The sequence below is a fragment of the Diadema antillarum genome, unplaced genomic scaffold, assembly GCF_040938485.1.
Source record: "Diadema antillarum isolate AM-2024a unplaced genomic scaffold, OU_Dant_1.0 seq00000107_RagTag, whole genome shotgun sequence".
NCBI classification, from domain to species: domain Eukaryota; kingdom Metazoa; phylum Echinodermata; class Echinoidea; order Diadematoida; family Diadematidae; genus Diadema; species Diadema antillarum.
The window spans coordinates 29,192-92,553 of NW_027271193.1; the positions used below are offsets into that span (position 1 = coordinate 29,192).

A 63,362-nucleotide genomic window follows, 5' to 3' on the forward strand; every position below is an offset into this window, starting at 1 on the left:
CTGATAGCAGTTTTGTAGCTATTTTATTGTGGAGAGGAACTGAGCAACTGCACTTTTAGTTAGTGAGTCATCATCCTAAATTTCAACTAGTCCACATCTGTTCTGAGGACCTTCCACAGGTCATTATGATCTGTAGGATGGATGGACAATGTTTTCCTCTCACCAAACTAGGAGGCAGTATGATGAAGAATTCAGCTCATGTCTTGCTGTCAGGGTTTGTACACCATGAAGAATTTTGTTGGATCCCTATGGATATAGAACCAACAACACAGCACTTTTACATGTGTCTGTGTTTCTTATGGGCGTATGTATGTATGTGTGTGTGTGTTGGGGGGGGGGGGGCATGGGGATGCATTTGTGTGTGTGTGTTTGTGTGTGTACATTTGTGTACATGGTGCTCATGTATATTGCCACACATGTACATGCTGCAGCAGTGTGTGAGATAAGAACATGTAATATGATAATGTGGTGGTATGGATGAAACAGATTTAGGGGGACACATGGTTAGGGGATTATTTAAAAACACACAAAGTATACTCAAAGAAATTGAGAGCAGAATAGTTGTGTACTGCAACAAAACTAGTTGGTTGAAGAGCAAACAAACAAAAAACAAATAAAACAAGGATGAATACAATTAAGTCGGATGCCAGAGAATAAAGGGATAAATTTGTGAAATAATTGTGTAGAAGAGTGCAATTATTGTCAGAGTATCTAGAATAGGTTCCACCATGCAGCTTTGAATTGTTGGCAACTGATAATCATTGTGTAAATAGCATGTCTGAAATAACACTCTGCAAGCTGTAAATATTGATAATGGGAGGTTTATTCAACTTCCTATATATTGCTTTAATTGATTCCAATTCTGTGAATTTAATTCTTTAGTATTTAGTCCTTATGGCATTGATAAAGTTGATGCTAGCGTAATGTATGCTGTACTTTCAACGTACTGTAATATTTTAATAATGTGTGGCCATATACATATACCACGGTATTGCTTTATCAACTTTGTTAGGAGAATACCACAAACATTATAATATTGATAACACTAATGCATTGAATGTCATTTATTGGGCCATCAAATATGTTGTTGGGAGATAAAGGCTAACTTATTTGAGTTCCAGTGTGCATATTATATAAGACAGTGCCAGAGTAAGGGCCATATGCAAAATGTATCTGTCCAAACAATTTGCCACAAAAGAGAGTGGTTGTTCAGAAGCGTGTAGCATGTATAGTGCAAAAGTATGACAATCATAGACATCTCATGTGCACTAACTTGTAAATTGCTGAGGTTGCTAGAAATCTGATGTCAATGTGATGTGACACTGAAACTACTTATAGGTGAGATAGTCTTGATTCCAGGCATGCCAAAGACAGACTGATTGCACCCTCACCTTTTCCACGTATTGAGACTTGGTGAGCAAATGCAGAGTTGTCAGAGAGACGTAGAATGGACAGACCAAAATTGTAGGATTCAATGATGTGTGCTCTTAGTGAGCTGTCTTTTAAGTACTTCTGTGTTTATACAGAAAAAAAAAAAAAAATTCTCTCTCTGTGTATGAATAGAATGACCTTATGCTACTCCTGTCGAGTGTTTGAGCAAGTCAGTATTGGCCAGAACTTGCCAAGATATTGTGGGACGTTGTGTGGAAGGCAGAAGAAAGATGTTTTCTGTCCTTTTGGGGGCATTTTATGTATACATTCCTAGAGATTTAGAATGCTTTCATTCAAATACAGAACATGTGAGGAAGCATTTGCTGATCCAAGCCAGTTATATCTCTGTCTCAACTTTATTGTGTGTGTTAGTTTGTAGCTTTCATTTTGGAGCAGGCCAGGGTCCTGTTGCATAAAACCTTTGTTGAACTCGAACATAATTCCAAATCAAACATAGTAATCAAACCTAACTTGGGATCCAATATAAAACTAGATAGAATTAAAGTTAGGATTGATTTTTGGTCGATGACTATGCATGGATGAGCCTACATGTAAATGTTATGATCACCTCCCCTACCCTTGATTCTGATTGGCTGAAAGCAGGTTATGTTTTATTTTATGTTCAATATTAAACGTAGAAATTTCTATGTATTTTGATGCTGAGGAGTTGATGACAAACAATTCATGTTTGATTTCAGGCACTTGAGTTTGATTCAAAGCCCTTGTGTTTGATTTTTATCTGTTAATATGCATAAATTTATGTTTGATTCATGGTACTTATGTTTGAAATCAAACCTAACTCTTTCTGCAACACAGAATTGTCAAACATAGCTTTATGCTTAAAATTCAGACTTATTATATTTTTGACGTAAGTTTGATCTGAAAGTTTTATGCAAACAGGGCCCTGTTCTGCCCATTCTTTCCCATGAAAACAAACAGTGTATCCCACGGACACCACAGAGTAACAATACCCATTCTGTATGGAAAGCCACATGAAATCAGGGTAATTCCTATTTTTGGTGTGCTTGCAACTTGGTGTCATATCGGCCTCTCCAGCAGTGTCTGTTGGAAATGCCTGAATTGCTTTAAGCGATGAGATATGAATTTCAAATAAACTGCAAGTTTTATTAGGCAAAGGCCTCAAAAGCGAACACTCAAGAAGCTCATGTGTATTTGTTTTACACAGTGAAAGAGCCGATAGGATAACTGCAGTGCAACAAAGCATTGATATACGACCAAATGTAAACGCAACAGCGAACAATTGAATATTGTACATGTATATAGCGGGTATATATTTTTGTGTTTGTTTTTAAGTCCAAGGTAAGACATTATCATACTACAAAGTTCAGTGTCTTTTGCAGATTGCAGTTTCTCACAGTTATTCAATGTCATGACACAATGAGTTAAGCTTCAAATTAATTTTAGATTGAGTCATCTGTGATCCGGAAGAATAGCTACGTATTACATTTCAACATATGATATTTTCTATTCATCAGACATTTACAGTTAAGACTGTAGGGAGGCTTTTTTTGTGCCTAGATCAAACTCTCATTTGCTGTTTGCAGTTTGGTGATAACAATTCTTGAATTGAATTATTAAAGTTTTTGCATCAATTGTTGTTAAACTTGAAGTGCAACTGTAACATAAAGTGATGAGTTGCCAGATGTAGGTAAGATAACTGGCCTGTGGAGATGTACTAAGATTAAAAAAAAATAATAACACCCTAGCACTTGCCTAGACCCACAACAAAAATCTTTCAAGTCTTCTTTTCTGTTTTTTTTTTTTCTGTTTTTCTGTTGTTGTTGTTGTTTTTTTTTTTTTGGGGGGGGGGGGGGGCTGAGTCGAAGAAACTTACGTTACATCAAAGCTCAATAATATAATGATAGTTTGTTAAAAAATGAGTGGAACTGGTTGATTGTTGTAGAGAGGAAAATAGTAATTTGTATTTGCCAGCTCAGTGCAATTTAAAAATTCATTGAAACATTTTGAGCACACAAATGAGATTAGGGAAGCTGATGTAATGTTTTTAAGAATCTATTGGTGAAAAATTGAGCAAATCAAATGGAATTCCAATAGGATTAGAACCCGAGACCTCCGGATTGCTAGCCTGGTGCTCTACCAACTGAGCGATAAAAAGCCCTAGTTTGTGTGTGTGTCACACACACACACACACACATACATGCACATAGCTTCTGACCACACGAGCATTGAGAATTCAGGGTTTCTGGGATGAACACTGTACTAGGGCTCTTTATAGCTCATTCGATAGAGCAAGGGGCTAGCAATTAGGAGGTCTCAGGTTTGAATCCCGATGGAGTCCCATTTTCTATGCTCGATTTTTCACTAATAAATGATATTCATTTCTGGTCAATTTCCCCTATTTTCACGTTTATTACTTTTTAAGAATGATTGAAGAGAAATATGATTTTTAATCCTTCAATATTTCAATATCTGTGATTTCTAGTCGGAGTGGATTTGTGCTAACCAGTTAATGGCTTGTAGTAGTAGCTTGTGTAATAATGCAATTTATGAGTTGCCTGCACATGATATATGATTATAGATAAGCAGTTAACGTTTCTCTGCCGAGCTTACCATAAGTGTGGGGCTGTGTGTGTTTATGTGAGAGTGTATGTGCATCTATAAAGTTAAAGCAGTATTAATAGAGTCTTTGCCAGCTCGTTTGTGTTTGCCGAATGTTGTCACATTTGTGGAGACCACATTTTGGTTGCATCACTGAAATTGAGTCCAAGTAAGTAAGTTGTAAGAGTGTGTGCAGTTTAATCCTTTGGACGGATGTGAGCACTAGTATGTTCACACACAGAAATGGGGCACAACTAAACTGATGCGCTTATACATGCATTTGCAGGTAGACTTTGTCTCCCAAAATGTTTAATATGTATGGCAGGCATATTTCTTTCTTTTTCAACTTCGTCTTTAATTTTCAAGGGTGACCGTCAAACTTTTCACACTGGGGTCATTTGAAAGTGCTGATATGTTTGTTAACTTCACAGAGGGAATTTTCTCTATCAGGCTCCCACTATAGTATTGCCAAACTATCAGAAATGTGTATTTAGTGTATGAAATGGAGTGCAGTATGAAAGGAAGAGAATTACATACAGCATCTGAAATGATAGTGAATTTTGAGAGCATGAAGACAAATGAAATAAATGCTTGCTTCTTTTAATGTTTTCCATGGAACTGTCAGAAAGAATAATGATAGTTTTATAAATGTTAACAGCCACAAACAGGAGATTCTTTAATATTATTTCAACACCCTCTTGATCATGGGACCACTTTTTGTAATTTACTGTTGCATGTAACATAAAACTGTTGCAATTTTATGTTACATGGAGCCTGCATGTTTGATGATTCACACAAGAGAGTCAAGTAGAATCAATCACGTCTGTCAAACCAAATCACATATGTTTAGATTTTATCAGGGTATATATGTGAAATTCAAATCAGATCACGAATCACCAACATTTCATTTATTGTGTGGTTCTGTCTCCTCAGCATTGGATTAATGACATTCTATACATAGATTTAGCATGTGTTGTTGTTTTGTATGTTCAGAGGTAATTTCAAAGTCTGTGATATAAGGAGAAGCTACTGTATTCTACCTATGTTTTGAATGGTTCATCATGCAAATTCCCAAACATTTGCGATCATACATTATGCAACATTATTTACTTCGTGGAATTTCACAAATTTTGGCTAAAACTCTTTTGCATTACGTGTCTCTGTCACCAAAATAGGTGTGTGGGACTGTGCACGGATGTTTAGACATTCTGTTTGTAATCAGTATTTATTTTTGATTTGAAAAGTAAGTCATGCGAAGTAGTTTGATTCAACAAATATCATTGTGTAGAAGCAATCCTATTCAAGTGATGCTTGTCATTATTATGGGATAAAATCTGGCCGATGTTTCGAACTAAAGTGAAAAGGCTACTAAGGAAGAATGGATGAATATTCTGAGACTACACATGAAAAGGTGATACATGTTTAGTGTCACTGGAAATTAATATACCGAACAAGAGAAATATACTCCGGGGCAGAAATTTCAAATCATCAACCATAGAGTCATGTGTGAAATAATTCTTAGTATCTCTTTTTTAGCAATGCTTGTTTTTATAGGAAGTTTATGTGTGTGACAGCTAACTTTTTTTTTAAATCATTTCCAAAATAAATTATAGAATCCCTCCACACATTAAATTTTTATGACATGTGTATGTAGTAGTTTCATGTTATCATTGTATCCAGTAGTTATGTATGCACTATTTTGTTTAAAAAGAAAAAAAAAAAAGCTTTTATATTGTCTCATTCCCCTTTTTATCCATATTTTTCCCTCAAATGATATAGATCCATGGTGCATGTACCATCATGATCAGGGTTGCGCAGTTTTTTCATGAACACAAAATATTTCATATCCTTAGTTCAGAAGCTACTACATTGTATAACATGAGATGATGTCCAGCTTGAATCTTGTGAAAGTTACGGTGAAACAATGGAAATTTGTGTGGAAGCCCCAAAGGGGCATTGCGTTTTGGCCGACTCATACAAAGTGTGCATATAAATATCACAAATGATTCACAGTTTATGGCAAATTTATGTAAAATTTTGATGCACATTTTTAAGTGATTCACAAATAATTCACCATTATTTCACAAATAATTTACAATTTATTGCATTTCTTTCGTGCAAATTTTGTGAAAAAGACTCTAGATTTGCAATGTCCTTTAGGTCCACCATATGCGTGGGTTCATCATATTTTATTTTCTATGTCAGCACGTCTTGGTAGCTATTATGTCATTGATATTGAAACAATTTTGTGCAAATGGAGAGCTGTCAAAATGTTGATGCATTCTCAGATATACCACATCTCCCCGAATCTGCAGGAGGCTAATGCTTGAAAGATTAACTGTTTCTTCACATCCTGACCAATGAACTTAAAATCTTGTGTGATTGTGGACATATTATTGCTTATTGAGGTGCATATGACGTTACACTATCTTCCTAACACCTCTCTGGAGCCTACCAGATTTTGCTGTGTGAGTGTGGGCAGTCCTGCATTTTTGGAAGAGAAGTTTTTTTCTTATACAATCTTGTCTGAAATTTGTCATTTTAATTTTGATGCGAAGAAATGCATGTTTTGTCTGCTGCCTGGAAATGAATGCTTTTAGGATGAGTAATTTGGTGATACATTGAGTTGCTGATATAAAATATCTTGAGATTAGTTAGCAAGTCAAGGAGTGAGAGTACTGAATTGGAATCAATGTTTTCATGCAGAGTTTCACTTCTTTAAAACCAGGACTTTATTTGATACATGTATTGCTGTTGGGTTTCTTGTGTCATCACCAGAAAAAAGAACACACATGATTCGCTTTCTCTTTTGTGATCATGAAGTAATGACCATATTAAAAAAAAAAAGTGAAAGGTTATCTCTTTGTGTCCTTCAAGTGGAAATTGGCACCGAAAACTCCGTAAGATTATACATATTGTCCACAGTCCCGTACACACAGAAAGAGTGCACTTAGATTTGAGCAAGAGTTTTAACCCTAACCATGCAGGCTGGGCTTTTTGGGGTGTTCTGTGGCCGGGGGAGGGTTGATTTAACCCCCCCCCCCCCCCCCCCCCCCGAGATCTCGGTTGTTGATCGTGCAATCGCCATGAAAATTGGCACATGCATTACCTGTGGCATAATCTACCAAACTATACAAAAAGAAATGGAAATTTTCATTATTTTAATTAATTATGCTAATATATGCATAAAATCATACATTTTGCTCTAAATCAGAAATTTAAGCTCTTAGAATCCTAATTTTTGGTGATAACATTCTTTGTAGCATTCCTAACAATGTACTTGAAAAAAAATCTGGTATCAAAATTAATTTTTTATGTATTTTATTGTTTTATGAATTTCTTATGTATTTCTTTATTTTTCGACCTTTTTTATTTTTTTGGAAAATTTATGACAGAACCTATTTCAAGCATAATTATGCTGAAATTAATTGATTTCATCCTATGAAAGTGAAAATAATGATATCTTTATGAATAAGGTGAGAAAACTCCATTTGCATAGACTTTATACACAAAATCAAATTTTTGAGCCATTTTCGGTCTGACAGGCATGTATAAAAGGTCATGCAGCGTCGTAATGGTATACGCGATTTTCACGAAAATGGTGTCAAAAGACGTGCGAGACTTGAAAGTAAAAAGTCAGTCAAAAAATTTCGTGCGGCGGAATAGTTGTGAAAAATGTCAAGGGGAGTTGATTTACCCCCCCCCCCCCCCCCACCCCCGGCCCTTTTAGGCTTAAGCAAGAAAATAGCATGAAGACCAAAACCGGATGCCGTCGAGTCACAGGTAACACTTTTGTGTATATTGTAGTTCTGCTCTGGTATCATGCAACATACAATGTATAATGACATATATGTTCTCTCTTGTGTGTGTGTGTGTGGGTTCTTTTTTTTTTTGGGGGGGGGGTGGGGGGAGAGGTTGATAATTTTTTGTGAGGGGTCAGCATATTTTGCTGTTGTTGTTTAAGATTTGTTGATGTTCGCAATCAAAAATATACATTTGAATTTGCTGATAAGTGTGATTGAAATTATAAATTGGAAATACATTCAGAACAAGCCCTTCTCTTATTCAGTTTTACTTGATACAGTTTTACGAGATCTGAAATAAAGTGGTGTACAATCACCCACTTTTCTGAATAAATTCTTGCAACTTTATCATTTCTAAAAGAAGACATTGCATTCACCGAGGTCCAGATTTGTTCATTTATTTTGTTCTTCTTGTGCCCAGGATAAAAATTTGTAATCTATGAAGTCACACTAGATGGCAATGATAAGTCAATGTAATTTTCCTCAAAATTCAGTGGAGAAAAGGTTGATTCCTTCTCCAGCCTACACCACATACATGTATTTATTTTCATCAGTTTTGCTTGCCTAACATATGTACATACTTGTGTGAAATTATTTTTGTCTAGGTTCGAGCATCTGTCGGTTTGCCAAGGGTATCACCTGTTTGTGAGTGTTCATGATTTAAAAGTTTAAAGAAAAACAAATATATGACTATTCTTGCTAATGTTTTAGGATTAGTAACTGTACTTATTCAGTCATTTGGTTCAAGAGTTCTTCTAAATACAACTTTGGCTTTATTGATTAGATATATATCATAAATGATATTTCTCCAGAATTAAAATTTCAGTTTCGTAAGCACTGCAACTCAGAATATTAAGTCCTACGTTGATAAAACGGGGGACCTACGTACTTGTATCGCAGATTAAAGTTATAATGAAGGAATATGTGATCAGTTGCACATAACCGTTTGAGACAAAATAAATGGCCTTAAGTATCACCGCACATTACAGAATACTGAATATTGAGGTGTATGTGTCTTTGGGAGCAAGTAATTGCCGTTTATTCTTGTACTAGTATTTTGTCTTCTACAGTGGACTCCCATTATAATGAAGTCCTGGGGACCGGCAGTTTTCTTTCGGTGTACCAAAATTTTGTTATGACCGAACAAATAAATAATGGAAATATATTTAGAGTAGATAATGTTGTGGCCTGAATTTTTACTTCATTGTAAGCGGAATTTCACTGAAACGTTCGTTATAATGGGAGTGCACTGTATTGTAGATGTGGGGAATATGTCCATATCTTTTGATTTTTATTTGTGTGTGTGTGTGTGTATTTTTTAACCAGGGATGATATTGAGGTTTGTTAAAAAAAGAATTGAAATCAAAATTTTCAGGTGATTTCGATACATGGAAATTTAAGCAAACTGTGTATAGACTTGAGAGAAAAAAAAATCTGAAATCAGATTTATATCTAGAGAATATCACAGAGACTCCAACTCTCCTGCTTTCGACGGGAGATCTCCCGCCGAAAGCCCATTTTTGCAATATCTCCCGTTCTCCCACTTGAGATTTAATTTCTCCCGCCCTGGCTCTGTGTCTCCCGTTGGAAAGGATTTCTTACTTAGCATATTGCCATCGTAATTCGAATGTTAAAATGAGCCCGAGATAGCACGAGAAAGTATCTAGAACCATGAAGCTTCCAGGGCCCTTAAGCGGGCCCTGGACCATGGCCGCAAGGAACTTGGCACTTCGCGCACATCAACTTGGAGTGTCCCGTTTGCCAGGGGTTTCAGGCGGGAGAATCTCCAGATCAGAAGGTGCTTGGGGTTGGAGTCTCTGATATCATACCAGTTAACCCATTGGCATAGATATCTGGAAAGTAACTGCCAATTACCAGAGATAACCTAGTAAATCGCCCTTGCTATCTATTGTGTCATCAAGGCCTTCATGTTGGACTGAGGCATGCTGCTACATTTGAGTGGGCTTCCTAACATTACAGCTTGGTTAAAAACTTGTTTATACATGTAGCAATATCAAACCAAAATTATAATTGACAACACATTTGCTGTACATGTACTAATTCATTCAGACAAACACACACATGCATGCACAAACACAAACACACACACACATACATGCACACACATGCACGCATGCACACACACACACAAACACACACATTAACATTTTTTTTTTTTTTTTTTTTTCTGGAGGCGCACAGTTATCAATTATAGTACCATTGTATCACATGTATTTTTCTTTTCTTTTCTTTCTTCTTCTTTTGTTACTGTTAACGTTAATTTTGTTAATGTTATTGTGTTTTCTAGTCTATTTGTATGAGTAGCAAAGTGCGCTTAGAAACGTCAGTATGAAGCGCCATATAAATGCAATTATTATTATTATTATTAACAACACAACAATAAATGTCATGAATTTGCATGTCCCAGATTTAATCATAAACAGACATTCACATAGTACACAAGAAATGTATATAGATATAATTTGACACCACTGATTTCTGTTCAAACAAATAATAACCATCTCACTTCAAAGACAGTGTTTCTATGCGTACATGTATCTCCCACATGTAGGTTTATCTGTAATACCTGTGAACATGATTCCGTAATGATTACTGTCTCAGGTACATGTAGCTGTCCAGTTGACCATATCCTTAACCCCAAATCTATCCAACAATACATATACTATTCACTGTACTGGTGATACATATGCAGACATCTAATCATCGACAGGAAGTTTAGTTCCTGAACAGAGGATGACTGAGCCATTATGAAACTAAATTATGACTACAAGGGGTTTACCTTACAGATACACTTGTGCAATTTATTAAAGGTCACGACACCAGTTCCCACTACATCCTGTTTATCAAAGGCAATGATAGCTACTACAGCAGTCTAATACAGAGCTACTTTTTAGACAACAGCGATGCAATCCACAGCTTTGAATTATTATTTTTGGTTTCTATCCAACGGGAAAAGATACATCCTGCTTGTACAATCATATCTATACAATATGAATCATCAGCAAGTTAAGAACAGCTGATGAAAGAACTAAAGCTCTCTGCTGATATGATCAGACTCTCATACTTTGCGCGACTGTTTCCTGCATGTTTCACCGATCCAAAACACCGAGATATGCCCGGCGCTCAACATAATTACATTACAGTGAAGAGCACTGATTCTCGCACATCTACTTCCATTAACATTGAGAGGAATGACCCACCTTGCATGTTCCTACCACATATAAATCTTTATCCACAAATATTGCATGATCAATGGAAAATTTCACATTCTAGTACCTTATTCATATTCTGCGTAACTGCACTCACACAAAGATAGATAGATGGACAGAGAGAGCTAGAGAGAGAATGAACAGAAACACGGGAGGAGCAAAAGCCAGAGAAAAGAACAACAGGGTAAAAATAACAATCAGAAACAGGTAAATAAAGATAGACAGACAGACAGACAGACAGGTGGAAAAGACGGGAAGATGGAGAGAGGAATTGTTCTGACTGTCAACAGTAGGTACACTGAATATATTTTTATCATTCTGCTACATTGATGACCAGGGGCTTTCCCTTGGGGTCATCAAACTTGTCCATGACTTTGACGTTGGCCATCATCGCGACGGCGAAGCCGACGATGATGACGACCATGAGAGTGGTGAGGATGCCCATCCAGATGCCGGGGGTGAAGTACCCTATGCAGTCGTTGGCTGACGAGAACTGGTTATTTTCTATACCAATCGGTTGCAGCTGGGGTTTGAGAAAGGGATCGAGACATAAACACATAAATATGAGAAAAAACACAAAATACTTTTTAAATAACTACAGAAAACACACACAGCTTTCAGTGTGACACATTATTTTGAAGAATATCACAAAGTTTTGATTTTTCTGACTGATTTTATATTGCCTTGCATGCTCTTGCTCATCATGAAAATTGGAGGAGTAGAAAGAAAAATAAAAACTAATTGAATAGAAAATACTGCCGACATCAATGTATGCTTGATAAGTTTCAACATAGCTTTTCATGTGCTAGATAGTCACAATGAATATTTAAGTTGAGAAAATTGATTGGGAGGTGTCTGTAGTCAATGAAGTATTTTTTAATGAGAGTGCATTTTGGACTTATTAATCATAACGTTTTTTAAGCATCTGATTAAATGGGACTTAGTGAAATTGCTGAAGAGAAGTCCTCTTGCACATGAAAGAGACAGCAGATGCTTGTGCTATGGCTAGTCTAAAAAATAGGGTATAAAACAGGGACCTCGGCATACCTGAAAATTATTTAGCATGACATTGAGGAAGTAATTCACGTCAGTCTGGTTATCCTGGGCAAACATTGTGTTCCCACAGTGGTAGGACCAGCCAATAGGGGTTATGAGGTCATCCGGCAAGGAGATGCTCTCGTTGTTGGTGCCTACCAGATCCTTCAGTTGGTACACGATGGTCGTTGAATCCACAAACCAGTAGTTGTTGATAGTCTTGTTGAAATTCATTCTGCATGGAGGAGTCATGGGAGAATGTGGTAACTTGGGAGTAAAAATATACTCAATACTCTATTTGACTTCCAGAAAAAACATAAATAGGCAGATGGGTTTAAAAGTTTCTTTGGAAATCGAATGTACCACAAGACAGCTTTTGGAATATTAGACATTCACAGGTTGGTCACAAACATAAACGCAAATTAGATCAGGCATTTACATCCTAAAAATTATTTTTCATGAAAAGTACACATTCAACTGACTTGTTACCGACATACGTTACAGGTAATATCATTCCCCCTGCTTTCTGAAAGAGGCAAGTCCCATGCTCTTTCATTATGCTAGAAAAGTGAAAATATGTTAAATTTTCTTTATATTGTTGTATCATTTCATCACAAATTATAGTACTCCTTCCTTATCAAGCGATGATGGTACCAAAACTTTAAAAATTCATAACTCTTTTAATAATCAACTACCCGATTTTCCTCGAACTTTCAATGTGTGCGACTAATATTACTGCTTTATCCACATTGATGTTTGGGCGTTGGTCTTCTTTAACTTTCTCGTTTCATGTCAGATTTTAAAGAAACTTCTATTCACCTTTCAGTTTGATTTATTTCATACTCTTTATCTGATGGAATCAAATTGAATATGACATTGAATATGACATTGAATATGACATTGAATATTGAATATGGAATGGCCTTTCAGCTTAACCCTTTGTGCCCTTTGAGTCCCCATTGGCACTGACAATCCCCAAGCATTCTACATGCTGTCCAAAGTCCCTGGCAAAGAATGGGTTAAGGACCATTGTCCAACGAACGACATGTAACAATGGTGACCAGTGGACAAAAAGCACTGAATCCAACTCACGAAATGGAGACACTGGTGATCCACTCAGACCCATTCTCGTTCCGCAGATCAGAAACACTGAAAGTCAGCCTGTGTAAAGGTAAAATAAAAACAGATATGATGCCTTTGAATTCGAACATCAAGTACTGAAATGTAAGAATTGTTCGCAGCATGAAATTTTTGCCATTGGCATTCAATGCATTTAGTGTAGACAAGAGCTTCTGCATGCACTTTAATTTCGCAAAGTTGGCTCTCGCAAAATTCGCAAAATTAAAATGCACACAAACATTTCTGGTTTTAAATTACCTGGTAGACTACCTCAACTAATGATCAACAATGCAATATTTCCACCAGAGTTGCTACAAATAATACGCACGATGATAAAGTAGCCTATTACAAAAGATAACTTCATATTCTCATATAGGGGATAACAGACATAATTACTTTTTTACTTTTACAATATCAATAAAAGATTTAAGGTTTGAGTCTTTGTGATGAAATTATTTCATGATGTGTTTACTTCGTTTACAATATTGCAAATTTCAATCTGCCGTCTGCACTGTCGTTACATCCTGAACGTCACTACAACTCCCATTACATAATAACCACAAGTGATAAATTCATAACTGTAATAGCATCAAGATGGCTAAACTGAATTTCATGCCTGGAAAAAAAAAATAACTACTAACAACAACCCACACATCCTGAAGAAGTGGTCTCTAAATGTTATCACTATTGGAAAGGTATTTAGGAATCATACGGGCAAAGTGCTGAAAGAGGATTTAACATACAAATTTTCATGAAATAAGAGCCGATAACCTTTGTGCGGCATGAAATCATCGCGAACTGCCACTGGATTTCAATGCATATAGTGTAGATGAGAACTTTGTGTGCATTTTAATTTTGCAAATCTTGAATCTCGTAAAATTTGCAAAATTAAAATGCACGGAAACATTCTTCGTTCGACTTACTGGTATGTGAAGTTGTTTTCACAGACCCCCTCAAAGTTCCATCTATCGTTGGGGAGCACAAGGCTTCTGTTGACCGCGCCATTAACCATCAGCTCCACGGTAATACTGTCGGCAAACAGGTAGGCCGTGCATCCATCCTGAGTGAAATTGATGAAGGTGAAGTTCTGGTTGTCGGCGGTCTCCGTGGCCTCTAACAGACGACGTCCACTGGCGTGAGAAGAATGCTTGGATGGAGAGGGACAGGGGAGAATGAAGAGGTGACCATAATAATCTTTCATTTGATGGAATTTAGCACATGCTTCTATGAAACGTATGACCTGCATAGCACTGACACTGCAGGCGAAAAACAGAAAAAAAATGAGATCTTGTATAAGGATAGCGTTTGCGGAAACCCCTTCGATGTTGACAAAAATGTGAACAGGCTCAAAATTATGAACTGCATCTCTCTCTCTCTCTCTCTTTTGTATGTCCTTCTATAGTAGATCACCTTGGGCTTGTATTATGATTGCTAACAGAATGAGGTCTAGGGCAATTACCCCCAGGGCAACTACCCAAGACCCTTCCCTTGACCTGAACCGTAATCCGAATCCTGAACTTAATCCTAACCATAACCCAAACTCTTCACCCTAAACCTAACCCATACCCTAATCTTTACTCTTACCTTATCACTAACCAGTATGTAGCTGGGGGTAATTGCCCTCGGAGGGTAATTGCTCTGATATGATCTAATGCTGTACATGTACACTATAAATCTCTCTAAATGTTTGACGTTTGATACAGGGGAGTCCATGATTTCTAACAAATGCATGTTTTCTGTCTTGCAAGCAAGACTGCAAAATTTCTTTCCTCTTTTTTTAGTTGCTTGATTCACTGTTTTGGTTCTTTTCTGCCACTTGATAAGCTGTTATTTGACATTCAACTGTTCTGTGAAATTCTGCTATTATGGCTTCCCATCCCCTGCCAGAAAATCACATCTTCACAAATATGACATCAAGATAAATGTTGTGTAAGTATGCTGGAATCAATTACTGCAGTAGCATCCTCCTCCTTCCTATACCTGTACATACGCGACCCGCTACAACAAAAGGATCCTAAAGTCGCTGACGGGTGAGCCGAGAAATTCGGGTTTGAAGTCACATCATTAAAATTGGTCAAAACAATCGGATTTCTGTTTTTGGCATAATTTTGTAGTCTAATGTTTTGTCTATCATCTGCCGAAATTTCGAAGCTAAATGATTAAAGGAAAGGCAAGAAATCAGCATTTTTCTGGGCCATGATTTTCCGACTTTCAACGTAACAGAAACGTGTCCGAAGATTTGGATTTAGCGACGCAGCTAAACTCCGCCCCTAGCAACGAGGGAGTTATTGGTCAATGCAAGACATCCTGATAACTGATTGGTCGTGCGTAGACAGCTGGCACTAAGCTTGAATGAACATCGTGGAGGTCGCTAGGAGCATGCCTTCTATTGTCAAGCGATGAAAACTGTCTCGCCTCCCCTTGATCATGATAGCGTCGGAAGGAAAACTTTGAAGGTGTTTTTCTCGAAACTCTGATTTCCTCTACCACTTGACATGCGCTAATAAAATCATCAATATCTCCGCAACCGAGTACTTATATGAGTTGTGCTATATATCAAATTAAAGTAGAAGAGTATTCTAATAATGTCAAGCCATTTTCAGAAAATTGTCCTCCCCCAACTTTCGGATCCTTTTGTTGTAGAGGGTCACATATACATACGCACTTACACACACAAACACACACAAATTGAATGATGTACTACCAAATCATATATAATCAGATCCAGCTATGATAACACTGGTAGCATTACTACCATTAAGTGGTGTTCAATTTAACCACTGAACATGTGATTATGCACATCTCTGATTACCTTTGACATGTCATCAGCAGAGAAGATGATAGTGTAGGGGACATCATCTGATTTGGCTCTCAAGCGGTGCATCGCTGACTTGACCAGTCCATCTGCCGCCTGCAGCTGCTCTTCCATGGAATCACTTTGATAGTTAAGTTAGCCAGAAAGACACATCAGGAGACAGACAAACAGACAGACAGACAGACCAACAGACAGAGAGGAAGAGAGAGAGAGTGAGAATGAAAGAGCCCAAAACCATACAAAACTGGATACACTTGCAGATACAATGTATCGAAAATAATATCAACCTTATCAATCACCCAACTCCATGCACTGAATCTTGAGTCTCCCCAAGCAACCATTGGTAAGCGTGTCCAATTACTTGGGTGACTAATATAAGAGAACAGAAATATTACATTTGAGGATGCTTTCTCATCTGTACTATACACTTCAGTGTAGTGATGATAATGGGTGCTCATATATGAATAATATCTCTCACTCTTTTTGTAGGGTTGTAATTGTGCTCAGCCAAACAGCATTCTTCAGTTCTTTGCTGCCACTTCTTGCAGACAGTAGCCAAAGCTACAACATAACATATACCTCTACAAGTATTTAACAGACTAACTTCAGATTATCATACTAGTCTGAGTTAGTACAATACAAATCTAGAGTTTCATCTACACTGGATTTATAGACCAATATGTAAATTCTTGAGGGTCATAGTGATTTCAGGGTGATTCCCTTTGACTCTGGTACAGTCGGAAGCTCATAATCAAACATGCACTACTAACCTTGGTGCAACTCTGACGATGACGAGGTTGGTTCTGCTGGGGCTAATGATAACAGAACTGAGCTCCTCTGGGTCAGTGAGCTCTGTGACCTCTCCATTCTGACCCTTGACCTTGGAGATGAGGTCATCCACCAGGCTGGATGTATCAGTCTGGGGCAGCACTAAGCTGGATGCTGCACTTTCCATAGATGACTGGACCCAGGAAGAGTGAACAGGTATTCACCAGGTATTAGGGTGTGCATCCCACAATTACAAATTGTACATGATTAGTCAAATACGAGCACACAAAAATCCTCAAGGAATATAGGTGTATGATTATCGCACATTTGTTATGTTCACCCTGGGCGTAACATATGGCTGTGATCTCTGATCAGAGGACTGAATGGCAAATAATACCAGTTTAAACAGCAATTTCCATAGAACAAACAAATGAAAGAATTTCTGTATTCTATGCAATAATAAGAGCAACATTAGATGATATAAATGAATACTTCCTAAATGCAAATGGAGCACAAAGCCACGTTGTTCTGGTGGAGATGCTGTGATGACAGCTACAATGTATCATATGAAAATTCCAGTTTGACAGTATGTGTTCAATAAAGTACTTTGATTAACTCCCTAAACATAACAGATGATGACCTTTGCAGTCAGGAATGTGCAGAATGTTCCAAACTCAGGGTTTGGAATGCTGTAATTTCAGACCTTTTAGATGGATCATTCCAACCAGACCCACCACTGCCAGTTATCATTTACATGTTGATCTTTAGTAACGTTCAGACAATGATCCTTAACTTCAAGGATGAGTTCGTAGGTAGGTATGGGTTGCCAAGTATGGAATAGTGTCTTTCGTTATGAAATCAGTCATTTTGTCACCAAATGACAATTTCATCAATTCTACAATTGTAATTTCATTGATGAAATTGACATTCTGTTGATGAAATTGTCATTTCGTTATTTACAAAATAGCAATTTCATCAACAGCATGACAAGAGTGCACAGGCAGACCTCCATTACTATTTCACAACGAATGAGACCATGCGACACTTGGCGCCCCATACTTATCTACACGCTTATCCTCGAAGTTAAGGATCACCATCTGAATGTAACTGTTATTGAACAGTCAAATACTGTACACACATGTCATAAATTCTTTCTTTTGATTACTGAAGTCCCTCCATACCATTAGTCAGTTCTGCAGTAAGATTTTGCTGAGACACTGACCCAACACAGCTACTTCTCAGTATATTTTATTCAGCATTAAACACATTTTGGGTAGAAAGAGGATGCACCATATCAAGGCTTAAAAATCAGAGACCTGACACATTAAATGAAAGATCTTTGGCCTGCGATGAGAAATCCACCAACCCTGGTACTTACCTTGATGTTTGGAATGACACCACCCTGATTTGATGAATCGTAGGCATTGCCATAGCGTGTCAGGTCTCCAAGTGAAAGCTACGAGAGTGATAAGAGTGAGAGAGAGAAAGCAATGAAAATATGCAAAATTTATGAGCTGGAGTAAACTCCTAACTGACTGACCTCTCAATATAACATCACAAGAAGTCTCGTTCCTATAACACTTTCGTTATCTACAGTATCAAAAGTGATAGATAGCATTGGACATTTTCTGTTGGCATTCTATGCAACAATGGATGTACAAAAAGATATATTCAGACCTAACTAAGAAGGGAAAAAAAGAAAGAAGGAAAGTTCACCGAACCCACCGCAAGCATCGTTGCTGTAATATGAAATTGCTGAATTATATGAAATAAACTATACAGTGTACCTGGTACCTATCTGTTTTTTTCATTTCCTTTCTGCTTTTCACACATTTGAACTTTTTTCCATAATAAATCTAGAAATGATATACATACAAAATTCCCTTTTTGAGGTAAGAACTTGAGCTCAGCGAGTTGACATTTGAAATGTAGAGAGCTTAAAATCATCTGACGTTGTAAGAATGTGTACAGGGTACGTACATCAGGGTCATCTACCACTGATTTTTTTTTTTTTTTCATTTCCTTTTTACAGCAGGTGTGTACTCTTCAAAGCTAGGGACATACCTTCATTTGGAAAATCTATCCTACAGAAGAAGTACATGTACTATTAAATTAATATTTATGATCGGCCTTAGAAGACAATGCTATGCAGCAAAATGATCAAACAATCGATTTCAGTTTTTAACATGTCAAGGCCAAGGAAATGTGTAGGGAAAATGTCAATCTACTTGGACATTGAAGTTGAACATTGTAAAATGTACATGTATGAACGTAGGCCTACATGTACATTGTATGTGTGTTTCAACACAAAATTATTTCTGGTAGTTGTATACATCCTCAGCTGCCTTCATATTTCGTATTTAAGTTATGAATATGAACCTGCTGAGGTTGGTCATACTGTAGTTGATGGTCACACTCATCGGTCAACCCTACATATACATGTCATATATACATCTCACTGTACCTTGTCCAGCAGAATCAGGACGATGACCTTGACATCTTCCTGAAGGCCCTTGTCTAGGAAGTCTTGGCGGAGAGAGTCTCGGGAGATCTCCTCTCCAGCTGAGATTTGTCTTGTTGAGAACAGGTCACTGTGAAAATTTGAAGGAACATGATGATAATTTCCAAGTAACAGCTCAGTGTATAGTGAGGTGCCCGCACCTCGTCAGGGGCCCGAATACCGTCACCCCGCTTAAAATTGTTTTAAGCGCACTGAACAAAAATTTATGCCCGGGACTGTGTTCAGTACGCTTGAAACTTGGCAGGGCTACCACAACCAAGCAAATTGTGGTGAAAACCAAACAGTTTTCGCAAAATCTGAAATTTTAATCGGAATACGTGTTATAAGTATCACCACTGTCCCCGCACGCATCTTTTACGTGTATGTCTATGGGAGCATCACGGTCACCCGCACACGTCTTTTGCGTGCTTTGTCTAGGGGAGCGCGGGTGACGAGTTGCGGGCCCCTTCCTTAGCACGCAACTTTTTCGCATCGTTCGCGTTTAACGACGATAGCTGCAAATTTTCGATATCGATCAGTGAACTTGTGATTCCATTGGAATGGAATTTTCAGCATTTTTCCTGTATGTGAGTTGGATTTCAAAGAATTTCAGTGGCGAAATGTGATTCAAATACGCGCAAACATTAACTATGACGAGATGCGGGTCACCCAAGTATACTGTTTGTTTCAATGAACATTTGGATATAGCCATCACACCCTGTTGTGGATATTATACAGAAGAAAAACAATTTTAAACAAAATGGTATTCAAGTTTCTTCATAATGAAAAGTGAATGCACAGAGTGAGCTACATATCATTGCAAAAAAAAAAGAAAAAAAAAAAGAAAGAAAGAGGGGTGAGATAAAGCTTTGATTTCACTATCAACCAGTCAATCAAGCACTAATATATGCATGCCCCAACTTGCAGGAATAGATTTTACTTCATTGGTAACTAGAGAAGTACTCTGAAAGCGCAGACCTCTGCCAAGCATGCAGCTCATTTCCACCACTGATCTTGTTCTTCCATAGAGATGTCAGTGATTTCCACCCTTACGTACTTATAGCATTATGTGCTGAAAGTTGCCCGATTTCCCAATATAGAAGCCTTTGTTACATCATAAACGCTCAGCTGCACGGCGCGCCTAGCCCTAGCAGAAACTAGAGCACGCACTTTAGTGCGCGCTTGCAAACCTCAACTACGCGCAGCCTGATCTCCAAAGTTCATTAACCCTACCTGCCAAAATATCAAAAATCCTTCATAAATTCCCCCCAAAATTCTCGGATCACTACCAAAATTTAATCATCTGTTACTTGTATCATTCTAAACCTTTCCTGCAAGTTTCATCCAAATCCGTTCACTACTTTTTGAGTTATTTTGCACAAGGACAAACTAACAAACAAACAGACAAACAAACCAACGGTAACAAAAGCATAACCCCCTCCCTTGGCGGAGGTAATGAAGAGCTCTGCATGATATATAGAAGACAAATAAACACTTGAACATAACGAAGGGCCAAAGTCCAAATTTTAGCTATCACCTTTTGAGATCCTTTGTGACTGAATACAAATAAAAATCAATATGATAATCATTAAAATTACTATCTACATTTCAATTTCATATACATAACACTTCCCTAACAGAAGAAAAAAAAATCAGAACAATTTTTCTTTGAATTCTCTCTAATGGACTTGGGCCTTTCTGATATTCAGGTATTCGATTGCATGTGCTGTACAATGCATTCAATGCAGGTGATCAATGTGTCCACAGAGTGACTGGTTTCAAAAGTAGCTCACTGGTTTTACTTCCTGACTTGCTTGCATCACTACTCTGTCACTTCCTTTGCTTTTTTGTCACAAGTAAATTTGGGTTGCTCTGGCCACAGATTATGTAAACAAGATTTCAATGAATTTGTGGCTCTGTAATGAGCAATTTGGGGGCTTTGGTACAAGTTATCTAGGTTGATATCATTACTTTCTTGTTGCCCAGTTCAGCAATGAAAAGAGTCAATATTGTATTAATTTTTTGGTACTCAAAAGTTTTACTACAATAATTATTCTAGGTGATACGCTATCAGCATATCACCTATTGTATTTGTACAGAATCTTGACTGTTGTGGCTAGGTAGGATCTTAAGAAATGGAAGCTATTGCATAACAGATTTCCTCATACAATGCACCATGATCATGACAATTTTCTGTGGTACAACATTGTAAATGTAAAGCTCAATAATCCCTCAGTCAGTGGAGAGCAAAGGCACACGTACTACTGCACAGTGCTCGATGTGTCAAAATTGCAAGTATCAAGTACTGTATTCTGTTTTTCATACTTCATTTTTGCATGAATCATATATTTTTGCTCGGCCCGGAGGGTCAGAAAAGGGATTTTCTTTTAGGGGACATAATTAAGCAGCAAAAGAATTTGTCAACTTCAGAGCTGGGAGTATGTCCACAGGGGTGGACGGTTTGGTGATCAAAATGTATTAGAGTCATGCAGAGAGCTCTGAAGAAATTCACAATTCTGAATTAATTAATGAACCTTCTTCCCCCCCCCCCCCAAAAAAAACACAATAAAACAACATCCGAGCCCCTCTTTTGCTGCTTAAAGGGGAAGGCCAGTAACTGATCAGTGGGAATCAGTGGAAATGCTGGGAGATGATTGTTCCAATCCTTATGGGATTCATTCAAGAGTTCATTGTATATCTATTGTTGTGTGAAAATGATTTGCTTCAGAATGGTCTCATATTCAAGTAATGTGCAGTTTAGTGCTTCCAGGTTAGCGTCCCTGGTCAGTGACAGAGCATTAATCTGCACATTACTTGAATATGAGACTGTTCTGAAGCAAATCATTTTCACACAACAATAGATATACAGTGAACTCTTGAATGAATCCCATAAGGATTGGAACAATCATCTCCCAGCATTTCCACTGATTCCCACTGATCAGTTACTAGCCTTCCCCTTTAATTATATTATCCCCCAAAGAAAACCCTTTTTTTCTAACCCTCCGGGCCAAGCAAAAATTCATGATTCATGCAAAAAATATGAAAAACAATGTACTTGATCACTTAATTGTCCACCCTTGTGCACAAACCTATAGGAAGCCTCCCGGGTTTTTTTTGTACACAAGGGGTGAACAGCTTAGCGATCAAATATATTGTTTGTCATACTAGTTTGCATAATGTATCATTACCATGAATTTTTGCTTGGCCCGGAGGGACATAATAGGGGTTTTTAAGAAAAGGATATGGTGGGTTGAAAAAACGCTGATTCGCCTGTGCAACAAGACTGTAACAGTTAGACCTCTACGGAATCATCGTCCCACTCGGAGATAGCGCTTCGGCCAACATTTCCATAGGAAATGACAATAAAATGGGGAAAGTGACCACCAAAAGCTATGTCTCAAAATGCTCGGTTGTGTGTGTGGCAAGTTTCGCAACAAAAACAAAAGGAATCTTTTCTTTTCAAAACCACCGGAGCGTAAAATCTGTCAGTAACATCAGCTACGTGTGGAATACGAGATGGCCAAGCATGCATGTTCACGCTACTAAACTGTAGCTCTACTAGGTTCTACTATGGACCTACAAATTGTACTACACATGGATATATCCATCATTTTGTTAATTAATGCATGCCTCTGTCTATGTCAAGAGTGTCACAGCAACATTTTAAACATTCTTCCTTGCTTTGATCTTAATGATCTCCGCTGCCAGCAAGCCAGAGCAAAACACAAGGCAGCTTTGAAAACTCGATAAACAAAATGCTCAGGAGATGATAATAACTGTCTTAAATCAAGGAAAATGCATGTTCAGTTGTGGGATGTATCAGTATATCACCGCTCAAATATCTTCATTTCTTTTTAGCAAAATGTAGATACCGGTACTTATAAAGGGAAAGCTAACTTTTTTAGCTAATTGATTTCAATATGAATATGAATTGTAGTAAAGTACCCTCATTTTTCATCTTTTTTAAATTTAGCACATTTTTCCAGAGTAAAAAGAGACAGTACATGAAGCAGATATGTGGGCTATGTCACACTATATTAGGAAAGGTAATTAGTATGTGTGAGCAATATAGTGAGCGAATCTTCCCAGTAAATTACACGAAATTAGTCAACACGAAATTAGTCATGTTCAGACGTTTGCTGCTTCTCAGACGTTTCTGAATGAAAAGGCGTAGCAGCCAAAAGACTGGAGTTTAGGGACACAATTCCTTTGTCAGTGACTATGCATGAATCATGATTATGCAATCATTATTTTCGAGACACCTGGCTTGTACTGTAGAAATGTCTAATCAGGTGGCACCGGATCTCTTCTTCTTCTTCTTCTCTATAAGTACAGGCCACCGTCGGGTGTATTTTCGTACTTCAAAGTGGTTGGATTTGTTGAAAGTCCATTCGTTACAGGCCCACATGGTTCTATGTAGACCTAGTCTACATACATGTATGTATATAGACAGGTATGGGCTCTTTGAGAATGTAGGCCTACAGTACAGACCGGACAGCATGGATATATATGACCTAGACCTAGTTAGTTTTCCTCAACTTCTTAATTGCTTCATTTTCTTAAAATGGTTTTAAATTCATTCTTTTCGTCTTTTTTTCATTTTTTCCATCTTGTCACAAACATTCATCTGTTTTAATTGTAAGTTTTCTCTCAAAGATCTTTAGTTTTTAGAGTTACTTCCATTCCAACTCCACAATCAATACAAATTCCGTTCCTGGATCACTATCAAAATTTAAGGAATGAGGTGTTCTTCAGACAGAGTTCATGTCAATATCGACGTTTGATGCAAGTTTGTTTACCCAACTTTTTGAGTTATGTTGCAAACAGACAAACCACGCCGATGATCACTTTGACTTAACCTCCTCCTTCCTTGGCGGAGGTAAAACACTCCAAACTTGCAATCTGCTGATGATCGTTATCGATAGGAATGAATGCCAAGTCACATGACATGACAAGTACAGGACCGTACACACTGTACATCGTTGCGTTGTACGTGTAGATGTCAATGCAATAATGGGTCTGGCCACTGCATGCACTGGCACTCGCGACTGGGCAGCTGGGACAGCCCAGGCTGGGTCACAGTGGGTGTGTATTTTAAAGAGAAAAATCGTAATCATGATAATTACCGAGTACTCGACCACGCGATGACTGGGACACTGGTAGCGTTGCTCACAGAGAAAACGCTGATTGCAATCAGCAACACGAAAACGGGCGTCTTTCCCATGCTTTAGCGGGTGGTTTGATGATTTTGATCAAGATCGACTAGATTGCTTTGGTGTGGTTATGAACATGACGGATTCCTACACTTATTATTTATTACATAGAGATTACACACTACCAAATTAAGCGCACGTAAAATAGACGCGCACGGCACGTAGTGCGCTATGGCTATGAGGGACTACTCTCTCTATTTTGCGTTTGTACACTCGTGGGCGGGCAGGTGCGGGCGCCATTTTAGGAAGCAAAACGACCTAAATGACATCAATCATTTGATTAGCGAACTCTGCCTTCCTTTCATTTTCTTCATTACAGCGGTGTAACTGTGTTTGTACTTTGCAGGCCTCAAAATATCACCAGAAGCATCTTTTCTGTCAATACATAAAAAACATGAAGTAATGTCATTTACTTTTCAATCTGTAGTCCCTCAAAATTTGTGTTTGAGCTGACCAACGCCGTCTATCTCTTTCACTCTCTGCCCCGATCGTTATCAGGCCTGTACAGTATAATTATGGTGATGATGATGACGATAATGATGATGATGATAATAATGATGATATTATTAGTATTACTATTATTATTATTATTATTATTATCATTATTAACAATAATGATAATAACAATAATAATAAGAAGAATAAGAACGAAGAAGAATTAAGAAGAAAGCAAAGCAAAACAAAACAAAATTATATACCGGTAGTTTACCAGCAGACGACACCATAGTATGAATGGTGAAATTTAGATTACCAAAAGAGAAGGGTGAATGGAGGGGGACTCGGAAAGAACATGCTTAAGGGATTAAAATCCCTTAATTGCTAAAAGAGAACTGCAAAGGGGGTACGCGTCTCCAGGTGGGGAAGAGAAAGCTTGCATGGGGCACATAGCATGATACACCGTTGAAACTTGGCCTATACCACAGGGGCCGGCAGAGCGTTTTCAAAAGTGGGGGAGGGGGGTACTTCCGGGTCTCAAGAGCTAATGACAAGCAACAAAAATAACAACAAAAATGGTCTCCAGCTTTCTCCTTCCACTTCATGCTGACAAGCAAAAATAATAACATAAACAAAAGCAAAACATAGCCTTACTGTGCTCCCACATCACGGTCTCTGTCTATTTCTTTCTAGTGTCACTTAAGATTATTCCTTTACATGGTGAAAAACAAAGTAGGAGGGGGGGGGGTTGACCCCCCCCCCCCCCCCCCGGTTCCGCCGGCCATGAAATGGATTATAGAATAAACATAATTAGTTATGCCCTACATAATTAAACAATAACCTGGCTGAGTAGTTCGCTCAAACTTTGTGGGACTGCCGATTGGAAAATAAATGGCATTTCTTCAACTGCATTTCATGGTTAGACAGGAATATACTTCTGGACAACCCCCCCCCCCCTTCATGATCTTTTTTCATCATACGTGTAATAATAACGATTTTTAGACTACGCGTACATACATTACCCATATGTCGCAGTGCTATGGTCTCGTGCTGTATGCGCCCTCTATCGATTTATTATCCAAATGGCGCCTGTATTTCGCACTTGAGCTTACGAGAGTTAGCGCGGGGGGAGTTCTGTGGGGAAAGCCACCGAGTTCGAGTTTGGTGGTTCCATGGCGTACAACACCCGTACGACCCGTACCCGTTTGCGTGATGGGCGTGCGTGCGAAATGCGCGAGAGTACGCCCTCTAGCGTCTATACTCGATCATATCCCCATGCCCATCGTACGTACGTGTTAAAATACGTGTTTATGTTTTCCATCCAAGCGAAGACGCTGGGGATTAGACAAGAAAGAAGGGATTTTTTTTTGTGTGTGAAGAATCATGAGTAGATCTAAGAATATGTGCAGTGCATTAAACTGCACCAATACCTACACCAAACTATCTGCAGGTTCATCCTTATATCGTTTCCCTAAAGATCCAGGGAGGTAAGAAATGTACCGAAATGTGTTTCAGCACTAACAAGTAACAATAACACGTAATGCACTGACAGTTACAGCCAAGCTCGGTCGCCTCGCGCGCTGGCGCAGGGAGCTACCACCGGAGACCCCCGGCCGTTGCTCGCTGCGTGCTCCGCACGGCGTGTGGTCGGGCTGTACGGTACACAATCAGTAGCACAAAAACAAAACTGAAGCCGCCTTTTTTGCCTTTGGATTTAACAGAACTATGCATTGAGTAGCTAATCATCAATATTTTTACCTCTGATATTTCACAATTGCTAACATTCATGCTAAAAAAAAGGGATTTTATTTGTAAACCTTTTCAAATGTCCGTCGTTTGTGAGCGCATATCTACCTAGTTGTAGTGTGTTCAGTGTTATGTGTTATGCGCTTTATAAGCACTGTCAATTATTATTATCATTATTATTATTATTATTAATTTATGTTAACATTCTAACGGTTATTTCTAACAGTATTCAACACTACAGTCTACACTAACACAGTAGCATTGCAGTCCAGTGTAAGTGATTGTAAAATATACGATACAGAACTTTAGCCTATCTAGCTAGGGCGTCTAGAATCAATACGTTTATCCTGTCTGGATCCGGACACCCAACATTAACAGAGATGCCAAGTTCAAAAAACTTTTATGAGTGAGATTTTTATGACTCGGCGTCTCGGCGCTTGCGCGCATGCGCACGCGAACGAGGAGGGTGTCCCCCTCCCATGATAGGGAGTTTTTTTTCAATTATCAGCTCTTAATGATGCGATCTGGTGCATACTTAAGTGATTATTTTTTACTAATTTTGAAAGGCAAAAGGGAAATATACCTTCAATTGCAACTATCACTCTAAATCCTTTGAGCTATGCTCCTTATTTTTGGCCCAAATTGCAGACTTCACCAGATGCGTGAGAAAAATGGGTGCCATGCGTGAGATCGTGAGACAGACCCTAAATGCTTGAGTCTCACGCAGAATGCGTGAGACTTGGTAGCTCTGCATTAACGACAACTGCGCAACATGTTAGCTAGTATACAAATGATGCACAGGATAGAGTGCGTTAGTGGAGGCGTATAGTGCACTCAAGGGTATTTACAATTGTGAAACATGCACGAGGCGAAGCCGAGTGCATGTTGCACTACATATTGTAAATACCGGAGATGAGCTACGCCTCCACTAACGCCACGAAATAATCCTGTGCATCATTTGTTTTATAAAATGGGTCAAAAATTCGAAACTAACAGCATTTTTCAGCGTTTTTCACGTACCTTTGTGGGTCAAGACGTCCGAAGATGTTCGTCCCAAACATTTACGCACGTCGCACTCGGAAATCCCGCACATACATGGGGGGTTGGGTTTCCGGACACTGAAGTTCCCGCATGAAAACTTACTTATTTTACATAGAATATGCACCCTTTACCTTAAAGACTTGATATAGACTCCTCATATAGGCCTACTAGACAACATACTCTGAAAACGGTGTGAGAATCAACCTGCTAAATCGTTGGTGTAGCGTTATCTCGCACTCAAGCGAGCCTTCTACACAGAAGTAGTTAAGATTCAGTCCAAACGCACGCGTGCACCAATCAGACTCTCCACTCGACGAGCCCAATGATCACAGGCACCAATTTCTTTACTATTCAAACACTAATAGCATCTTTATTGGCGTTCTTCTTTAGCAGCATCGAGCTGGCATGTGTATGCATCGGCTGCACATAAGCGTGGTTCACTGCAAGTGAACAGAAAAAATACAATACAAATACATAATAACGTTTGCATTCTTTGTACTTTGTTACAATTCTTTGTTTCTTCTTCAATTCAACTAATTCTGTTACCTTATTCAACAGTGCACATACAATTTGTACAGTATATACATAGCCTATTAAAATACTCCTGGCTCAACTGAGTCAGTATATTCTTTCACTAACATCCCAAACCTGCAAGCTTCTTCCAGCATTGCATAAAACTTCCACAGTACACTACATTTAGTGCAATAAAGAAGGAAATGGAGGATTAATTGGAAGAGAGAGAGAGAGAGAGAAGGCTGAAGCAAGGTACAGAACATAGGAGGAGCGGTAAATCTTTGATAAAACAAAGAGCCTGTTCGTTCAGACCTCTTTTCGTAGTGAGCTAATCCCTTCCTGCTCTGCTACAAACCCAAACATTGGAAGAGGCACATACAATTAAGATGTTCCTACACAACTTCTGTAGGAGGTGCACTATTCTACATTACAGACCCATAACACGTTAGAAAGGTAAAATTCGCCTTTTCTCTTCACTACATCTGAGCTTATATGCTCATAGAAAATATACAGTGCATAATGAAGAATCCTTTCATTATACCACAACTACGTCGTAAGTTAAATTGTAAGATATATGCCATCTACACAACTCCACAAGCAAAGTATGCTGCAACCGGGTCTGAAAAGCTAAACTAATCTCGATTTATGTACAGAGGGTTTTACTGCCTCTTGGCTGGACAATGGCATTGTCCACCTACACTGCCCCATACACCTGAACTTGTATCAAACTTTGGGCATCGTATTCTCTTTGTTCTTACAGCATGCTATATACAATACACTGTGACTCATACTGTCATGTTCACACACAAGGTTAAAAGCTGAGATTACAGCTAGGAGTTGTTCACACAGCACTTGTTATATACAATGTACTACACTCTGCTCCTGCAAGCCAATTCACATTTCATATAGTATCCGGAGCAAACTTACATCTACAGTAGGACACTTCATTGCAACAATATAAGACATAACATAGCTTTTGATTCTGCCTATATATCTGCAAACAGATATAGCAGCTAAATCACTCATATATTCAACCAATATTCACTAGAGAAAGCCTGAAAGAATCGTATCAATCTGCGAGATGTCTTTCTTCTTATTCTCTCCCCTGCTATGTATCCTTTCTGTGCATGAGGAACACAGATACTACAAACAGACAATAATATTGACTAAAATATAACATTTAATGTTTCGTGCAACTGCCTTTGATCAGCCACATCTCAAATATATAGAAATTTGGACAGAGTTATAACTTACCGACTGTTATCCGTCCCTGACTTCACAGACTTTTTCACTACACATCTCTGCTGGGGTGCAAGTGGTCCTTGCCTCACAAAGGATGATGTGCCAACTGCTGGTGTGGCACAATGTTACCCCTCTCCTCAGAGGGATTATCTAAGGGATTTGGGGGTGCCATACCTATTTAAACACAGTACTTTTCTTGAGGGCGACCAAGGGGTGGGACCCCTATTTGGTAACTGATTTACATGGAAATAATACTTCCTGCCGCTACATACCGGCCCCAAATGAGCCTACTACAGAGGGGTCATTTTCAATATTACTTAGGAGCGGCATTCTAACAATCATTCATACTTAATTCATAACAATACCACAGGTTGAACACGAAAGATAAACACTATACTAAACTCATGTTCAACTGAGATCTCAAATAACAACCTGATGTAGATTTATTTCCCATGCATCTACAGCTTCGAGCAGGCAAAGCTTGGAGATTGGTCTTTTCAGATATCTAGATCCAACCTTGATTTCTACCTGGCGGACTAACCCGTCCTTCCCTGGGAACACTTCGACTACCTTTCCAAGCGGCCACTGTCCCCTCGGAGCATTGTCATCTGCCACGAGGACTAAGTCATTTATGGCCAAATTCCTATGTGGAGTCAGCCATTTCTGTCTTTCTTGTAGTAAAGGCAAGTACTCTGCTTGCCATCTCCGCCAGAAGGCCGACGCCAAGTACTGAACATGTTTCCACCTGTGCCTCCCAACTCAAATCTCGCCTGCATAGGTTCTGAAGGAGCATTTTTGCTGGAAGCACAAATGGAGCCAGAAAACCCAAAGGATCGTAGAGAGGACTAGCAACAGACAAGATACCACGTCTTGTCACCGGCTTGTCCTTTACCTGAACCTCAAACTTGAAGGAGTCTGTTTGCACATCCCACAATATGCCTAATGTGCGCTCTACAGGCATCTCTTCCAAGTCTAGACTCAAGACTGAAGCTGCCCTATCAGCCTCTGGAATTGTGGTCAACACGTCACGATCATTGCTAACCCACTTTCTCAAGTGGAATACACCCTTGGCAAGCAAACTTCTCAAACCTTGCGCAAGACTCACAGCTGCCTCCTTCAAGTCGACCGATTTTAGGCAATCATCGACATAGAAGTTTCTCTGGACAGTTTTGATTACCTCTTCATCGTAATCACCCTTGTTATCAGCAGCAGTCTTTCTCAACGCGAAGCTAGCACAGCTTGGTGACGATGTCGCACCAAAGGTGTGCACAGTCATGCGATACTCCTGAGGATCCTGTCGTTGATCACCGTCTGTCCACCACAGAAATCGAAGGGCATTTCTGTCCTTCGTTGACACCTTGACCTGATGAAACATGGATTCTATGTCACCCATGACAGCGACATGATCCTGCCGAAATCTCATCAAAACACCTGCAAGATTGTTTGTTAAGTCTGGGCCTTGTAGCACCTGCTCATTGAGAGATGTACCACCAAACCGAGCCGCACAATCAAACACTACTCTAGCCTTACCCGGCTTGTGTGGGTGGAAAACTGGATGGTGTGGAAGATACCACACCACATCCTCTGCCTCTACTTCAGACTCTGGTGATGTTGCCTCAGTCTCAACAATCTCAGCGTAACCCTTGTCTATGTACTCTGACATAGTAGATGTGTATTTCTCACGGAGGACATCATCTCTCTCAAGCTTCCTCTTGAGATACCTGAGTCTAGCCTCTGCAAGGCCCCTGTTGTTCGGAAGACTCGGAGGACAAGATCGCCATGGCAAACCAATCTCATAGTGACCATCACTGAGCATGGCACTATTCTGCATCATGGAGAGAGCTCTCTTATCTTCTACAGAGTCACCCACCTTATTGTCTAGAAGATATGCACCATGGTCTGCCTCCCAAAACTGCTTGAGTTGAATTTGCAGTGGGTCTGGCTGCAGCTGAGTGAAATTTACACTCACATGTTGTGATCTCTGCTGAGAAGATGTTGGCCCAAAGAGAGTCCAGCCAAGTGGCGTACGAACGGCATACGGCTCTTTCCTTTCTCCGCGCCTCTGCTCCAGTACCCAGAATGCTTCCGGAGTATCTGCTCCTATCAGAATCTGCACCTGTTTTCTCTCTATTGATGGCAAGTGTAAGTCTTCAAGATGTGGCCACTGCTTCACATCTTGACTACATGGGAATGAGGAGGTGGATATGGGAAGGCAATCAACAGTCCATACATGAGGTAAGTTAATAACATCATCCTCGTCAACACCATTTACAGAGAGACTTACTTCCATCCCTTTCTTTGACGAAGCCTGCTGATTGACTGTAGTTAACTGAAAATCTACTTCCTTCCCAGCTAACCCTAACTCATCTGCTAGACCTTTGCTACATAGCGTGACGTCACTTCCCTCATCTAGCAATGCCCACGTTGTTGCGCTTCGCCCATTACCTTCTACCCTAACAGGCACTACTCGCAAACGTACGTTCTGTCTGAAAGCATGAGCGCTGTATGTCTGACCACCCCTGTTCCCTACTTCATCAGTAGCAACTGGACCATCCTGATGCTGAACACCCTGATTGGCATGAGCAGCGTTTTGAGGCTCAATTACATTCTGCCTGTTAGCCTGACTTTGTCTCATTTCTCTATCAGGAGGATGAAGCAGTGAGATATGCCTTTTTCCACATCCCTTGATCTGGCATGCTGGCTTTGCGAGACAGCCGACGGCCATGTGCATTGGCTGCATGCAGTTATCACACAACTTTGCCTGTCTCGTAAATGCCTTCCTTTCTTCAAAGGACTTCTTCTTGAACACTGGGCAGAATAGTATGTCATGACTGTCCTGGCAACACTGACATTTTCTCTCAAATTTCTTTTCACTGCTAGCCGAGGATGGAGGTGTAAATTTGCTACCAGATCCCTGTGTAGCAAATGACATCATCTCGTTGCTCGCCTTTGGTTTTGGAGATTTGATGCTTGCGTTTGGCTTTAATGCCTTTCCAATATTTTGACCAAACATATTGGTGGCAAGCTTTGCAGACTCTTCTACAAATGCAGTCATGACTTCAAAGTTGGGAACAACCCCCCTGCACATCATTGAGTGCGCCCTCTTTGCCCACTCTGCTTGCAGATGTAGTGGGAGCAACTATTGGATACTTAGAAGGTTATCTGAGCTATTCATGTCAGCCCCATACCCCCTTTGAGACAACACCATGTGACACCGTTTCATGTCACGTGCCAAATCCCACAATGCATCACCGTCATTAGGTCTGATTTGTTGCCGAGACAGCACCTTTTTCATGTGGGCGTGGCTCACTTGGTACGACTGCCCAAACTGATCTGCTAGTATTTCCCTAGCCTTTTGGTACCCTTCGTTACCCAAGAAAGTACAGTTTTCAATACTCTCCTTGGCCTTTCCTCTACAGTACTGAATCAAATATGTCAACTTGACTCTCTCATCACTCGTTTTGGAGGCTACGGTAGTCTCAAACTGATTGATAAATCCCCAGTACTCTAGTGGATTACCGTCAAACACTGCTATTTCCGGTTTAGGCATGTTTAAAGCCAAATCGATTGCCTGGAACAATTGATTTACGGGAGCAATACCGGCCCCAGTTACATCATCATTTCTCTCTTTCTGAAACCACTCAGGAGCACTGGGATTCAAGCCAGAGCTACATGTATCACTGACTTTGTTAGCATTCTCAGGATTAGATGTTTCCCTATCGTGACTAACTGTCTCCCTCTTTACATCATGACCCCCTGATTGGACTACCTTTACTTCCCTCACAGGGCTACTATGAGACATGTCATACTTAAATTGTACTGAGTCCACCTGAGGTGCGTCGTCATCACTCTCCTCCTCGAGGATCTGCAGCTCCACCTCGGCAGCCTCTATTTCGTTGTCAGCCTCCATCGTCGCTATCTCTTGCTGAAGTTTAAGCTCCTGTTCCCTCAGCTGTTGAGCTCGCTGAAGCTGCTCTCTCTTCAGTCGTGCTACAGCTGCCTTGGCCCTAGCTTCCCTCAGCCTTGCCGACGATGAACTGGAGTTCGACCTCTTCGATGACCTGATGCTCGATGACGTCGATGAGCGGACCGATGTCGCAGATGAATGGACCGATGCCCTGTCGTCATCCTTCTCAGCACTTCGATGTCCTGTCGCCTTCTCCAGCCAGCCTTGTAACCTAGTGTTGAACTCTTCCTTATTGTTGACGCTGGCACTGAACTTTGCTTCTGCGGTTTCTGCTTCAGCTCCAGAAAGTGTGCTATGATATTGGCGGTACTTTTCTTCATACTGCACAAATACCCCTATCAACTTCTGGTACTTTTCATTCACCGCATCTTTATTTCCAAAGTCAGCCATCAACACTTCGAGCTCCTTGTATAGCCTCGACAGCCATCCCTGTGTGCTGACCATGACTGTTTCAGCGATTGAGTTGCCGCATCATCCATCTTGGTAGTAGTAAACAGCAAGTCGTGAACTTATTCTATGTAGCGTTATCTCGCACTCAAGCGAGCCTTCTACACAGAAGTAGTTAAGATTCAGTCCAAACGCATGCGTGCACCAATCAGACTCTCCACTCGACGAGCCCAATGATCACAGGCACCAATTTCTTTACTATTCAAACACTAATAGCATCTTTATTGGCGTTCTTCTTTAGCAGCATCGAGCTGGCATGTGTATGCATCGGCTGCACATAAGCGTGGTTCACTGCAAGTGAACAGAAAAAATACAATACAAATACATAATAACGTTTGCATTCTTTGTACTTTGTTACAATTCTTTGTTTCTTCTTCAATTCAACTAATTCTGTTACCTTATTCAACAGTGCACATACAATTTGTACAGTATATACATAGCCTATTAAAATACTCCTGGCTCAACTGAGTCAGTATATTCTTTCACTAACATCCCAAACCTGCAAGCTTCTTCCAGCATTGCATAAAACTTCCACAGTACACTACATTTAGTGCAATAAAGAAGGAAATGGAGGATTAATTGGAAGAGAGAGAGAGAGAGAGAAGGCTGAAGCAAGGTACAGAACATAGGAGGAGCGGTAAATCTTTGATAAAACAAAGAGCCTGTTCGTTCAGACCTCTTTTCGTAGTGAGCTAATCCCTTCCTGCTCTGCTACAAACCCAAACATTGGAAGAGGCACATACAATTAAGATGTTCCTACACAACTTCTGTAGGAGGTGCACTATTCTACATTACAGACCCATAACACGTTAGAAAGGTAAAATTCGCCTTTTCTCTTCACTACATCTGAGCTTATATGCTCATAGAAAATATACAGTGCATAATGAAGAATCCTTTCATTATACCACAACTACGTCGTAAGTTAAATTGTAAGATATATGCCATCTACACAACTCCACAAGCAAAGTATGCTGCAACCGGGTCTGAAAAGCTAAACTAATCTCGATTTATGTACAGAGGGTTTTACTGCCTCTTGGCTGGACAATGGCATTGTCCACCTACACTGCCCCATACACCTGAACTTGTATCAAACTTTGGGCATCGTATTCTCTTTGTTCTTACAGCATGCTATATACAATACACTGTGACTCATACTGTCATGTTCACACACAAGGTTAAAAGCTGAGATTACAGCTAGGAGTTGTTCACACAGCACTTGTTATATACAATGTACTACACTCTGCTCCTGCAAGCCAATTCACATTTCATATAGTATCCGGAGCAAACTTACATCTACAGTAGGACACTTCATTGCAACAATATAAGACATAACATAGCTTTTGATTCTGCCTATATATCTGCAAACAGATATAGCAGCTAAATCACTCATATATTCAACCAATATTCACTAGAGAAAGCCTGAAAGAATCGTATCAATCTGCGAGATGTCTTTCTTCTTATTCTCTCCCCTGCTATGTATCCTTTCTGTGCATGAGGAACACAGATACTACAAACAGACAATAATATTGACTAAAATATAACATTTAATGTTTCGTGCAACTGCCTTTGATCAGCCACATCTCAAATATATAGAAATTTGGACAGAGTTATAACTTACCGACTGTTATCCGTCCCTGACTTCACAGACTTTTTCACTACACATCTCTGCTGGGGTGCAAGTGGTCCTTGCCTCACAAAGGATGATGTGCCAACTGCTGGTGTGGCACAATGTTACCCCTCTCCTCAGAGGGATTATCTAAGGGATTTGGGGGTGCCATACCTATTTAAACACAGTACTTTTCTTGAGGGCGACCAAGGGGTGGGACCCCTATTTGGTAACTGATTTACATGGAAATAATACTTCCTGCCGCTACAGTTGGATTTGCCCTTCAAAGTGACTCCATGTACGCGTCCGGTCCCACAACGCTTGGTCTACTGTACTGTACAAAGTGTACGTATATAAGAGTATACGTGCGCCACACATGTTATGCACAAGGGAAGAAAGGCCGGCCGGCCGGCAGCCCGAACTAGAAGTTGTTTACAGGATTGACAGCGCGTACTGTATGTATGCATGCAATTCAAAGGAGCCGCCGCGCGCACAGACGATCGGCAATAGGATTTAACCACGGTGGATTTAACACGCGATGGGACTAGAATAACCAAAGCACACGTGACTCATTTCAGCGCTTCCTATTGGCTACATTCTTGAACCCATTTTATAATTAGTACTAGTAGTATCACTGTATCAGTTTTTAGTATGAGGAATTGGAATGGGGATTTTAAATTATTTCCGATCACTTTAATTTAGGCTTTGCCGTCTGATTCTACTTAACTTAATTTGCGAATGTAGACTCTCCTATTGAATTTCACTAAATAAGGTTGTCTTTCAGACATTTCTACAATTATTACATGGTAAAGGTACAACTACAGAACAAGACTTACGACATATCGTTTGGGGGGAAAAAAAGAGTGAGAAAATTTTCATGTCAAGATTGTAAATTTTGAGCAACAAAGTTGTGCGTTTGGAATTGGGACCCGTTCAAAATTTAAGACCAACATACATGTACAATGTACATATGTATCTACTTAACTGACATTTGGCAGAGTGTCTTGTTTATGATATGTTCTTATAGTTACTCTAGTCTCTCTATCTTGACTTTATTACGGTTGTAACAAATTAAATTCTCAGACAGCAATACTGTACATCATCCTAACAAGTTACATGTTTATGCTGTCTGGCTATGTACATGTACATTATTTAATATAAATCTTTGAAATGAGTGTTGTGTGGAAGAAGTATATGTTACTATTGAATACTGTAAAAGTGGAAATTTTCGTGGTGTTGAAATTTTTGCGCATTTCGCGCAACCAGAAACTAGCGCAAAAATAAAAGCCCGCGAATATTTTTGCTTGCCATATGTTCCTGTGCGTGTAGTCTTGATTCCGTGGAATTAAAAACATGCGAAACTCTTCTGACCCGGCCAAGCGCGAAAAATTAGTCGCGCGAAAATATCCACTTTTACAGTATGGTACTATGACTGTAGAGTAAGACAGGCAGTCAACTTATTCATGTGGGCAAGTAGGAGTGGATGTAGCCAAGGCTTGCCTAGGACTCGTCTAGGCTAGGTTTTACCTAGAGGCTAGACCTTCAATACTTTATACACGTGTATGCCATGGTACAAGTCTGTTTCGAGTCAATTAAGACTGCATTTATATTCATGTTACAGATTTTCTTCCCTTCCACAAGCCATGGCCTCTGGTGTCTGGATTCAAGTTTACGCACAGATTTTTGAAGATACTCGAAAGCTAGGGACCAAAGCTGCCAAGTTCATCATGGGGGTGCTTTGCATTAATCATTTACTTAGATTGAAAATGAAGGATTTGGTGCACACTTTTGGTGAATACTGTGAACAATTTTTGTAAAAAAAAAAAATGTAAGTTTTCAAGATTTCTGGGGAGGAACAACTGCCAGCCCCTACTCCCCCCCCCCCCCCCCCCTCTTCCGTGTAGGCTATGAGTGAAAGTGAAAAGATGTAGGTCTATACATACTAGGTAATAAGTTATGAATGTGTGTATTAAGTTCCTTCTATCTTCAATCTTTGTCTTTTTTGTTCATGATGAATGACATGATGATTTTTTTTTTCAACATTTTTTTCCCCCACAGATGTGCCAGATGGGTCCAAAATACCAGGAGGAAAGACCTGTTGGGGAAGTCACCATTGTACCTCTACAGCAATTGTAGACTCTGCTCGAAGCATTTTGAAGATGGCCAGATCCTGTGCACAGGCCGACTTGTATGGAATGCAGTACCAACTAAATTTGATGTACCCAATCCACCAAAGCCAATAACTCCAAAGAGAAAGCTACCAGCAAGGTGTAAAGGTGACGAACCCAAAGCAAAACGATGCAGAGGTAGGAGATGTTAAATATTGAACAATGTATGTGCATATACTTGAACTGATTTTTCGAAATAATTGCGTTATTGGAAAAGAGAGACCCACGTAAAAGACAAGCTTGTAGAAATGTGAGCCACTCATTACATCAGACTTGCAACAGAATAAATGTAGAGGTATCGAAACACACACACAGAGGCACAAGACGCTCGCAGAAAACAAGAACGTAGTCAGAACAAACAATGAGACAAAAGGAAAGGAGGGAGAATTATTTGAGAGGAAACAGGGGTCCGCAGCACATGCAGGGCTATTGGCAGACACTATTCATTGGCATGGGCAAGGTACTGTAAAAGTGGATATTTTCGAGCTAATTTTTCACCCTTTCGGAAGAAGTGCTTTGCGTGTTTTTAATTCCGCAGAATCGAGACATCACCTACTGGAACATATGGCATATAAAAATCTTTGTGTGCTTTTATTTTCGCACTAGCTTCTGGTTGCTCGAAATATGTGAAAATTTCAACACTGTGAAAATTTTCACTTTTACAGTAATTTACATGAAGGAAGTTATGCAAATGAAATGAAAAAAAAAAAGAATAAGGTGTAATCCAACTTCTCAGTGAATGAAACCATTGCAACACTGCTACCCGCCTTTCTGGCTACAGGCCTGAAAAATCATTCAAATTTCAGTTCCACCTAAAAAAAAAGGAAATGTATTTTCTACAAGTCCCTCTCACAAAATTCAGCTCCCACAACCCCCCCCCCCACTTCAGCCCTCTTTACAAATTCTAAAATTGTGAATGGCCTCTTAACCAGTTTTAAACATTTTCTTTATTATCAGGAACCTCAGTGACCACTTCCTTTCCTGAAGTACAAGCAGACCATGACCATTCTTATAGGGTATCTACTGAGCCTGCAATTACAGAGCAAGAAGTCTGCAACAACAGTGTCAGCCATGCGAGTGGTAAATACCTATTGTCCATATTTACCCCAAGGTTTTTGTTTTTGCTTGTTTTTAAGTCCCCAATTACTGCAATGTCGTACAAGAAATTATAACTTTACAAGTGGTCATGCTTCTTTTTTGTTCACTAAATATCTCATGCCCATCCCTTTCTTGACATGTGCACTTTGCACTCAGCTTATTTTTTTTTATATCATTTTTTTTTTTTATTTCACCTAAATACAGTGTGATTTTTTTTCTTTCCTGGGGCAAAATAAGTATGTTACATTGTGAATGAATCTGTCATATAAATACATAAGAAAATCAAATTTTTGCATATCAGAAAAAGTTATATTTTCTGCTATATCTTCCAAAATATAATGAAAATTGAGCTTAATTATTCTGTCTAGATCATAATGAGAAATATATGGGCTTCTTTTCCACACATAAAAAAGTACCACTTTCAGTTAAGCCCTGGAGAACGTGAATGCAGTGGACTACAGTGCTGGAAACTTATTGCAGGAACTTTATCACTGTAATTATGTATTATTTTCATTAAAAATGACTTGTAAAAATCACATACTGATAAATTCATGTTTGTTCCTTTGTTGGCGTCTTATCTGCAGGTAAACCAACGCCTTCATCAACTCTAGCTCCACCACCTCCACCTCCAACACCCCCACCTCCAACACCCCCACCTCCAACACCCCCACCTCCATGTAAGAAAACCCCAGACAAGAAATCAGAAAAGGAACCTACTACTTCAAGAAGGGATGAGCCTTCAACATCGCATTCAGTGCCAAGACATGCAAGAGTGAAGATTTGCAGGCTAAGAGCGAAAGTGAAAAAACTCGAAACTGCACTTAAAGGGGCAAACAAAACTGCAAACAGTATCGAACAAGCAATTGACATTGCCAAGAACTATCTGAACGAAATGTCCCTAAAATTCTTTGCTAGTCAGTTACAATTATCCAAATACAGAACCAAAGGGCATAAATATACACAGGATGACAAGGCCCTTGCTTTTGCACTCTACAGCAATGGGCCCCAAGCCTATGAGTTCTTGCGTAAGCTCAAGATATTTACTCTGCCAAGCGTATCTTCTCTGAAACCTCTGAAAAGGCTTGAGAAGAAACCTTGATTCAATGGCATCACCTTTGATGTATTGAAAAAGAGATCGATTGAGTCTGTTTGTTAACTCATGATGAGACACTGGCATAGCCAAGGGGGACCGATCAGGGTGGTTGCCCCCCTCCCCCTTCTTTGATTTGGACTGGGAATTTGGAAGAAGGTGGGTAGAAAAAATAAAAAATTGCATGTATACTGTATACATGTGCAGGAAGCTGGTCTCCCTTTCAACCTTTTATCAAGTAAGATCATGATTTTTTTCAATATTTTGCTGAAAGTGTGCACCAGAACATTACATTTCAAATCTAGAATTACAAAATCTTTCTTGCTTGGAAGGGGGATACCCCCTTCCAAACCCTCTCCCTGTGTGCCCCTTTCCCCAGCCTCAGTACATTTTTCAGAATGACAAAAACTTCTGAATTATTCTGAGTGCCAAGGACTTGTCATACAAATACATGTATCCCCTTTTAATCAACCCTTTCCTCACGCAGTTCCCCTATATCAGATTTAGTGCAATTTATTGACAATTTCCCAAGTATTCCATCAAGTATTGAGATGTCTCAATTTCAATTTCAAAAAGAGCTCACTAGTATGAGAAGGATAGGGATAGCACTCTCCCATGCTTTCTCCCTGCTTGCCACCCCCCCCCCCCCACCGCATACTAGTAGATTATGACTACACTTTGAACATACATGTAGACAGTTTTCCAAATATGCCACAAAATGTGTGCACCATGACATTTAACTGCAATCATAAAATACAAAATCTCCATCACATAGGAGGGGGAATAGGGCTTATCCCCTCCCACATCCTCCTGCTTTGTCTCTCTTTCTACCGACTTGCTATGCTTCTCTGATTGACAAATTTCCATATATTCCAACAAAAATGTGCACCAGATTGTTGAATTTAATTTCTTGAAATGAAAAAAATTCCCTTCATTATGGGAGAGGTATCTTGCCACCCTCTCATTGCTTGGTCCCCTATATAGACTTAGTACACTTTGGGGAATGATGATTTTCGAATTTTCCACAAAAAGTGTGCTTCAGATTGCCTCATTTCAATTTTAAAAACACCAACGCCCCGTTGAGTGGGAGGGGGCATCCCCTCACACCCTCCCTCTCTACTTCATTAGACCTGGTACATACGCAGTGATGATTCACATGTGGAGTAAAAGTTAAATTTTTACACTTTGCTCTTTAGGGAGCTTACCTTCAGAGGCAGTGTACATTGCCCAGTTCATAGAACGGGTTGAACAATTATTTGACTCGTGCAATTAAACAACACTTGATAACAAAAAAAAAGAATACATGAGAGCAGCTAAACCTAGTTCTCCCCATATCCAATTTTGGAAGGACTGCATAGTTGGATTAAAGAATGGAAGATAAAGGATGGCTCAGCTGCCAAAGTAGCATGTTCTAATTGATGGGTGATTTCACTCTGTGCATTTGTTCAGTCGTTTGATGATCTCACTAGAGAACATGATTTCAAGTTCCTGCTTACCAATCGCTTGAATCAGAATTGTCTTGAAAATCTGTTTTCAATCATATGGGGTCGGGAAGGTCATCTGGATAATTCAACAGCAAATGAATTCAGGTATGCCTTGAAAGAAGTAATGTGTAACATGCTAGTGGCACCGTTAGGTCTCCAAAATTGTGAACAAGATGAGGATCAATACCTCATGGATTTTGTTGACAATACCTCATGGATTTTGTTGACAGTGCCAAACTTTCTACCACTAGCAGGCCCATCTCACCTGAGTCAAGCAAGCCTCAAGGTGCGCAATCCAAGGCTGCTTACGAACCACAAGATCAAGACCATGATAGGGCAGGTCAAAATGCCTTGGTCCATGTTGTTACTGAATATAGAGGACAGAGGTGAGGGGAGACTAAGGGATCGCCTGCGGCGTCCGTCCGTCTGTCCGTCGTCTGTCCGTAACGCAACAAAAACTTCAATAACTCTTTACTCTGGGCTTCAATTGCAATCAAATTTCGAGGGAAGAGGGGTCATACAAAGTTTCACATTTTACCATACATGAAGGTCACCTCATGGTCAAGGCTCACAGGCAGGGGTCAATGAACTTTTAGAGCCCAATGTTAAGTTTTTATGGCGCATTTCTATTATGGGTCATAACTTTAGATCCATAACTCCATTTGTGACCAAACGAGGATGGTAGATGTCCCTTGGGGAGTGGATGATCACCACAAGGTCAAAGGTCACAAGCAGGGGTCAACGAACTTTTAGAGCCCAATGTTAAGTTTTTATAGCGCGTTTCTATTATGGGTCATAAACTTTTGATCCATAACTCCATTTGTGACCAAACTTGGATGGTAGATGTCCCTTGGGGAGTGGATGGTCACCACAAGGTCAATGGTCACAAGCATGGATCAACGAACTTTTAGAGCCCAATGTTAAGTTTTTATGGCATGTTTCTATTATGGGTCATAACTTTTGATCCATAACTCCATATGTGACTAAACTTGGATGGTAGATGTCCCTTGGGGAGTGGATGATCACCACAAGGTCAAAGGTCACAAGCAGGGGTCAACAAACTTTTAGAGCCCAATGTTAAGTTTTTATGGCACGTTTCTTTTTTGCCATAAATTTTTACCCTTTCATATCTCTTTATCTGTCATCTCTTTTTTTTTATCTGTTATATCCCATTCGCGTGCAATTTCTTGTTCGCGAATGGGCGAGACACATTATGGCACTTGCCTTGTATTAATAGGCAGTGGTAAATTTTGATCATTTGTGAATGAATGCCTAACCCTCATCTGCTTTGGGGAGTTGTTGCCACCCCATATGAATTTGAATTTGGCATCCCTAATATAGAATTATATTGTATTACGGTATAGCTTCATGTCAATTTTCACCCCCCCCCCCCCCCCCGAAGAATCGTTTGTCAGTGAAATACATCTCAAATGCCCTGTGCATTTCAAAGATTAGAAGCCGGGGTAAATGTTTTGACGGACAATTTTCATTATTCTACACACAGCAGGGTTGAATTTGCTTCATGCACTCACTTTTTAAAGCTCTGAAAAGTTTAACATTGGCTGTTAACAAACATGTGGCAAATTTTGCTTGTACCAAGAAATTGTTTTTACTAACCCATGTTTGCAAAACATCCCTGGAGGTGTAGTGTGTGGGGACTTGGGGGCTACCCCATTCCCTAGGTTAAATTGTTTACATTTTGGGACATGCCAGTGCCCAAAATTGTCTCCCAAACTGTACTACAAGTTGGGTGGTCTGCACTTGCATTATTGTACGGTATATAGTAACCTAGTACTCAAACAATTCACTTCAGTTGTAAAGTATTCAGTTGAATAAAGAATGTCTGTGTAACTCTGAATCAGTATTGTGTATTGCCATAATTTTATTGTGGTTGGTTCAGTCATGAAAATCCAAATGAAAAGAAGTCCAGTTTATATGTTACACATCTCTATTCTGTAAATACAATGTTGAGTTAGAGTTTGAACTGACAGCCTGTCAGAAGTCTTCTGAGCACTGAAGTAGTGTTCAGTGGTCAGAAGTCTTCTGACCACTGAAGTAGTGTTCAGTGCTTCTGACCTCCATTCGATTATCCCTGCTCAGCGCTAAAAAGCTGCAGACTCCATCTGCCAAAATACCAATACTGCTTCTGTTTCACCAGCGGCCATGCAGTGTGTAGGATCTTTGTATCTTTGGTGTTATGCACTACAGTAGCCCTAAAATACCGACCAATAGCTGATATCTATTGTGCAGGTTTTATAATACTGGTCTATGCGGAAGCTCGCCAATCCCTCCCCCCAAGATGTCTGGCCTCTTTTAATCTTTCTGAAGCTTGCCTCCCACATTTCTAGAAAATTGTTTGTACACACCTGTTAGTGTTATGATCTCCTTACTCCAACCCCTTTTCTTTGATACTAATGACATTACATGTACAAATTGTACTTTTTTTTTTTTGGTCGGGGGAGGGGGGGGGGGCGTCAAACTTCACACAATGTAAGAGCATCTTAGCAGATACATGAATTTCATTAAGTACAACTTCAGTTTGTATTGTGCAGACTGCATTTATTGCAAGTACACTAAGGATCATCAGCTACAAGAAATTGATATCTTTATGTCACTCGCACACTAGTGATGTATCACAAACATGCAGGCCCTACCACTAATATGATGTATATATATATATATATATATATATATATATATATATATATATATGTGTGTGTGTGTGTGTGTGTGTTTGTGTGCGTGCGCACGCGTGTGTGTGTGTGTGTGTGTATATATATATACAGTGTATAAAAAATGTTTATAATATATATGTCAAAATGTTAGGGGTTGTTAACAAATGGTTGATGTAGACAGATTCAATAAGGCGAAGCCAATGTATTTTTTTTTTTTACCAGTAAATGTCCCATATAAATTACACATAGGCTCTACCTACGACGAAACATTATATGCAAATAATTTGCGTACATGCAAGATTCAATTGGCAACACGGCTTGAATGACTATTATTTTTCTATAGACTTATTGTTCTTTATCTTTAATGTTTACTTTCCAGTCAAGAATATGTCTATTATCTTACATTAGCTGTAATAGATTACCATTCAAATAATATATCAACTGCATACTCATTGTTTGCCGTTTGTCTTAAAGAGGGCATTTGGGTTTATACATGGACCAGAGAAGAGGCATTGGGGTTAAAGTGCGATGATAGGGGTCATTGGGGTTCAGAGCAATGAATTTGCTGAAACGGTGGATGAGTTTCTTCTCTATACCTGATTGAAGAAATCCACGAGGTATAGACTGTTGAGCTGACTGACACAACTTGAAGGAGTAAGCAATCGTTGTGCACTCTTTTCTATCATCCAGTTGAAGAAACCAAATCTTTTGGCGCCGATACGCATGATCTCAACTACACATTTTCTCTACGGGGCCGTGCATGGATGGTCGCCTCAGTCAGGTGGTCGCTAGAATAGGATTGAGTGTCTAGGTGAATGTGGCAAACCTTAACATCAGTTTGGTCAAACATGGGCCAGTTGTCTGAAATTCTTTGCCCCCAATTTAAAAGCAGTGAACATCGTTTGAATTTTTTAGAGAAAATTAAGAACATCTTTATATTTCAGTATTTTTTTTTCTACACTTAACATTGATTCCCACTTAATCTAAGCAATGAGTTCAAGGCCATTATAGCGTAATGCGTAAAACCACAATGACATACATGGTATATACGCATTCCGCAGATCAACATCACACCAGCGCAGTAAACCCACCACGTCCTCACCTCAGAGTATACAGTACAGTAATCCTATCCGTCTGCCGTGACGGTCCTCATCTCATCACACGCGCTCTTCAGTGCTGCTCATTCAGTGAGTGACAATTGTGAAAATCTATAATTTTCATTCTTTTAGCAAAGTGTGTCTTCTGCTAACGTAGGCATACCTTCAGTCTTACGTTGCATTATGTCTTCTTATATACGTTTCCTACGACTGTTACCACTATAATGTATACATACTACTTAGTATACACTTTGCTATTTCTTGTTATACTGTATTAAAAATGCAATGCAGAAAGAACTGGATTGAACTAAACTAATCATCACTTATCTCGGAGCAAAATAAAAGTAGGGCCTACACATTTTTCTTCATGTATCTCCTCCTAAGACATTAGATGATCTCGATGGGAAATCCCCGTCTCATTTATCTTTAACTCATGGTTTGTTTGTTTTTCCACATGTTACTCGAAGCAAATTCCAGCGTTGTATGCATATTCCCTGACCAACACTCACCAGTACGCATGGGCGGCAAAGGCAGCCTCACCAATCTTATAAACACTCCGAGATCAGAACGACCGTGCCTCCAACCAATAACAGGACGTTCAAGAGATGGAGTCATATAGTAGTCTCGATCTAATGCTCGATGCCGCCGCTTAAAAATAATTGAAGTATTACTGAATCTGCCCTCAAGATAGGAAGACAATAAAATTGATTCACGTCCCATTGTATAATGACTAACTACTCTCTAAGGAAGATAGCTTATGTCTTTATGATGGTACTTTTCGCCATCCCTATTATAAGATAAGAGGAGTATACATAACATTATGACACGGGGATGCGCGGAAAAAAAATCGCAAATACTGCTGAAATGAAGAAAAAGATCACTAGACGGTGGCATGTCTGTAGACTTATCTGATATATCCATTTATTAAGAAATACGGCCTATACTTGAAAATCATACCGTGTCTGTTTCATTTTGTGGGAAACAATAGGTAAAGCCATAAAATCGGCTTCTATGGAGGATACAATTTCAAACACTTTCACAACATACAGCTCAGATTTACACTTTTGCACATTTTTGGGGGACCGAATTGTTGTTGTTGTTTGTTTGTTTGTTTGTTTGTTTGTTTGTTTGTTTGTTTGCTCTTTGCTTTATCATTAGGTGAAGTTTCATTTCATTCTATAAACAAGCAAAATATACCCGATAATGTTACCGTGGAAAATGAACTTTCAGCTTTCTCAGAAAGATGGCGGCATCGAGCCCCGATCATCAAAGGCATGAATACACCTATTGAATTCTGTTGTGCATCCATAGAAAACGGGCAACTGTTTGAATACTCACAGTTGGAATTCCATCTCTTGAACCTCCTTCACACTGAATGTGTAAAATACACCCACGTATTAAATACGTACATACACAGTACACACAATACGCCATTACCTATTCAAATTTATGATTTTTGCGTCGAGTTGTTTTCATTGTAAATGATTGAAAAAATTGCACTTCGTCGACGTAAACAAAGCACCGATAGATGGTGATTTTTAATAGTAGCCAGGATAAACAAAATACAGCAACAGAATACTCCTTTCCCGAGTGTTTATGACAGCACGGTGCTGTCCTGCTGAGCGTTGGAAGAACGAGTGTTTACTCATCCCCGATTGACAAATATTATTGCATGACATGCACATGGGAGCAATTCTATGCAGGTCAGCACGCATACCCTGATGCAACTTTTACATTCTTCAGATGTTGTTGTTGTTTTTTGTTGAGGAATTGATATCTTTCACAAGAAATATAAAATTGCACATTGGGCAAGATTGACATTTTCATTCCATTTATTCGAATATTAATTATACCTTTGACAAACAAGCAAACGATCGGCTTTACACACATAACAGCAGTTTCAACACCGATTTCAAAGTCCAACATCGATAAGTCGATCGAGGCAAATTTGACGTGTCATACGCGGAAGGCAAAAGTCGTTTAAGACGAATCATTTCGCAGCCCTTCATAATTATGAATTATGTATGCTTGATGTGATGACAATGCATATATCGTGTGTATCTAATGTGATGACAATGCAGAAATTTTGGGTATAATATCATAATTACCAGGTCCGTAATGGGGGGGGGGGGGGGGTGTCCTTTGGCAAGATCCGCTTGAAAAAAAAAAGAATAAAGGTGAAAACGTCTTCCCAAATTGCTCCAAATGCAATGGAGGAGTACTTTTTTTTTCTATCAAATTCTACAAAAATCTAAATCCCTTTAGATAACTCTAAACGAGGTACTGTATTGCGAGAGCCAGTCTGACCATGGCTGTACGGGGCTGGGAGAAGGGTTGGTTTGTTAGGTGATCCGAGTATCCTCTCGGATCACCTTCTGTATCTGTACGGATTCTTTGTTAGGTGATCCGAGTATCCTCTCGGATCACCTATTGTATCTGTACGGATTCTTTCTTCTTCTTCTTCTTCTTTATTTCTTTCTCCTCAAATCTTGTGCAGCGGTTAACTCAAAAAGTCCCCCACCTATCACTTTCAAACTTATACCATGTATGTATCATGTCCTAAGGACGACAGATCTAGTGTATCAATGTGATCAGTTGACCGTGACGTCATTATGACGTCATTATCTGAAATCACGTTTACATCAATATCTCATTAATGGAACGGAATTTTTGAATGAAATTAAGATATCATATGGTTCAAGTCAAGGTCTATTGATATATTTCATAAAATTTGGTCACGTTCATAGTAAACGAGCGCGTACGCGCGCGTTGAAATTTAAACATGCTCTAATCAACCTCAAAATTGTTTTGCACACGTTTCAGGTCATTTACAGCATTTCAAAAAAAATCGACGGACGCGTACGCGCGCGCGCATATACGCACGCACAGCTCATATGCAATAGAAATTTTCCGTCTTATCGCACGGATCGAATGTCTGAAATGTCAAGGAATATTTCTACCAAGTTTCAAGTCGATCCGACTCAATATGACGTCATACGGGCCAATCAAAGTTTAAATTCCGCGCGCGCGTCAATGGCGATATACAGTGCAACTATGCCAAAAAACCGCCAATTTTAAATCCGATTTTACTCGTCAGGATGGACGGTGACCCCCCATTTTCTTTACATATTTTGAAAGCTGATGAGTTGTACATGTCATTTCATGGGGTGGTAATGCTGACAAAATGATCAAAAGATATCAAATTTCTTAATAAAGTAAAAAAAGTGAATTTTCAAAATGACGTCATCAAATTTCAAGTTTATTCGAGCATATCTCACTAGTCCTTTGTCAATTTTCACCCAGATTTCAGTATATTGTAGCTTATTTAATGTTCTTACAAACACAAAATTACAAAGTTTTGATTGGATAACGGTATCACCTCGTAAAAATGGATTGAAAGTAATCTTGTCAAATTTGACCAGTTTACGTGTTATCTCTACGGGAGTGCAGTTTTTCTGGAAATGAAAATTGACATGACTATCTTTATCGAGCACTAGCTCACTTACCCTTCGGTAAATTTCTCCCAGATTTTAATATGTTGTAGCTGAGACTTAACGCTACCGTAAATGTGCCCTTCATTTTTTCATACGCTGTCGAAATCACGTCAAAGATTTTGGTTGAAATTCAAGCTTATCTTCGATGTATTGAGATATTTCTTTCTTTCTGCAACTTTCTTTGCAATAACTCAAGAAAAACGGCCTCTATCACTTCCATATTTTGCACATGTTAAGTTCATGTCACGTAAATTATTTCATAAAATAACAACTACTTGATCAGACACCATCTTGGGTATGTAAATTAGGGTCAAAGGTCATAAGTGTTTCATCCTGTATCTTAGTGAATACCTGTACTATCTTTCCCATATTTTGCACACGCAAAGACCATGTTACAAGGATCATTTCACAAAATAACTACTTTTTACTCAGATGCCATCTTGTCTGTGCAAATTGAGGTCAAAGGTCATATGTACTTCTTTTTGTATCTTCGTTATGACGTGTTATCTCTATGGGAGGGAATTTTTTTAAATGTGAAAATTGACATGATTGTCTTTATCGAGCACTAGCTCACACGGCCAATGTCTCTAAACACAGATGGAACTTGTATGGTCATGCCTATTGCAATCAGGACTCTAATCATTGATAAAAAAAAATCGGATCACCTTAATTTGTCAGTGATGACAAATTACAATCTCTAGTTTTTCTTCTTCTTTATTTCTCCTCAAAAGTTGTGCAGAGGTTAGCTCAGAAAGTCCGCTGCCTGTCAATTTCAAAATTATATCATGTATGCATCATGTCCCAAAGACGGCAAATCTAATGTATCATTGTGATCAGTCGACCGTGACGTCACTATGACGTCATTATATGAAAACACATTCTCAATCATATCTCATTAATGAAATAGAATTTTTCAATGAAATTTACGTCACATATATTTAAAGTTATGCGCATTCTACTCATGTTCTCAAAATTCATATTTTCTCTTAAAACGTGCGCGTACGCGCGCGTTGAAATATTTGTATGCTCCAATCGAGCTCAAAATTTTTTTGCACACGTTTCAGACCATTTGGAGCATTTTTTGAAAAATTGAAAAAATCGGACGGACGCGTACGCGCGCGCGCATATACGCACGCACAGCTCATATGCAATTGAAATTTCCAGTTTTTTCACTTTGATCGCATGTCTGAAATGTCAAGGAATATTTATACCACGTTTCAAGTCAATCCGACTCAATATGACGTCATACGGGGCCGTCAAAGTTGAAATTCCGCGCGCGCGTCAATGGCGATATACAGTGCAACTATGCCAAAAAACTGCCAATTTTAAATCCGATTTTACTCGTCAGGATGGACGGTGACCCCCCATTTTCTTGACATATATTGAAAGCTGATGAGTTGTACATGTCATTTCATGGGTAGGCAATGCTGACAAAATGATTAAAAGATATCAAATTTCTTAATAAAGTAAAAAAAGTAAATTTTCAAAATGACGTCATCAAATTACAAGTTTACTCGAGCGTATCTCACTTATCCTCTGCCAATTTTCTCCCATATTTCAGTATGTTGTAGCTTATGAAATGTCCTTTCATTAATGTAAAAACAACATTTTGATTGGATGACGTCATCGCCTCGTAAAAATGGATTGAATGTATCCTTGTAGAATTTGACCAGTTTACGTGTTATCTCTATGGGAGAGCAGTTTTTCTGGCAGTGAAAATTGACATGACTCTCTTTTTCGAGCACTAGCTCACTTTTGCTTCGGTGAATTTTTCCCAGATTTTAGTATGTTGTAGCTGAGACTTTGGGCTATCGTAAGTGTGCCCTTCATTTTTTCATACGACGTCGGCATCACGTCGAAAAACTTGGTTGAAAAATGGCACGTGGCTTCGATGCAGCGTCATTTTGCTTAATACACAGGGCCTATGGAGCATGAAATAGGTCATTGCATAGCGCATCCGACTCGTAATCCTAAGGTCCCTGGTTCGAGGCTCACCCCTGCCAATATATTTTTTAATTTTTTAAATACTTTTTTTTCTTCTTTTGCTTTAGTTATTCTTAATCTCCCTTCATAACTTTATCTTTTTCTGATTTTTTTATGCTTCTCCTTCAAATTTCTATAAAATAACATATTTTTTTCTTTATTTTTCTTTCTTTTTACTACTTTCTGTGCGATAGATGTACAACAACAATGGCTATTGATCCCACATTTTGCACATGTGTAGTTCATGTCACGTACATTATTTCATAAAATAACAACTACTTGATCAGACGTCATCTTGGGTATGTAAATTAGGGTCAAAGGTCATAGATGTTTCATCCTGTATCTTGGTGAATACATGTCCTATCTTTCCCATATTTTGCACACGTAAAAGCCATGTTACAAGGATCATTTCACAAAATAACCACTTTTTGCTCAGATGCCATCTTGTCTGTGCAAATTGGGGTCAAATGTCATATGTACTTCTTTCTGTATCTTCGTTATGACGTGTTATCTCTATGGGACGGAATTTTTTAAATGTGAAAATTGACATGATAGTCTTTATCGAGCACTAGCTCACTTACCCTTCGGTGAATTTCTCCCAGATATTAACAGGTTGTAACTGAGTCTTTTGGCTATCGTAAGTGTGCCCTTCGTTTTTTCATACGATATCGGGATCACGTAAAAAAAAACTTGGTTGAAATTAAAGTTTATCTTCGATGTATTGAAATATTTCTTTCTTTTTGCAACTTTATGTGCGATAACTCAAGAAAAACATACCCTATCACCACCATATTTTGCACATGTTTAGTTCATGTCACGAACATTATTTCATGAAATAACAACTACTTGATTGGACAATATCGTGGGTATGTAAATAAGGGTCAAAGGTCATAAATGTTGCATTTTGTATCTTGGTGAATACATGTCCTATCTTTGCCATATTTTGCACACGTATATAGGCGATGTCGCAAGAATCATTTCACAAAATAACCACTTTTTCCTCAGATGCCATCTTGGGAGTGTAAAGGTGGGTCAAAGGTCATATGTATTCGTTGCTGTATCTTCGTTATTCAGTCTATACAGAATTTGGTACCAAAGATGGCAGATATGACTCCCTTTTCTAAACGAGAATTCAAACATCACACGGCCAACGTTTTTAACAACAGACGAAACCTGTATGGTCATGCCTATTGCGATCAGGACTCAAATCATTGAAAAAAAAAAATCGGATCACCTTAATTTGTCAGTGATGACAAATTACAATCTCTAGTTTATTTTTCGTATTTGCTAAGCACATTATTTTCTCGTTATCCTCTACTATTGGAGAGTACCAAGCTGTGATGTCAAAGCCATTCATCACCATGGAAACTGGTTCTGATCAACCTCACCTGGTTTGAATATCTGTGAACACGACACCTGGTTCCAACCCAAGCTAGAACAATAAACTGTGACATCATCACTTCGTATTCTATTGTGAGAACACATGGCATTATAGTGATATCTGTCACCACTCAATTCACTGCCGTACATTATCATGTCATTATGGGTGATATCCACTATACAATAGGTTTGCGAATAAGAGATGAAAGACATACACCACGAATTACCCATATGCATTTTCCGTATACCGAGGTACGGTCTGGGAGAGGAATACTGTATGTATTTACAAACATAGAATGATTTTTTCCCCCTGAACACCCACCGCTTCTCGTTATGGGCCTAGCTGATATTGTGTGAGTTGTATATTAACAATATTTATCCATTGTCATCACTTTTTGAAACGTACCAACGATAAATGCATTGTCATCGCACAAAATTATCACAATATGCATTGTCATCACGTAAAATTCCTACAATATGCACTGTCATCTCATCAGATACATTACCGGTGATTACCAGGGGCCACAGAACGTTTTTAGCGGTGGTGCCGTGGTTGGGTGATGCTGGGGGTTAGTGCTCGTGGTTAAGCAGGTCAAGGGTCAATGCCCCTCCTCCAGTCGTCCCCCTCCCCGTCCCCACTCACTCCTCTTTCTCTTTCCCTTCCCCATTCGACAGCCTTGATCTGGCCAGCCCGGCTCGATACGTTGACCGGCATGACCAAGACGTCGCCAAGGCCGAGATCTAGAGCCCTAGTACTGTTAAAGGACAAGTTCACTCAAATAATATGAACAATCTATATCAAAAGAACACATTAGTGAAGTTTGAGGAAAATCGGTCAGTTCGTTCGAAGTGATATATAATAATTATATAGATATATTTATATAATATCTGAAGTTACAAGTTATTAGTATCACGACAAAAAAAATAAAATAAAAATGTCGGCCATTTCAGAAAGAATGGTCACCATAGTCCAGACAGACTGCAAATTTCGCATGCCCGCGTATGACAATACCTAGTATAATCCGTACGTTCGCGATCGATATAGATAGGGTCTGTACCTTTGGCAATAAAGTAAAATATACAACAGCAAAAGCAGTGCTGATTAGGAGAGATTAATTTCTTCACTGTTACAATTCATTTATTCATAGTCTGACGTAATTGTCCGTAATTCTTTGCTATTTAAAACTGATTTGACTGTATAGCATTGTGTTGATACAAATTTCTATATGTTTGTAAAACTATAACTCAGCTAATGGATTTATAGATGTATTTATATAAGAGTTACTATGATGAAAAGAGAAATCTATTATAGAGATAATATGACAATATGATGTGTTACGGAATGCGCAAACTAGAATTACGACATTATGAGCAACTGTCCACGAGGAATGATCAAAATATACATTCAAAGACCTGAAAATCAATACCTAGAAATAACTATATAACCTTATAGACCATTATATGCATAATATTTAGCACAAAGAACGTATAACTGCGTAACAAAGAGTTTGCGAAATAATGAAAGACATTATTGTAATAAAGTAAAGATCCCCTAAGCGTTTCTTAAACTGATAAGAATGTGTTTTCAATCATCATCCACTCCGTGTCATAAAAAGGCGCACTTCACACACATTTTACCGTTGCAGCATTTGTCAGTTGTATACTAGAATATCTGTTTTCTTATGTATGGAATACTATGTCACCGCTTTCACCATCATCATCGATCATCATATTCATAATAGATATTTGACATTTCAAGATCCGGTGCATTGCGAACATGACGGTGCGCTAAATATGAATATCTTATGATAATGGTAAACATTGACAGTGTATATATTACACTTATAACAAATTCCTCGCGCTATTTAAAGACTGCATCAAACTAATTGCATTGAGGATTTACACAACGGCCCAGGCCACTTATCAAATATCAGGGAGACAGCTCGCATTGTTATATCACTACGAAGCTCGTTCAAGCATCACACACTGAAAATAGCACATTCATGTTGTCTATATCTAAACGGCACAACATTGGCATGGTGCAAGAAAATTTTGTGCAAAGAGATGTTAGAGACATGTATCCCTGAGAATTAGCATGGGGAGACAAAATCCCAAGATATTAATCGAAATAAATGTCTTTAATATTTCAATTTCATACTGTCAAGTTTAGTAAGTTACTTTCCTTGGAGAATATTCGAGATTATTTCCAGGCAAAAGTAGGAAATGAACAATCATCAAGACTTTTGAGTTCGAGGACTTGAAAAAGAGTTTCCATGCGGTATAAATGAACGTTTTCATGCAAGTAAATTGAGTGGTGTATGATTCTGTATTCGGAGGAATTATGGTTTCTGGGTAATCAATCAAAACTTGACGTTTTGAAATACTAGTACATGTATTTTGTGTGCATGCCGTTGGGAGATTTGTGAGGTTATAGAATCAGCACCTCGTCTTTAAATAGTACGCATAACTAAAGATGCATCAAGCCATGACAGTGCTTTTCCTTGCAAATACATCGAAGCCCAAGTTTATCATCAATTCTATATCTGATTTTGATGTGAACATCCCCTTTTGACGAAAACATTGACATTTTTCGATTTCGATTTCGATTTCGATTTATTTTCATATTTCTCGATGAAAAAATACATCAAATACTTTGTATAACAAAATTAAATGAAGTACATGATATCAAGCTGGAGACATACATAAAATATTGCAAATATATAAAACATATAGTGGTCGATCTATGAAGTTTTGAATCTGTGAATGAATGCTAAAGAAACATGAAGGAACCTACTTAAAAGCGAGCTTGTTGAGCGTAGGTCCCACTTAAAATCGAGTTAAAGATTAAGATGGGGAGCACGGGTACAACAATGACCGAAACATAGAGAAAAAATGTACAATTATACAGTTATATAGCAAATTCTTCTCTAATGCAGATTTGGGGTCGGATAAGCCACATGCTGTAGGCGGATGAACCATTGTCGTTCTGGCAACAATAACAATATGACTCAAAATATATGATAACAATGATACGGTTAAAAAGTATTAGAGAGTTATACATTGCGTATATCAAAGAGGGAACACATACACCTGCAAATCCCCCCCCCCAAAAAAAAAGACATTCAACAACCAGTTACATTGCAAGCGGTGCAACTCTGTAGAAGTCACACTTGAAATTTATGCTTAGACATTTCCTGATAGTATGGCATTGAGACATCGACGCACTCAATGAGGTCGTCGGTAAGTTGATCACGTGGTATTGGACCGGCACCCTCCTCGCCAGGAGAGACAAAGCAGGTGCTCTTCAACGCGGACGTGTAATACTGCTGATGACTGTACATGTAGTGGGGTGTCGGAAGCTTCCAGCCGGTCGTCAGCAACCCAGACGGTTGCCATGACAACAGAGACTCCTGGTAGGGAAAGCCGACGCGGTCACAAACCTCCTTCACGATCGGTCTCGGGTTCGTCGCCATGTCGTGGGAGTCGATGATCAGGGGTTCGGAACCGGTTTGTTTGCGCACGTACTGCCAGAGATCGTGTTGTGCTTTGTAGAGTTCCAAATGTTCGTAGATGCAGGGGTCGTCTCGGAAGATGTTGAGGTTGTCGGTGTTTTCACCCCGCTCCCCGAGGATCCGAACCATGGCATTTTGTATGGACGAAAAAACTCTGGTAGGATCTCTAATAAGGAAAACGTGGTTGAAACCAGCAGGCACAAACTGGCGCGCCCTCTCCGAGAAAACGCCGTGTGCCTGATCCTTCACGAAGACGTACTTGCTATCGTCTGACTCAATCTGTCGCTTAACATCCCCATACCTGTTGAACAACAGCAGCAACAACAACAAAAAAATAATGATACCGTCAGGTAAGCATTCATACATGTCATAAATTTTTCTACAGGTAGCACAGAAGCTCTCATTCTTTAAAGAACTTTTTTATTATACTGTTTAGAAAGAACATAAAAATGTATATGTAACAAAATCATTGTTTCCACATCTCATACTTCTAAAGTGGTTAGCATCCTCACCGAAAGTTGATCATCAATATCATTATAATGAGGCTAATGCGGTAACGTTTAATTGACACACAAAATAACAGCGGGCTTCTCATCAACCAGACTGAAATCTTCAGTATGGCGTCTTATTTTCGGAGATGAGGTGGAAAACACTCGACTTCAAGTTTAACAAGTTCAAATAGCCATCGAAAACGTCGTCATCATTTTCATGACGTTCCTCGTAGACTTGTTGCTCGATGCATTATCTAATAAGATTGGACTAGTGATAAATTTGCTGTCTTTACACACCTAAAAAATAACGTTAACAATATCAAGTCCGATACAATCAATAGATACTTTACTTAGCTCAGTATTTGATATTCGCCGAAGTGTGCATGGGAATAAGTAAAGTATAGGTCTTATAATTCCGATTATGATTCATTAAAGTCATCAATTCGATTTCGAAATATCGACTTTCAGATTTCTTGTTGAAAACTATACAAGCTAATGAAAAAATAATATCTGCTAATATAATATATATGTGTGGTTTCCAAACTTTTCCTTGTCCCTCTCCTCCCTCCTTCATCTTTTTCATTCATTCATTCATTCATTCATTCATTCATTCATGCACTCCTCTCTTTCTAGGGTCCTCTTTCGCCAAAAACGTGCTTTTCAAGAATTACATACACATGGTGTTACCGCGAATCTCTCTTCTTCAAGGAGCCGTAAGTTAGACGGACAAATATGTACAATGGTTATTATTCTTGATATATCAGTTAAAGTCAAATAGAATGAGCAAATATTGTGACATAAGGAATACCGTCACACGTGTCTAGCACAATCGATAGATTACAAGCAAATTGTGTATATGACATAGTTGATGTCCAGGTATCATTTTCTAGATAGCAGTAGACATCTTGTTAGATGACTGTCAAAATTCCATAAATGTCAATGAATGCAATAAAGAACAAAAGCTGCGAAAAAACCCACACCTTTATCTCTAGCCCTTGACTTTAAGCATGTACCTTTATAGAGATAACTCGCCGTCGTTAATGATCAACACTCATCCGTTGGTGATGTGTTTAAGAAAACATCCCGACGCAAGAAGTCTTAAAAGGAAACGAGGAAAATTATAGACAAACATACCCCATCCTCTCTGGCGAGGCCTTGAAGTGTTTCAGGTTGACCATCAATTCTGCTGCCTTCGCGTACGCCGCTTCGTTCCCGCAATACTCGGCGGGCAAATCCTCTCCGGTCTGCTCCACGTAGACGCGGTTCACCCAGTCGGCGAGCATGTAGTTGGCAAACCACACCGAAGTCTCCGGCATCGCCGCCAGGCATTTGGCCAGTATGGACGAGCGAGATCGAGGCACAGCCCACAAGATAGCGCGACCAGGGGTTGGCGTCCCGAGCCCGCTGACCGAGGGTTTATTGGCTTGACTGGACATCCTCTTCAAATTCTTCTCCTCTGTCAGGTTTAGTATGACTTTTTATGGCAAGCCATATTACTTTTTAAAAAGATTTTCTGATATCACGAATTCCCTTTCGTGATATCAAAAATTCGAATTTCTGATATCACAAATTCAATTTTTGATATCACAAATACCCATTGGTTTATCACGTAAAACCAATTTTTGATATCACGAAATCGAATTAGTGATATCACAAATTAAATTCGTGATATCACGAATTCAATTCGAGATATCACGAATTCACATTCTTGATATCAAGAAATACATTTTGTGATATCACTAATTCCAATTTGTGATATCATTAATTTACATGGAAGTTCAGCACATATCATTCGCAAAGAAATCATTTGATTTCGAGCATTAGTTTTGCGCTGAAATTCAACCGTAAATTCTAGCGTTAGTTGAGGGCAGAAATACACAGGGAACTCGGAGCTTTAGTTCAGTGCAGAAAACCAACGGGAATTTGAGCGTTAGTTGAGCGCAGAAATACACAGGGAATTCGAGCATTAGTTTTGCGCTGAAATTCAACTGTGAATTCGAGCGTTAATTGAGCGTAGAAATACACAAGGAAATTCGAGCATTAGTTTTGCGCTGAAATTCAGCTGTGAATTCGAGCGTTAGTTGAGCGCAGAAATACACAGGGAATTTGAGCATTAGTTTTGCGCTGAAATTCAACTGTGAATTCGAGCGTTAGTTGAGCGCAGAAATACAAAGTGAATTCGAGCATTAGTTTTGCGCTGAAATTCAACTGTGAATTCGAGCGTTAGTTGAGCGCAGAAATACACAGGGAATTCGAGCATTAGTTTTGCGCTGAAATTCAACTGTGAATTCGAGCGTTAGTTGAGCGCAGAAATACACAGGGAATTTGAGCATTAGTTTTGCGTTGAAATTCAACTGAATTCGAGCGTTAGTTGAGCGCAGAAATACACAGGGAATTTGAGCATTAGTTTTGCGTTGAAATTCAACTGAATTCGAGCGTTAGCTGAGCGCAGAAATACACAGGGAATTCGAGCATTAGTTTTGCGCTGAAATTCAACTGTGAATTCGAGCGTTAGTTGAGCGCAGAATACACTGTGAATTCGAGCAACAGTTTAGCGCAGATATTCCTGTGGAATTTCAGGTGTTATCTTTACATAGCATATAACGATAGTTACAAAAAACCTAAATGAAGAGTTTTGGCAACTCGTCTTCATTTAAAGTGATTAGGAATTGGTTTTAAAATAATCGATAAAAATAAATCGTTTAGCAACATAGCATTAGCATCTAAAATGCCATTATTGATATGTTGTCAATTACTTCAAAGTCACAAGGATTATATTCTTATTTTTTTCCATTTCTCGCCACTGATTTGGCAGAGACTGGTTGACTTTCAACTTTTGTTTCCGTTTCTCTTTACTCTGTCACGTGAAAGATACTCTTTCCCGACCTCCCCCTGTTACTCCTCCGAGTTAATAAGAGAAATTTCTCATTGCGCAGATTAACAAAATTGAAGTCCTTCGTACCACTGCTTTTTTCTTACTACAAATTCTAACTGTTTGTTTGCCATGCATATACTGCTGCATAAACTCCTCATAAGATCTGGATAGGCCCTATCTTCACTCTTCTTGCTCTGGTCTGAAGACTTTTGGGCTTGTGCATTCCAGTTTTGTTCTCCCCGGTTTTGGTTCTTGAATAAACTTTCCTATAATAAATTACACTTTAAATTATTCTACAAAATCATGAACATATTGGGGCAGGCAAACTGTACACCTTACACTATTGGTCTTAATGGATACACCCCTTTGTTCTGGAGGACTGATTTTGAGGAGTGAGAAAATGTCTTTAGGAGAAACACGTTGCTTTATGTGACCACCAGCCGACACCAGTGGTGGACATTTGGCAAGTTTACGACTCCCTCTCGCACCCTGCATGACTCACAGTCTCTCTATCTTATTCTCCGCTGCTGACATACACAGACCAGAGGGGTGATTGCCCTTGGTCGGTCCTCCGCAATACAAAAACATGGTATGCAATTAATAACACACATAACATACAACCACACATAATTATCATCGATTTGGTGGAAGAGTCTTATGTAAGGGATTACCACATGAAAAATGAATTATAATTAACAATAATGTAGTAATAGATGACAGTTTGAGGACGAAACGATGTATTAAATTAGGCCCTAAGTTACAAAGTATCATTGAATTCATGATAACTGTTGCAAAACAATTGATTTGTATCAATAATTCATCGAATATACATTGATGATCATTTAGGGATGATGGATGTGTAAATCTCTCATAGTTATTTGTATGTTGAACATTGTTCTAAAAAAAAGTTAGTAGTAGTATACATCCATCTGAATATCAGCTCAAAAGTCGTGTTCCAATTCCCTGTGTATTTCTGCGCCAAAAAAAAAAAAGACCGCTCGAATTCACAGTTGAATTCCAGCATAAAACTAACACTCCGAATTCCCTTTTATTTCTGCGCTAAACTAATGCTCAAATTCACAGCGATTTTCTGCACTGACTGACGCTCGAACTCCCTGTGTATTTCAGCGCTCAACTAACGCTCGAATTCACAGTTGAATTTCAGCGCAAAACTAACGCTCGAATTCACTTTGTATTTCTGCGCTAAACTAATGCTCGAATTCACAGCGATTTTCTGCAATGAACTAACGCTCGAAATCTCTGTGTATTTCTGCGCTCAACTAACGCTCGAATTCACAGTTGAATTTCAGCGCAAAACTAACGCTCGAATTCGCTTTGTATTTCTGCGCTCAACTAACGCTCGAATTCACAGGGATTTACTGCACTGAACTAACGCTCGAAATCCTTGTGTATTTCTGCGCTCAACTAACGCTCGAATTCACAGTTGAATTTTAGCGCAAAACTAACGCTCGAATTCACTTTGTATTTCTGCGCTCAACTAACGCTCGAATTCACAGGATTTACTGCACTGAACTAACGATCGAATTCGCTGTGTATTTCTGCGCTCAACTAACGCTCGAATTCACAGTTGAATTTCAGCGCAAAACTAACGCTCGAAGTCAGCTTTGTAATTTCTGCGCTCAACTAACGCTCGAATTCACAGGGATTTTACTGCACTGAACTAACGCTCGAATTCCCCGTGTATTTCTGCGCTCACTAACGCTCGAATTCACAGTTGAATTTCAGCGCAAAACTAACGCTTAAATTCCCTGTGAATTACTGATATCACAAATTCGATTTTGTGATATCAATAATTCAATTCGTGATATCACAAAATCGAATTTGTGATATCAGAAATTCGCATTTGTGATATCACAAATAAGAATTCTTGATATCACAAATTAAAATTAGTGATATCACAAATTTATTTCGTGATATCACAAATTCGAATTTGTGATATCAAAAAAATCATTTTGTGATATCACGAATTACCATTGGTTTTTCACGTGAAACCTATTTTTGATATCAAGAATTCGAATTTCTGATATCACAAATTCATTTAGTGATATCTCAAATTGAATTTTAGATATCACAAATTCGAATTTCTGATATCACAAATTGAATTTGTGATATCAAGAATGGATTTTGTGATATCACAAATTCGATTTCTTGATATCACAAATTAAGTTCATGTGCCACACTTACGGGAATTTGTGATATCACAAATTCAATTCTTGATATCACAAATTGAATTCTTGATATCAAAAATTTGATTTTTTGATATCACAAAATGGAATTTGTGATATCAGAAATTAACTTTAAATGTAAAAAAGGCTTGCCATACGATCGTCGAAGAAGAAGAAGAAAAAAATCATCGACGCGGATAATCGTGTAACGAAAAAACGATGGTCGCGCATAATAGTACAGAGTACTGTTGGGGCGAGCGGGAATGCGCTGACCTCGACATTGGCACGCACAGTCCAGAGGTTAGATACTAGAATAAATATGGAGAACAAAAAGAACTAGATTTTTTTTCTTCCATTGACATTTAGCTCTCTTCGTTGGTCTTTCCCTTTTGAGTCTTGGTGACTAGACAGACGATCGAACGGCATTGCTGAAAGGTACTCTTTTTTAATTTTTTATTGTTCGTTGTGTTCGTTCGCTCAATTCCATGTGTTGAAAATGTGTTGAATTATTCTTCTTTTCGGGTTTCTCTACATTCCAGATTCAGAGAGTAAATACACCCTCGAAAACTTTTATTGTATAACCTATTTCTCTGCAAAACTCAGCGATGCTCTCCCCCCCCCCCCCTCCCCCCACCGCCGCCTCACTGATCGAAATCAAGGAAGCAAATCTTTGCTGAATTTATCATATTTTTCTTAATAACACATCCCAGGTCACGGTAAACTGGCAAGGTATTATAGCTGTATATAGTCTGTACACAAAACATATTCCTTTAAAAGGGATGAAACGGGTTTGCTGAAATGAATGCTTGTATAAATATGTCCAATATTGTTAACCCGTCCCGAGAATGTTCGGGCTGTTGTCTATGGGAAATGCGTATTATAGCAAAATCGGTCCGTCCTCAACGGGTTAACTCAGTACATATTATGGTGAGCTCTCTACAGGCCTACTTGCCGGAAAGAAAATAATTAAAAAAAAACTTGCCTGCAGGATGCAATGTATAGGTCTCAGAGCTGTGAATAAATCGAACCACTTCCAAGTCCAACCACTTTATCTTACCATGCCTGCTTACCAAAAAAAAAAAAAAAGAAAAAAAGAAAAAGAAAAAAGCTGAAATCTGTGGTATATCGTATATACAAAATTAGCCAAACTATAGCCTGTTCTAATCATTTATGCAGGTGTCGAGAGTGATCCTTCTACAAAATACACCCCATTTGGAGACTGGACACGCTTTCTTTGAAATCTAAGAGACTATGTTTGTTTTGGCGTAGATCATTAAAACGGTAGTTGGTTGTTGTTGTTGTTGGTTTGTTTGTTTTTTGAGTGGTGACACCGTATACTTCTTCAAAGGACCTTTATACCTTAAGCTGGCTTTGAACTGAAAAAAAAACAATGCAAATTCACTACTTAAGTGCAATAAGTTTAGTTACACATGAAAGGCGGAAGACATTGAGTATTTCGTGTATTTCATATGGATTTATAATTCTCTATTCTTATCGGAGTGTGTCCAGTATGGAGGATTATTTACAGGTAAAGACCTATACGGCTATACGGTGAACGTTCGCTCCGCTCTACACGAGAGGAGACTGTGATGTATACCACTATATACAGGCTCAAATTGCGGCAAGACCGTCGTAATAGTACTGGCACTCATCTTCATGTTCGTACCCTGCACCAAAGTTCTTTTTGGCAGGCAAGTATGGGCTGGCGTCTACTAGTGTGGCTAGAAAAGGTCGCAGAAGCAGATTACGAGCGTGTCATTCCTGGGCCCCGTTGCATAAAGTTACGATCAAACACAAATCTAGAAGGTAAAACGTAAGTCCCAAAATGCTCCATTCTGATTGGTTGAAAATCAAGTTGCGTATGATTTCCTTGACTTGCGTTTGATCATAACTTTTATGCAACAGGGCCCTGTACTGTATGTCGTCGACAACCATAGGTAAGCTTACAATACTATGGGGAAATACTTCAAACACTTTAAGTTCCGCGCCAACGTTGGGGCTTACTCATATGCCTGCCTGCTATTATCATATGTAGACACACACACACACACACACACACACACACACACATATATATATATATATATATATATATATATATATATATATATACATATATATATATATATATATATATATATATATATATATATATATATATATAATAACTTAACTGCTAAAGTTAAGATAATCATAAACTTAAAGCAGGAGATGAAGGGGTCGGCTTCTTCTTCCTTATGAAAACTGCGGACAAAGAATCAAATGTTGGCTCGATCAAAATTTGGACGCGGAACTTTTGCTTTCTCTCGGGGGTGCATGGGGAAACGTCCATAAAGTG

General features: G+C 39.0%; 3 protein-coding genes across 3 annotated transcripts; 1 reads left to right on the plus strand and 2 right to left on the minus strand.

Annotated features, from left to right (window-relative positions):
* Positions 1–10,241: 10,241 nt before the first annotated feature.
* LOC139726970 (V-type proton ATPase subunit S1-like) lies at positions 10,242–24,561 on the minus strand. The gene is made up of 9 exons (XM_071637956.1): positions 24,408–24,561; positions 19,246–19,372; positions 18,160–18,237; positions 16,784–16,974; positions 16,011–16,134; positions 14,122–14,345; positions 13,172–13,240; positions 12,092–12,314; positions 10,242–11,567 (listed from the first exon to the last, which is right to left on the minus strand). Exons 1-9 carry the CDS (start codon positions 24,503–24,505, stop codon positions 11,358–11,360), a joined length of 1,344 nt encoding a protein of 447 aa, XP_071494057.1. The 5' UTR covers positions 24,506–24,561; the 3' UTR covers positions 10,242–11,357.
* A 1,687-nt stretch (positions 24,562–26,248) lies between these two features.
* On the plus strand, positions 26,249–52,705 carry LOC139726977 (uncharacterized). Its single transcript, XM_071637963.1, has 6 exons — positions 26,249–26,416; positions 37,550–37,797; positions 38,617–38,739; positions 39,342–39,434; positions 41,562–41,667; positions 52,636–52,705. Exons 1-6 carry the CDS (start codon positions 26,313–26,315, stop codon positions 52,703–52,705), a joined length of 744 nt encoding a protein of 247 aa, XP_071494064.1. The 5' UTR covers positions 26,249–26,312.
* Positions 52,706–55,124: 2,419 nt separating this feature from the next.
* LOC139726978 (uncharacterized) lies at positions 55,125–57,399 on the minus strand. The gene is made up of 2 exons (XM_071637964.1): positions 57,098–57,399; positions 55,125–55,773 (listed from the first exon to the last, which is right to left on the minus strand). The coding sequence occupies exons 1-2, from the start codon at positions 57,397–57,399 to the stop codon at positions 55,125–55,127; spliced, it is 951 nt and encodes a 316-aa protein (XP_071494065.1).
* Between the last annotated feature and the right edge of the window lie 5,963 nt (positions 57,400–63,362).

Coding starts and splice junctions, on each gene's coding strand:
- LOC139726970 (XM_071637956.1), bottom strand. CDS start 24,505: ATGGGAAAGACGCCCGTTTTCGTGTTGCTGATTGCAATCAGCGTTTTC. Junction 16,975..18,159: donor GTGTCATTCCAAACATCAAG/GTAAGTACCAGG, acceptor TCCTGGGTCCAG/TCATCTATGGAAAGTGCAGC. Junction 11,568..12,091: donor TCATGCTAAATAATTTTCAG/GTATGCCGAGGT, acceptor CTCAAACCCCAG/CTGCAACCGATTGGTATAGA.
- LOC139726977 (XM_071637963.1), top strand. CDS start 26,313: ATGAGTAGATCTAAGAATATGTGCAGTGCATTAAACTGCACCAATACC. Junction 26,417..37,549: donor TTCCCTAAAGATCCAGGGAG/GTAAGAAATGTA, acceptor TTTCCCCCACAG/ATGTGCCAGATGGGTCCAAA. Junction 37,798..38,616: donor CAAAGCAAAACGATGCAGAG/GTAGGAGATGTT, acceptor CTTTATTATCAG/GAACCTCAGTGACCACTTCC.
- LOC139726978 (XM_071637964.1), bottom strand. CDS start 57,399: ATGTCCAGTCAAGCCAATAAACCCTCGGTCAGCGGGCTCGGGACGCCA. Junction 55,774..57,097: donor GCCTCGCCAGAGAGGATGGG/GTATGTTTGTCT, acceptor GTTGTTCAACAG/GTATGGGGATGTTAAGCGAC.